The 60948-nt window shown below is 45.2% G+C and overlaps 1 protein-coding gene across 1 annotated transcript; it reads left to right on the plus strand.

Annotated features, from left to right (window-relative positions):
* The first annotated feature begins 17984 nt into the window (after nucleotides 1-17984).
* Nucleotides 17985-60118, plus strand: LOC134957456 (aldo-keto reductase family 1 member A1-like). The gene is made up of 9 exons (XM_063939401.1): nucleotides 17985-18090; nucleotides 19237-19332; nucleotides 47284-47403; nucleotides 49275-49426; nucleotides 50988-51183; nucleotides 52570-52769; nucleotides 54909-54981; nucleotides 57319-57405; nucleotides 59810-60118. The coding sequence occupies exons 2-9, from the start codon at nucleotides 19243-19245 to the stop codon at nucleotides 59873-59875; spliced, it is 984 nt and encodes a 327-aa protein (XP_063795471.1). The 5' UTR covers nucleotides 17985-18090; nucleotides 19237-19242; the 3' UTR covers nucleotides 59876-60118.
* The last annotated feature ends 830 nt before the right edge of the window (nucleotides 60119-60948 follow it).

The raw sequence follows: 60948 nt of genomic DNA on the forward strand, positions 1-60948 counted from the left end.
AATGGTATGTGACATTAATTTTGACGGGGAGTCTAACATGTCTCGCACTTCCTGAGCGTGATTCTCAGGTATGTCCAAGAATACACCTTCAGGAGTACAATAAATGACGCACCCCATTTTACACAGTAAGTCTCTTCCCAGGAGATTAGTCGGTGCCGATGCAGCCAGCAAAAAGGAATGCTTGGTATGTAAAGGCCCTACTGTAATCTCGGCTGGTTTGCTAACAGGGTAGTGCTGGACTACTCCCGTTACCCCTATGGCTGGAATTGTCTTACCAGTGGTTCTCATGCCCACTGTCGAATTTATCACTGATTTGGCCGCCCCTGTGTCTACAAGAAAGTTTAATGATTTACCAGCTACATTGATTGCAATTTCTGGTTCACTTCCAAGGCTTGCAATCAATTTTACTGGCTGCAGATTACAGGTATGGCCACACCCCTATTGGGTATGGTGACCTCCCTGAATCCCGCTGGCAGCAACTACTTGTGATGGAGTTAATTGGGAGCTACCAGAGGCTTGCCAGTCTCTGTTCGGGGGATATCTTTTTGTTTCCCCTGCATGTGGCTCATAACTCCGTTTCTGCGGACCCTGATCCCAATGTCGTGTATCGTGTCGTTGTCTAGGGGGTTGATAAGATTTTTGTATATTTCTCGATCTACAGTCTCGTGCAAAGTGTCCCTGTTTGTGACAAGAATAACATGTTACCACATTTGACTTACCCACAGGGTTTGGTGATATTAACACAGGCTGTTTTGTGGTCAAGGCCTGTATACTTACCGCCATTAACTTATCACCTTGTTGTTCCCTGTGTCTGGTGATATTCCGGTCGTGATCAATAGCAGCCTCTCTCAAAGTAGCCACAGACAGACCTCGCCAACATGGTTGTGTGGTCTGTACCCTAGTCTTTAATGATTCTTTTAAACCATCCATCAGTACCGATACTGCTACTTCTCGATGGTTTATGTTTGTTTTAATGTCCTCTATGCCTGTGTATTTTGCCATTTCTAATAATGCCCTGTGAAAATATTCTGCAGCAGTTTCTGACTCTTTCTGTCTAATGGAGAAAATCTTGTTCCATTTAACTACCGCTGGGAAATACTCTTTTAACTGTAAACTTATTCTTTTTACGTTGTCTTTGTTGTACACATCTGTAAGAGGTACATCCTGATCTAATCCACAGTCAGCTAAAAATTGAGTTGCGTCAACATTGGAGGGTAAACATGCTCTCAGCAATATCTGCCAGTCTTTGTTGTTGGGCTCTACCGTGTTACCTAGGTCTCGGATGTATTTTTGGCTGGCAACTAAGTCTTTTCTAGGGTCAGGGAATTCAGACACTATGGTCCTTAATTCCATTCGGGAAAATGGGCTATACATGGCAATGTTCCTAACAGGAGTGACTCCTGAAGTGTCTGTTTTCCCATTTGGAACTACTATTACCTTAACAGGATTAACTCTAACAACCTCATTCTGTGTAGATTCTACAGGCTGTGGTGAAATAGTTTCAGCATAGTGTATGGTGCCGTACTTACCCGTTGATACGACCTCACCTATCCCTCCGCTAGGGGCCTTTGTTACTAATCTCGGGGGTGGAGCTGTGCCTACTGTGGTCTCTGCTATGGTGGCTGCTAGAGAGAGCGCTGAAATTGTTGCCGATTCGTCCTCTTGATCACACTCCTGAGGAAAGTTCAAAACAGGGTACAACTTGCACGGGTTAATACTTGCATTGGTTAATTGGTTAACATTATCTTTAACATTTACACAGTTGCTAAGTGTTTGTGTGTTACACCTTAGTGCGTCATTCTCCGCAACCAATTTCTCTCCTGATATGTATGGTGGCGGTGGGGCCGTGGCTATCAGTTTTCTGATCGAGCCAGATCCCGCCGCCTGAGCCAATCCTCTCTGTATGTCACCCTCCTGTTGCCACAACTGTAAATAATCATAATGCTTGATTCGTCTCTTTGCTGATTTAATGAGACATATCCTTCTCCTTAAATTCGTTAACACTTCTGTGCTGAAGCTACCTACTCTTGGGAATTTCTCCCCGTCATGTACCGTCATTCTCTCCCATTCATCACATAAAGCTTCTGTGTGACTTCCGTATTTCTCACACATTACGTACCTTGCCGACCCGACTGGTCGGTTCACTGAATCAACCCGAACCGAGGTTGATCGCCCCCTACCTGAACAAGTGGCCCCCATAGTTCGAAGGTGTTGCTTTATTCAGCCAACCCTTACGCAAACCAAAATGTTCAAAATAGGCTGACGGTGGCGGTTTACCGAGTACCCCACTCACTCGCCCACGCCGACCAATACGACCTGATCACACTGATATAGTGCTGGCGTACTCGACCCAGGGCCCCTGCGACCTGAACCTCTATTTACTGGAACCTGCGAGGGTTATCCGAAGAACACTTACTCTTTCCAGTAACTATTGGTTGTTGGATAGTTCCTGAGTGAGCAGCGAACCTCCCTTAAAATAAAAAAAAATTACACAAATCACGTTAGAATGTACAAATAGCGTTTATGACCTTCGTACACAAATAGTACCGGTCAGGTTTACTAATGCACACAATTACGTGCGGTACAATCGTTCAGCACATAAGCAACTAATCTTATGTACGGAGCGACCAGTGGAATCGAAAATTGCGGCTGCGAATTCCTTCAGCAAGAGCTTGTATGGCCTATATGGGTGTTGCACCAACCCTTTTAGGTGTTGTGCCTGTGGACTGTATAGCGGACTTCCTTGTCTGCTGTACCTGATCCTGCTGGTCTGCTATGACCTCCTGGTCTGTTACAGTATGACCTCCTGGTCTGCTATACTCTAATGCTCAAATTGTATGTTTTAACCAGGGATGCCTCCCTAGCCACCATGTACGTCACTTACACGTATGTACCTCACGAGAACTCGACTTTTCTTGTGGTTCAACCTCAAAAATTGTAAAAACAAACACTCACTCACCACATATACACTTTTGTTTCTATTTCTATTTCTGCGCAGAAATTTCTCTTTAGACCAGATGTGTTACAAATTAGGAGAAGGATCTATTAATTTAAATTTTGAATGTTAAAATAAATTTTCGCTATTTATCGCCTGTTGCGCTACTTATCGCCTGTTGCGCTACTTATCGCCTGTTGCGCTACTTATCGCCTGTTGCGCTACTTAAAAATCAACACTATCGTGTGACTTGAGTTACGTGGGCGTACCCAGACGCTCCGTTGCGTAATTTACGCTGCGTGCGTCGGCCTTTGCGTACGCGAGTCTCAGCCCTTTGTTAGAGACACGTGTACACAAAGCCTTTGTCTACCGTAACACAACTAACACGTTTATCAATGTAGATGATCCTTGATCATCTACTGCGCACCACACTGACTTCGCCTTATCTTTCAGGCAGAGCTGTGTGTTTGTCTATACTTTAACTATATTACCTTTACTCTTAAACTATGAAATAGCGGCAAATCTCTCTTAGCACGTTTATCAACTATAAAACTGGCAAACAGGAGAGTGATATATGAAAATACACGAATGAAAAGAAATGCAGATATGCGTGCGTGTGTACGCAAGACAGAAATAAACAGTTTTAAAAGGACACTATCGTTTTGTTCTTACCTCCGGTCCCGGATTCCTTCAGCACCCTTTACTAAGCGAAGCAGACGCTTATCCAAACAGCACTACGAGGAATATGATCTCCCGCCCTTTGCTGCTGGATAATGTCTGCTGAAATTACCTAGTGCAGATATGTGAAGGACGGGCGAGCCGCCAATTGACAAAGCTGAATATTTATCTTATATAAAACCCTTTATGAGGTCTAAGAACACTGTACGCTATTTACGTATGAAGTACCATAAGGGTACGCTCGTTGCGTAACAATCGCTTAGCCGTAGTCGAGACACTCAAGCGTCACGTTCGCTCACGGCCAAGAGATCACAGGCTGGCACGCTATTGGCTGCTGACTAACGTAATGATTCGCTATAGCGTAGCGGACGCTCGGGACCACGAGGAGATCACCAGCGGCGCTGACGCTCACAATGTTAAACCTTTAAATCTAAACCATAAACAGTGTAATATGCTGTAAAACCTTAGTGTAGAGATAGGGTGTAGATGCAACACAGTGTAACCTTATTAACTCAAAAGCTGTTTGAGCGTCACCGACGCTCTGAGAATACTTAACACTATAAGAAATACACAGATATCTGGGCTTAGGGTCCAACGCCTAATATATATATATTATGAATGATATACGTGTAAAAGAATTAATACAAATACAAATCATACACTACAATATAACATAGACTACCTAACCAGATAACTACACAGGAAATACAATACAATACAATTACGTTTTAAGAGAAAATAAGAGAGAAAGAGGAGAAGAGAGAGAGAGAGAGAAATTGGCCCACAATAACAAGAAGATCAATATGGTTGCGGAGAAAACTTACGCACAAAGGAAACGATCGCATGCGCCTCTGGACATCCAGCTCCCGATTTTCAGCAATGATAACCGTTGAAGAGTGAGAGCTGGATGTGATCGGCCTGTCTATTTATGCCCCACACACAATGCAATTCAATGGTCCCTACAATCTCATTGTTCATTGGACACAGGAATTCCTCCTCGCATTATAACAAAAGGTCATAGGTTGATTCATACAGGTGGGCCGTGACTATTTCCAACAGCTCAGGTGGGAGGGAAACTGGGTTTCCCGCCGCATGGATAAGTAAGTGCAAATACAGTAAATGTTCATAAACTTCTTATGTCCATAACTATTCGCACGAGCGATTAATCCGCTTCAAACCAACACCGGAATATTGCTAATTAAATACTCTTCCGATGGGTACTAAACACCACTGTATTACTCCTGTCTGACCCTTCGTATCAAACAAAGAGGGATTTCTCTGTTCACGAACATTCTATATTAACCAAACTTTCAGAATCTATCAAAGGGACCATGATCTATAAAATACATTATATAGTGAAAATATGTAATGATTGAGTCGCACGCTACGATCACATAAACTCTACCGTAAATACGCATACCGTGCGCCTGCGGGTGCCCGCGACTGTGAGTATGCGCACGTACGGGAGAGCGTACGCATGCGCAGCACGGACCTGTGTGAGGTGCAAATATGGTAGTGTGCATAGAGATATTTTTCTGACTTTGACAACCTATTACACTGGAAGCAGACACCTTACTGATGAAACCATTTGCTCCTGTATAGGAAATTTGAGAATTTTAACTATATGAAGATACTTCTCTGACAATTACACGTAACTTCATATAGTTAGAATTCTCATGCTTCCTGTACAGGAGCAAATAACTCCATCAGTAATGTGTCTGCTGTCAGTGTAACAGGTCATGGGTTCTAATCCTGTGTATGACTGCTAAGAAATGTGTGATTTAAAATAAAAGACAATAAAATAAAAGACAATTAAATGTATAAATACAGTATATACATTTTTTCAGATCACTCCATACACACACACACACACACACACACACACACACACACACACACACACACACACACACACATATTATATATATATATATATATGCTTACATACATACATACATACATACATACATACATTTATCTTACTATAGGAAATAGGGGGGCACCAATATTTTTCTTGCCTCCGGGTAACTGTGTTGAACTTACGCCACTGATTGTTTGAAAACTCAGTTGGGTGTCTGTTTTTTCCTATCTAATAGACAGGAAAAAACAGACACCCAACCGACTTTTCAAACAATTGTATTCCACCCTATGAGTGGCCTGTACAGAGGAGATGTAATTGGATACACCACTGTTATCACAGTCAGATTGCTTAGAATTTAAGCACTGATCTCTCCGTGTGTACCCCACTTAAGAGCCTCAGGCTGATAGCAGAGGGTGCCCTTTTTCCAGGGGTATCCGATTCTTCAAAGCAGTGGTCCCCATCCAAGGGGGTTATTCAGACCTGAACGCTGCTGTGCGTTTTTGCACAGCGGTCGATCAGGTCCTAACTGCACACTCTGACAATAACATCGGTCATCGCCGGTCAGCGACGGAATGGTGCGGAAAATCCGAATTCACAGGCGTTCGCAAGGTGATTGACAGGAAGAGGCCGTTTGTGGGTGGCAACTGACTGTTTACAGGGAGTGTCCGGAAAAATGCAGGCAGACTCAAGCGTTTTCAGGGAGGGTGCCTGACGTCAGCTCCGGCCCGATCGGCCACTTCACATCGCACTGTAAGTCCTGGGCTGCGTACAGACTGCACAAAGTGGATTTTTGCAGCTCTGCGTGCACATGGGATCGCACACTTGCACAACGAATTTACACTCCCCCTGGAGGCAGCGACTATCCGAATGCAGGACTGCAAAACTTTGCAGCCCAGCGATCAGGTCTGAATCAGCCTCTAAGCCTGTTAAATGCTCTTCTCAGCCAGATATCTCAGGTTCTGTCTGACTTAGAGTTTTTCTAAAGGTATACTCCAAAAGCTGGGACACTCCCCTTTCGGTGGACACTGGCAGCTTGTCTCTACTATGCCCAGAACCAGAGATATCAGCCTTCCAGCAGCTGGTCCCTGCTCCAGATCCACATGCCTGGTATACAGTTTTATATTTTCGTCAGTGGATTGCTCTTGCTCCTGAACTCTAATCCATACTTGCCGACTTTTTGACTGCTCTCTCCGGGAGAGAGCAGCCAGGTCGGCTCAGCAGGGGGGCGGGCTGCGACGTGCCATGCAGAGGGGGGCGGGCCAGAGGTGGAACAGGGGCGTGGTGGAGGCGGAATGGGGGCATGGCTGCGGGATTGTGTCATGTAAGCCCCGCCCCGCTGTGTAATGCCACTATTACAAGCATTATACAGCAGGGGGAGTGGCTATGATGACGCGATTCAACAAGAATCGCGTCATCGCCTGCCCGGACCACCCACTTTACTCGCTAAGTGGGAGGCCGGGCAGAGGGGGACCCCTGAAATCGGGAGACTTGCCTGCTCTTCCGGGGGGCCAGGAGGGTCACCCAATTTTCGGGAGCCTCCCGGCCATTCCGGGAGAGTAGGCAAGTCTGCTCTGATCCCCAAGTCCCCAGTGCCTCCTGAAAGGTGGGAATCTCTAGTGTTTCATAAAATTGAAAGCTAAGAAATCTATTTCCAGGAACTGGAGATATCTGCAGTCAAGCAAGCTGCCATCCCACCAGAAAATAATGAATATTAAGCCCACTAGACTATCCACCCCTCCCCTGTTCTAGATTTACCAATATCAGGAGTGCAAAACATACTTACCTACTCTCCCGGAATGGCCGGGAGGCTCCCGAAAATCAGGTGGCCCTCCCGGCCCCCAGGAAGAGCAGGCAAGTCTCCCAATTCTTCAGGTCCCCTCTGCCTGGCCGCCCACTTAGTGAGTAAAGTGGGCGGTCTGGGCAGTCGATGACGCGATTCTTGCCAAATCGCGTCATCATAGCCACACCCCCTGCAGTATAATACCGGTGATAGCGCCATTACAGGATGAGGGGCGTGGCTTAAAGGAGGTGCTGTGATAGCCACACCCCCATCCTGCCTCCGCCATGCCCCTGTCTCTGGTCCACCCCTTCCTCACGTCATAGCCCTGCCCCGCCCCCCTGCTGAGCTAACCTGGCTGCTTTCTCCCGGAGAGAGCAGCCAGAATCTTGGCATGTACAGATGGAGCCGTGCTCATCTGAGGCGGCTCCATCGTAACACGTGCACTCCCGCGTGACTAGGCGATCCGTCCCATTCTGAGCGTCTCTGGCCATGCGCACGGACGGAGATGCTCTCCATTCAAGTCTCTGTCCGGGCGCGCCTAGTCACAGACGGAGCCACGACTAGCGTGACTCCATCTGTATGATGCAAAGCATTCCCAATAATGGCCTCCGCAGCTACCGCAATATTATCATTACGATAGCCCATTGTAGCCTATGGGCTACACTTTGTGGGATGTAATTTTTGCTGGGTTCTCCAGGAACCCTCAGCTGGAAATGGCCGCTGTGCATGGTGGTAACTCTGACCGGACATGTGCAGCGGCCCCAGCACAACACTCGGCTCATCGCAGGAACGAGCTCCTTTTTTAGAGCCCCTGTCCCTGTCTGTGCCGAGTGATACATACACCCTGGGCGGGATGTACTAAGCGGAAAATGCGGTAAACTCCCTGTTTACCGCATTTTCCTAATGTACTAACCCCCGGCCGGCAGGACAGGGCCGCGGCGGGGTACGCCAGCTTTAGCTGGCGTACGTCCATAGAAGCCTATGGGCTTCTCTCCGCGGTGCTGTGTGAGGCATGCCCTGCGGCCGCCCCCGTCACCCCGCGCATGCACAGACTGACTTCTGGGGCCGAATCCCGGAAGTCAGGCTGCCGCTGCGCATCGCGGAGGACAGCTCTTATCGGAAGAGCTGTCCTCCGCAATGCTGATCGCATATGTTAGTACATATGCGATCAGCATCGTGGCGATGGGCGGCGATGTACATTAGTACATCCCGCCCCCTATATGATTGCATTCTGCAATGCAATCCTGGACATTAATATCGCACCCAGATCGCATTGCAAATGCAATCACTGAAAAATGGACCTTACAGTGTGAGAGCATGGCTGCCCAGTATGAGTCTGCCACATGCAGAAGCAGCCAGTATATTCCCAGGACTGGATATGCTCTAACTGTAAGGGGCATAGCTATATGATTTATGTTTCCCAGCTATGTAACAACACCCAGATGCAGGAGATTTTCACAGATATCTCCTTCTAAAAGGCTATTTAACGCTTCAGACCACAGTCACCCTTATTCTCAATGATGGCTGTGGTCTTGCTTCTATGTACTATGTGCCTCCATCCTCAGATGTGAGTAGCAGGTTCATACCTAGGGCAGGATGTACTAAAGGGAAAATGCGATAAAAAACGCATTTTCTAGGGTTTTATTGCATTTTGCCCCTGAGGTTATCGCCACCTTAACGCCGGCCGCCGCCCCACCGTAGATGCCGACCCCCTCCCTCTGGCATACCTTCTTCCAGGAAGCCCTGATCCCGGAAGCTAAACTCCTCCTTCCCCTAGCAAAACAGCCAGATGTCCTTCCGGCTGCAGGGAGGAGGAGGAGGCGCCCGGGACAGCCTGCTGCCTGCTTCCCGGCAGGTGAGCAGGTGGAGACCCCAGGGATCACGGGGGAACTCACAGGTATCGCGGGGGGCCTCTGTCACCGCATTGTGATGTTAATCGCATATGTTAGTACATATGCGATCAACATGGCGGCGAGGGGCGGTGATGTATGTTAATACATCCTGCCCCTAGTGAGGTATATTAGTCAGAGAGGGATCTTGCATTACCTCTACCGTAGCCTCCATCCGCCTGCTGAGGAGGGTCACACATTGAAGCTGCGCGCATGCGCAATGTCAGACATGTGCCGTGAAGTCTATCACATGGACAGCCATGTTGGTGTAGACCTTTCTGTGCAGGGGAGCTGTATCAGATCGTCAAGAGAGGAAGAAGAGAAGTTGCCAATAGCAACCAATCCACTCATTTTTATCTAGCACAGTCTATTAAACGACAGGATTGGGTTGGTTGCTATGGGCAACTTTATCTCTCTCAAAGGTGTTATGTATCTCTCCATGAGCTAATACTAACTCTGGCTGAGCAAGCCCTAAACTCAAATCCTTCTTTTTGCAGAGGCCATTTTCCCAGTGCATGTTGGGAGGAATGGATCAGACATAAAAAAAATATATATATATAAAAATCACTTCTTTGATTTCAGTTTGCGAGCTCTCTAAAGTCTTCTGTACTGAATTACTTGTGTTGTTGCCTGACATGACCCAAGCGCTGGAATTAGGAACAGCCGGCAATTGAGCCAGTTAAAATAAACATGTCAGATGTAGCATACAAGGGTTGGAAAGCTTTTTTAAAAAAAGTTAAATATTCAGATCTGAATAATGAAGGTAAAGTAGGTGGTGCATAGTTACCAGACATTGCCCTCCAGGCGGCTCCAGCTCTGTTCATTTATTATGCCCCACCTACCTCCCATTAGCTGAAGCTACTCCTACATTTTTGGGACCATGTCCTAGTACAGGTCTGGCCAACCTATGGCTCACCAGCTGCTGCGAATCTACACACTCCAGCATTCCCTGCCACAATTTTAGCATTTCCTAATAGCAAAACTTTGCAGGGCATGCTGGGACTTTTAGTTTCACAACAGCTGGAGGGCCACAGCTTGGTCAGGACTGTCCTAGTAGCACCTGAAAACTGTTTAAAAGCTGTGTTTCTGTAACAGCACTGTCCCTGATATAGGAATTATCCAACATTCATAAACGGGCATGTTTAATTCATCATAATGGACGGGATGTATTAAAATACATTGCTGCCCCTCGCCTCCCACCGCAGAGATGTTAATTGCATACGTACTAACATATGCGATCAACATCACAATGCGATGACAGAGGCCCCCCTCCCCACCCGATATCTGTGAGAAGGTGTGCGGGGGTCTCCATCACCTCACAGGGGTATCTGTCACCTCCCACCCCAGGAGGTGACGTCAGCAGTCAGTCCCGGGCTCCTCCTCCTCCTCCCTGCAGCCGAAAGGACCTCCGGCTGTGTTGCTGGGGAAAGGGGGGGGGTTTGGGTTCCGGGACCATGGGCTGCCTGCAATCATGTATGCCGGGGGGGGGGGGGGGGGTAGGGGTTGGCGTGAGCAGTGCAGGGTGGTGGCGGGATGCGGTAAGAAGTCCATAGGCTTCTATAGGGTATCGCCATAAAAAGATGGCGATACCCTCCCCATAGTTAAGCAGGCGGCTGGGGTTTAGTACATTTGAAAACATTTTCTTTAGTACATCCCGCCCAATGTGCCGAGTGAGCTCCGGCTGCGCACTTTACCGTTTATGGTAGTAAGATAGTGGGAGCGGTATGTATTAACATACATCACCGCCGCCCACCGCAGCGATGCTAATCGCATATGTACTAACATACAGATGGAGCCTCCGTTATCTTGGCTGGCTGAGGCGTTAGTCGCGGTTGGGCATACGCAGCGTGCCTGGGCGCAAGGAGGTGCGCCTAGTCTTAAGGAGGTGCACAGAGCGTTTGGCGTTACCTTTGAGTGTAATACCTGCGATCATCCACCAGATGTTGCTTTTTAAAATCACTAATACGCATGCGTGTGGTCTCCATTAAAATACAATTCTGAACTATAGCGTAAGAAGAACTACTTTACTGGTGCGTCTCATTACGCTACAATATGCTACAGTATGTCATACAGTATACCTTTATAACAGTATATACAGTACAGACGCAAATAGTACAGCATATACAGATGCAAACGAACGTGTACAGTATGGTCTATTGATGTTAGGGATATGTGAGCGTCCAAATCCCATAGTATTAAGTATAATGGAGAGATAAAAGCTCCTCCCTAAGTTCCCGGATGCCAAATCACTGTGCTTAGCGTCTCTGTACAGTATTTTGTATTTGAGTACTGAATAGCATGAACAGCTTGTAACATACAAGTGTCAGAAAAAATAAATAAAAATACACTCGCACTTTGGGAATCGAACCCAGGACTCTCAGCATGGGAGGCAGAAGACTTCACCACTTGCCCAAGCCACTGCATGGAAGATACACAAGCTCATGTGTAAAAGTACTGTAAGCAGCGATTCCTTCCCATTGGTGTTTGTTTATGCTGTTAAGGGACTTGGATGCTCATTTCGCAGAACACAGTATTAAGCCACCACCTCCCCTTCCCCCCATCCCACTTTCCCCTTCCCCCCTGAGAGCCTGCACAGTTCATACAGTAGACAGGGAGGGAGGTCAGGTTACAATAAATGTTCAATGCTAAAGAAAAAAAGATTTATAGTGGCGCTTATGGAATCAGACATACCGTTTATAAAACATGTCCTTGGAGCCAATGAGTATAAAACAAACTATACATTTATTTTACACGCAACTTTATACACATACAAATTCCTATGCATAGGAAATAGACATATAAAAAACCTCAATTCACTATAAAAACAAGTTGGCATCAAGCCGGTAGGTTGTAAGAATCCTATCGTATTTAACGGCCAATAATTGAAAGTCTGGGTGATTTAAAATCTAATATTACTATTGTGGTACCTATTTGCAAGGCACTGGAATAAAATGACAGTCAAAGGATTACTAAAGTTCATATAATATGCCCCACCAGAGATTCCATACTAAATACAATGTAGCAAGCAGCCCGGTGTTACAATGAATCAGAGTTTACTGTGTAACAAGCGCAGCATGAACGTAACACAACCCGAGGACACTGTCATTGCCTAGCGATCGCCTCTACCTGATTGACAGGCAGAGGCGGTCGCTGGGCGGGAGGGGCCGTCACGGCGGCATTTGGCCGCCGTTTTGTGGGTGTGGTCCTGCCAACGCAGGTGTGGCCGGACCGTGCGGGCGGTGGCCCGCAGCGGCTGCGTGACCTCACACGCAGCCGCTGCGAGCCCGGCAGCGACGAGTAGCTCCCAGCCAGCACGCAAAAGCTGCACTGGCTGGGAGCTACTCCTGAAGTACAAAAGCATCGCCGCTGTGCGATGCTTTTGTACTTCGGCGACGGGGCAGGGACTGACATGCGGGGCGGGCTAGCCCTGTGCTGGGCATCCCCCCGCATGTCAGTATTCCTGACCGTAGCTGTGCTAAATTTAGCATAGCTACCAGAGGCAGAACTCTGGGAGGCAACGGAGTCAGCTGCCGCCGGGCTCGTACTTTGAAGGGGGGCACCTCTCCTCCTGTTCCGTGTGTTTAGCGACATTAATCCATTAAATTAATTGACAGCAGCCAGTATGTCTTGGGTAGCCGACTTCCCCACTAGTCACTGCACTTTACAAATCACACCCTCTTTATTATAGATACACTGGAAGCAGACACCTTACTGATGAAGTTATTTGCTCCTATAAAGGAAACATGAGAATTCTAACTATATGAAGTTATTTCTCTGACAATTACAAGTAACTTCATATAGTTAGAATTCTCATACTTCCTATGCAAGAGCAGATACCTCCATCAGTAAGATGCATGCTTCCAGTGTAAAAGGTTGTGGGTTCTAATCCTTGATATGACACTTGCAAATTAATTGTCAGATAAATAATCAGCATTGTGAATGACTGAGCAGATCTATGTAGTGTGTGGTTGGACCCCTACATAGATCTGCCTAGTTGCAACGGTTTTGTAGTAGCCAGGGCCGGCGCTACCATTAGGCAGCTGCCTATGGGCGCTGGACACTGGAGGGCGGCATGCTCCAATTAAATATATTTTACAAAAAAAAAATATATTTTGATAAGTAAGCCCAGACCAGGGGCGGCCGCGGCGAGGGTCTAGCCTGCCACAGCCGTCAGTCACCTCACCGGCGCCAGTGTATTGATTTCCCTGCTCCATGTCTCTAACAGAAATAGACGGAGCTGCGCGTATGAGAGAGCAGGTCAGGAGACGGGCGCCGCCCACACTGACAGCCTAACACGCATCCTAGGCGCCGTCAGCACGAACATGCCGTGCGCTTGTGCGGCGCCCGTCTCCTGACCTGCTCTCTCATATCACAGCTGCCCGCCTCCCACTGCTGACCAGCGCTCACTTCTGCACGCTGCACCGCCATTGAAAGCTGACCACCGCAGACCACAACTGGCGGTGGTCAGAGGGACATCAACGCCTCAGCGAAGGACAGCTTAGTACCGCCGCATCCTCCGCAGACCATGGGCTCATCCGCCACCGACAACCACAGTCCCTTCCGCACCTCCGCTGCACATATCAGGTAATGTTACCCTATGTCCCTGCTGTCACGCTCTCAGTCCCTGCTGTCACTCTCTCAGTCCCTGCTGTCACTCTCTCAGTCCTTGCTGTCACTCTCTCTCCCTGTCCCTGATTTGTGGGTCATACCGTTTGCTATAATGTGAATTTCGGCTCATACCATGTGCTATAATGTGAATTTCGGCTCATACCATGTGGTAAAATCAGAATTTTGGCTCATACTGTATGCTGTAATGTGAATTTCGGGTCATACCGTGTGCTATAATGTGAATTTCGGCTCATACAGTGTGGTAAAATCTGAAATTTTGGGTCATAGCGTGTTCTGTAACGTGAATTTCGGCTCATACCGTGTGCTGTAATGTGAATTTCGGCTCATACTGTGTAGTAAAATATGAATTTTGGCTCATACTGTGTGCTGTAATGTGAATTTCGGCTCATACTGTGTGCTGTAATGTGAATTTCGGCTCATACCGTGTGCTGTAATGTGAATTTCGGCTCATACCGTGTGCTGTAATATGAATTTCGGCTCATACCGTGTGCTGTAATGTGAATTTCGGCTCATACCGTGTGCTGTAATGTGAATTTCGGCTCATACTGTGTGCTGTAATGTAAATTTCGGCTCATACGGTGTGCTGTAATGTGAATTTCGGCTCATACTGTGTGGTAAAATATGAATTTCGGATCATACCATGTGCTGTAGTGTGAATTTTGGCTCATACCATGTGCTGTAGTGTGAATTTCGGCTCATTCCGTGTGCTGTAATGTGAATTTCTAGATAGTATAAGAATTTCTAGATAGTATAAGGGGTCCTAATACACTGAAGGACACGCCCCTATTTGAGTGGCCACATCCCCTCTTCCGGAGGCGCGCGCATAATTGCAACCTTCACTTTTCCATACCCCCACTTCAAAATGTCCACTTCGACCACTGTATATGTATGTGTGTGTGTGTATATGTATATGTGTGTGTATATATATATATATATATATATATATATATATATATATATATTATATATAAAATCTCAGTGCCTCCCCAGCCAATGACCTCACCGCACGTCACTGCCACAAAGTTCTAGTTACACGTGCCTATCTATAATACTGTATAAAACTACAGACTGTGGTATTATACTATATATTAGAGATGAGCGGGTTCGGTTTCTCTGAATCCGAACCCGCCAGAACTTCATGTTTTTTTTCACGGGTCCGAGCGACTCGGATCTTCCCGCCTTGCTCGGTTAACCCGAGCGCGCCCGAACGTCATCATGACGCTGTCGGATTCTCGCGAGGCTCGGATTCTATCGCGAGACTCGGATTCTATATAAGGAGCCGCGCGTCGCCGCCATTTTCACACGTGCATTGAGATTGATAGGGAGAGGACGTGGCTGGCGTCCTCTCCGTTTAGAATTAGAATAGATTAGAGAGACACTTGATTTACTAATTTTGGGGAGCATTAGGAGTACTCAGTAGTGTACAGTGCAGAGTTTTGCTGATAGTGACCAGTGACCACCACTTTTATTTATAATCCGTTCTCTGCCTGAAAAAAGCGATACACAGCACACAGTGACTCAGTCACATACCATATCTGTGTGCACTGCTCAGGCTCAGGCCAGTGTGCTGCATCATCTATTATCTATATATAATATTATATATATCTGTCTGACTGCTCAGCTCACACAGCTTATAATTGTGGGGGAGACTGGGGAGCACTACTGCAGTGCCAGTTATAGGTTATAGCAGGAGCCAGGAGTACATAATATATTATATAGTGAGTGACCACCAGACACACAGTGCAGTTTATTTAATATATCCGTTCTCTGCCTGAAAAAAGCGATACACACAGTGACTCAGTCAGTCACATACCATATCTGTGTGCACTGCTCAGGCTCAGGCCAGTGTGCTGCATCATCTATATATATATTATATATCTGTCTGACTGCTCAGCTCACACAGCTTATAATTGTGGGGGAGACTGGGGAGCACTACTGCAGTGCCAGTTATAGGTTATAGCAGGAGCCAGGAGTACATAATATTATATTAAAATTAAACAGTGCACACTTTTGCTGCAGGAGTGCCACTGCCAGTGTGACTAGTGACCAGTGACCTGACCACCAGTATATAATATTAGTAGTATACTATCTCTTTATCAACCAGTCTATATTAGCAGCAGACACAGTACAGTGCGGTAGTTCACGGCTGTGGCTACCTCTGTGTCGGCACTCGGCAGCCCGTCCATAATTGTATATACCACCTAACCGTGGTTTTTTTTTCTTTCTTTATACATACATACTAGTTACGAGTATACTATCTCTTTATCAACCAGTCTATATATTAGCAGCAGACACAGTACAGTGCGGTAGTTCACGGCTGTGGCTACCTCTGTGTCGGCACTCGGCAGCCCGTCCATAATTGTATATACCACCTAACCGTGGTTTTTTTTTCTTTCTTTATACATACATACTAGTTACGAGTATACTATCTCTTTATCAACCAGTCTATATTAGCAGCAGACACAGTACAGTGCGGTAGTTCACGGCTGTGGCTACCTCTGTGTCGGCACTCGGCAGCCCGTCCATAATTGTATATACCACCTAACCGTGGTTTTTTTTTCTTTCTTTATACATACATACTAGTTACGAGTATACTATCTCTTTATCAACCAGTCTATATATTAGCAGCAGACACAGTACAGTGCGGTAGTTCACGGCTGTGGCTACCTCTGTGTCGGCACTCGGCAGCCCGTCCATAATTGTATACTAGTATCCAATCCATCCATCTCCATTGTTTACCTGAGGTGCCTTTTAGTTGTGCCTATTAAAATATGGAGAACAAAAATGCCACTCCTAGATGGGCCCGGTGTTTGTGTCGGCCACTAGGGTCGCTAATCTTACTCACACAGCTACCTCATTGCGCCTCTTTTTTTCTTTGCGTCATGTGCTGTTTGGGGAGGGTTTTTTGGAAGGGACATCCTGCGTGACACTGCAGTGCCACTCCTAGATGGGCCCGGTGTTTGTGTCGGCCACTAGGGTCGCTTATCTTACTCACACAGCGACCTCGGTGCAAATTTTAGGACTAAAAATAATATTGTGAGGTGTGAGGTATTCAGAATAGACTGAAAATGAGTGTAAATTATGGTTTTTGAGGTTAATAATACTTTGGGATCAAAATGACCCCCAAATTCTATGATTTAAGCTGTTTTTTAGTGTTTTTTGAAAAAAACACCCGAATCCAAAACACACCCGAATCCGACAAAAAAAATTCGGTGAGGTTTTGCCAAAACGCGGTCGAACCCAAAACACGGCCGCGGAACCGAACCCAAAACCAAAACACAAAACCCGAAAAATTTCAGGCGCTCATCTCTACTATATATGGATGTGGGGCTGGATGCTTTTTAACTTGTGTGCATTTAATATAATATTTGTCAGGTTTTCTTTTGCTGTTATTTGGCTGCTTCAGGAGGATCAACATACTGTTAACACAGCCTCTAGATAACAACGTGATCACTCCACTGTCCAAGCAACAGGGGAAGGGGAGGGCCGGGAGGACGGGGACGGGGGGGGGGGTGTAGGCAGAAATTTTGCCTAGGGTGCCGAGAAACCTTGCACCGGCCCTGGTAGTAGCTTCACATAGTTAGAATTAGAGACGAGCGGGTTCGGTTTTACTCGGTGTTACTCGGATCTCAAAACGGCATCTTATTGGCACACGGATGATATATAAGTGGGGGGGGGGACCAATATTTTTCATGCCTCCGGCCAACTGGGAGAAACTTACGCCACTGACAGCTACGATCAAGTTGGAATCACCCCCACTGTACATGACTCCCCTATTGTAGTGTGGGCCACGTTCAGGTCTACTAGTGTGTGTCTCTATCTCCTGGACCGTTCCCATAATTACAGTCTCTTGGATCAATACATGACTTGCAATATTCAGTGCCAGGTATTCAGGCTCCCCCTGTTAGTTTAACAGTATTAGTGGGACATGATTGTTGATTTGCTGGTACAAATGCCAGCAGTAGCCAAATGAGTCATTATCTAATAGGCGTGTCCTGATACAAGCTAAAGCCCTTATTGTGTATAGCAATTATTACCTCACCCACCTGATATTGGTACAGTATCCCATGCTCACATCCAAATGCTGGTATCTGACAAGACTGGATTTAGGTCTGTTTGCACAACTCACAACCACACTCTACATAAACAAATGCAAGTGGGGGTTTCAGTTGCCCAGAAACACCCCTTTCCCCGGAGCCTGGCCAGATGCCACTACAAGCACTATAAAGCTGCTGCATATGCCCAGTGTCAGCAGATTTTCCTTCCAAGTCTGCAGTGTGTGTGTCTGGGGATCTGAGTGCACCCGAAAGAGAATCTGGTAAGTGGTTTACTGTGATCATTGGGCCTGCATATGTCTGCAGCTCTCTGTTACATAACCTGCACTTTGTTTGGGGCAGACTATGGCTTGCATACCTCCCAACTGTCCCGATTTTCGTGTTAAATGATAATTATGCACCCTTCATGGGCCTGGGACAACCCACCTCCAGAAGTCCTGCATTTGCCCCTGCTGGCTCTATATAATTATTGCCACTCGGTTTTTATATTACACTCTGGCAGGACTATGGCAAATGGCATAATACAGATTTCCTGGGGATCTAGTGAGCATTAGCTCCTGAGAAAAGTGTCATACTGTATAAATAAATTATAATTACTGCTATTTCTGACACTGTGACCTGTATTATATTGATAGACATTAATGAACTACACAGGTTCTGTGGCTGGCTGACTACAAGCCTGCATTTTCCTTGGTTTTAATCAGCCACAGAACCTATGTAATCCATGAGCATACCGATTTAACGGGATGGTATGGTAAGCCTATATATTGATAAACGATTGTAGATTGTGTTTATGTTTATCCCCACCAATCACAAGTGCTGTGCTGGCTGACGGTACTGCAGGGCATGCTGGGAGATTGTGTCATGTATAGTGACAGCCCCGGCTCTCAGCGAGCTCTCACAGATGGGAATGTTTCCTGCTCTCAGTTTATGTTCAGGAGGAAACCAAAATAAAATATTTCCAGGTTCCACATGACAATGTGCCGCAGACAAAAATTTAGGGACACTGGACGTATCCCACACAGGGAAGCTGGACGAATGTCCAGCTTATTACATACTTATTACGTATTTGGACTGTATGAGGCCTCATATAAACAAAAATTCAGCCTAAAAGTAACTTTACTTCAGGAGCGGAACATGAAATATTTTGCCGTCACCTATTTCTGTTACTGACCAAATAATCAGTGATTTTGTTATTAGCTGTAATCAAAGCAAAATTATTATTCACTCAATAACTATGCAAAGAAAACGGTGCCCAGGATACATCTGCTGTACAAATGGCCCCACCCTACGCCACAGCTTCGTTACCTCTTTTTCCTGATCTGTAAGCACACGTTGTTTTAATTACTGTTAATGAGCTGTATGACTGTTTCACATTTTGCATTTATTGCTAATCTCTTCCATTTAAGGCAAATATGGCGAAAGCTGTTCCGTGCCAGACATTAAACAATGGCCACAAGATACCGATGGTAGGACTCGGCACTTGGCAGAGCTTACCTGGACAGGTAAGTCGCCCTGTCATCCATGAAATCCTCTGCGCAGGATGAGAATGTAGAGAGAGCCTGACTGTCTCACTGCCAGGGTTGGACTGGCCCACAGGGGTACAGGGGAAACCACTGGTGGGCCCTACTGGCTGGGGGCCCACCGCCTCCTGTAGGGATCAGGTTCCAGACTGTGCTGTTACTAATCTAGGGGGTAATTCCGAGTTGATCGCAGCAGGATCTTTGTTAGCAGTTGGGCAAAACCATGTGCAGTGCAGGGGAGGCAGATATAACATGTGCAGAGAGAGTTAGATTTGGGTGTGGTGTGTTCAATCTGCAATCTAAATTGCAGTGTAAAATAAAGCAGCCAGTATTTACCCTGCACAGAAACAAAATAACCCACCCAAATCTAACTCTCTCTGCACATGTTATATTTGCCTCCCCTGCAGTGCACATGGTTTTGCCCAACTGCTAACAAAAATCCTGCTGCGATCAACTCAGAATTACCCCCCTAGTACATTATTATTCATGCACCACAGTATTTACTGTATATATTTATCTAGGGGACCAACCCATGCAAAATGGTTAGGCAAACCAATGTGGCAGCTGGGCACACCCCCTCTAAAGACTGGTGTTAGGGTAATAGGCTTACACCTTAACTATCAATGCCTTAGTAGCCCTTCTGTCTTGGAGATTCATGGTTCTGGATACAGCCGGCCGGAGAGCAAGAAGTCACACTAGACACAATGCCAGTATAACACTGCTCTGTCCTGTGACAGAGAGAGCTTTTATTTATACCATAAGAAGTGGGCTTTAACATGCCCTCCAATCACAGTGAAGTATAAAGTTAGCTAATCATATATATATTACAAGTTTCAGTGACATAGAAGGTAATATTCAGAAGACAGTTCCAAAGTATTCCTGGAGTCTGTCTTGTCAAAGAATGAGCGATTGCTGAAGATCTCTATTTCTGTTATTCTCTGTCTCCTGGCTTCACATTCTTATCTTGGAAATATTTTTAAGGAAACCACCTGTTGTCTCACACATACAATACAAGCAACGATGACCTTATAATATATGTAAAGGGACATATATACAGTCTTTAGAATATAGTGAAACAATAATACAGCAAAAGCATTTTAATCAATATTACTCTCACAAACCCCTCTTTTGATTAAAATCTTACTCTGATCCTGCCTTACACATATTGTAATAGTAATAACCTGAGCACTTCTGATACCTTATATCACCTCATATGTTATCATAAGAACCACATATGGATGGATGTCAACCGATCATTCAGAACCCATACTCCGATTAAACTATGACAATACTATTTCTACTTAAACCATTAGGGGATGTGAGCAATACATACATGTACTTCTGTTTCCTGTGTTAGGTCTTTTGCATTTGCTACATGTTTCTTCCTTTGTGCTCACAACAAGCGCTTTTACTGGGGTCATACTTCTAGTAATCATTTTTCTGAAACTACAGGATAGATAACAGTTCCAAAGGATGAGCAGAATCAATAGTACTATTATCCCTATCACTGGATGTATCAGTATGTTATATGCTTTAGAGAATGATGGAAATTTACCTGTAAATATATCCCACCAATGTTGCTGTACGTTTCCATTTAATTCTGCTGCTATTTCTGCAAATTTTGCTGCTTCTATAATTGTTTACATCTGAACGTGATGAGCTGAATAGTTTACTTTCTCTAGATATAGTACACATTTTATTGTCTTGTTAATGGCATTGCTAATACCTTGAACCTCTTTTGAGAACATAATTTGTAGAGATGAGCGGGTTCGGTTTCTCTGAATCCGAACCCGCCAGAACTTCATGTTTTTTTTCACGGGTCCGAGCGACTCGGATCTTCCCGCCTTGCTCGGTTAACCCGAGCGCGCCCGAACGTCATCATGACGCTGTCGGATTCTCGCGAGGCTCGGATTCTATCGCGAGACTCGGATTCTATATAAGGAGCCGCGCGTCGCCGCCATTTTCACACGTGCATTGAGATTGATAGGGAGAGGACGTGGCTGGCGTCCTCTCCGTTTAGAATAGATTAGAGAGACACTTGATTTACTAATTTTGGGGAGCATTAGGAGTACTCAGTACAGTGCAGAGTTTTGCTGATAGTGACCAGTGACCACCAGTTTTATTTATAATCCGTTCTCTGCCTGAAAAAAGCGATACACAGCACACAGTGACTCAGTCACATACCATATCTGTGTGCACTGCTCAGGCTCAGGCCAGTGTGCTGCATCATCTATTATCTATATATAATATTATATATATCTGTCTGACTGCTCAGCTCACACAGCTTATAATTGTGGGGGAGACTGGGGAGCACTACTGCAGTGCCAGTTATAGGTTATAGCAGGAGCCAGGAGTACATAATATATTATATAGTGAGTGACCACCAGACACACAGTGCAGTTTATTTAATATATCCGTTCTCTGCCTGAAAAAAGCGATACACACAGTGACTCAGTCAGTCACATACCATATCTGTGTGCACTGCTCAGGCTCAGGCCAGTGTGCTGCATCATCTATATATATTATATATCTGTCTGACTGCTCAGCTCACACAGCTTATAATTGTGGGGGAGACTGGGGAGCACTGCTGCAGTGCCAGTTATAGGTTATAGCAGGAGCCAGGAGTACATAATATTATATTAAAATTAAACAGTGCACACTTTTGCTGCAGGAGTGCCACTGCCAGTGTGACTAGTGACCAGTGACCTGACCACCAGTATATATAATATTAGTAGTATACTATCTCTTTATCAACCAGTCTATATTAGCAGCAGACACAGTACAGTGCGGTAGTTCACGGCTGTGGCTACCTCTGTGTCGGCACTCGGCAGCCCGTCCATAATTGTATATACCACCTAACCGTGGTTTTTTTTTCTTTCTTTATACATACATACTAGTTACGAGTATACTATCTCTTTATCAACCAGTCTATATATTAGCAGCAGACACAGTACAGTGCGGTAGTTCACGGCTGTGGCTACCTCTGTGTCGGCACTCGGCAGCCCGTCCATAATTGTATATACCACCTAACCGTGGTTTTTTTTTCTTTCTTTATACATACATACTAGTTACGAGTATACTATCTCTTTATCAACCAGTCTATATATTAGCAGCAGACACAGTACAGTGCGGTAGTTCACGGCTGTGGCTACCTCTGTGTCGGCACTCGGCAGCCCGTCCATAATTGTATATACCACCTAACCGTGGTTTTTTTTTCTTTTTTTATACATACATACTAGTTACGAGTATACTATCTCTTTATCAACCAGTCTATATATTAGCAGCAGACACAGTACAGTGCGGTAGTTCACGGCTGTGGCTACCTCTGTGTCGGCACTCGGCAGCCCGTCCATAATTGTATATACCACCTAACCGTGGTTTTTTTTTCTTTCTTTATACATACATACTAGTTACGACTCGAGTATACTATCTCTTTATCAACCAGTCTATATATTAGCAGCAGACACAGTACAGTGCGGTAGTTCACGGCTGTGGCTACCTCTGTGTCGGCACTCGGCAGCCCGTCCATAATTGTATATACCACCTAACCGTGGTTTTTTTTTCTTTCTTTATACATACATACTAGTTACGAGTATACTATCTCTTTATCAACCAGTCTATATATTAGCAGCAGACACAGTACAGTGCGGTAGTTCACGGCTGTGGCTACCTCTGTGTCGGCACTCGGCAGCCCGTCCATAATTGTATATACCACCTAACCGTGGTTTTTTTTTCTTTCTTTATACATACATACTAGTTACGAGTATACTATCTCTTTATCAACCAGTCTATATATTAGCAGCAGACACAGTACAGTGCGGTAGTTCACGGCTGTGGCTACCTCTGTGTCGGCACTCGGCAGCCCGTCCATAATTGTATATACCACCTAACCGTGGTTTTTTTTTCTTTCTTTATACATACATACTAGTTACGAGTATACTATCTCTTTATCAACCAGTCTATATTAGCAGCAGACACAGTACAGTGCGGTAGTTCACGGCTGTGGCTACCTCTGTGTCGGCACTCGGCAGCCCGTCCATAATTGTATATACCACCTAACCGTGGTTTTTTTTTCTTTCTTTATACATACATACTAGTTACGAGTATACTATCTCTTTATCAACCAGTCTATATATTAGCAGCAGACACAGTACAGTGCGGTAGTTCACGGCTGTGGCTACCTCTGTGTCGGCACTCGGCAGCCCGTCCATAATTGTATATACCACCTAACCGTGGTTTTTTTTTCTTTCTTTATACATACATACTAGTTACGAGTATACTATCTCTTTATCAACCAGTCTATATATTAGCAGCAGACACAGTACAGTGCGGTAGTTCACGGCTGTGGCTACCTCTGTGTCGGCACTCGGCAGCCCGTCCATAATTGTATATACCACCTAACCGTGGTTTTTTTTTCTTTCTTTATACATACATACTAGTTACGAGTATACTATCTCTTTATCAACCAGTCTATATATTAGCAGCAGACACAGTACAGTGCGGTAGTTCACGGCTGTGGCTACCTCTGTGTCGGCACTCGGCAGCCCGTCCATAATTGTATATACCACCTAACCGTGGTTTTTTTTTCTTTCTTTATACATACATACTAGTTACGAGTATACTATCTCTTTATCAACCAGTCTATATATTAGCAGCAGACACAGTACAGTGCGGTAGTTCACGGCTGTGGCTACCTCTGTGTCGGCACTCGGCAGCCCGTCCATAATTGTATACTAGTATCCAATCCATCCATCTCCATTGTTTACCTGAGGTGCCTTTTAGTTGTGCCTATTAAAATATGGAGAACAAAAATGTTGAGGTTCCAAAATTAGGGAAAGATCAAGATCCACTTCCACCTCGTGCTGAAGCTGCTGCCACTAGTCATGGCCGAGACGATGAAATGCCAGCAACGTCGTCTGCCAAGGCCGATGCCCAATGTCATAGTACAGAGCATGTCAAATCCAAAACACCAAATATCAGTAAAAAAAGGACTCCAAAACCTAAAATAAAATTGTCGGAGGAGAAGCGTAAACTTGCCAATATGCCATTTACCACACGGAGTGGCAAGGAACGGCTGAGGCCCTGGCCTATGTTCATGGCTAGTGGTTCAGCTTCACATGAGGATGGAAGCACTCAGCCTCTCGCTAGAAAAATGAAAAGACTCAAGCTGGCAAAAGCAGCACAGCAAAGAACTGTGCATTCTTCGAAATCCCAAATCCACAAGGAGAGTCCAATTGTGTCGGTTGCGATGCCTGACCTTCCCAACACTGGACGTGAAGAGCATGCGCCTTCCACCATTTGCACGCCCCCTGCAAGTGCTGGAAGGAGCACCCGCAGTCCAGTTCCTGATAGTCAGATTGAAGATGTCAGTGTTGAAGTACACTAGGATGAGGAGGATATGGGTGTTGCTGGCGCTGGGGAGGAAATTGACCAGGAGGATTCTGATGGTGAGGTGGTTTGTTTAAGTCAGGCACCCAGGGAGACACCTGTTGTCCGTGGGAGGAATATGGCCGTTGACATGCCAGGTGAAAATACCAAAAAAATCAGCTCTTCGGTGTGGAGGTATTTCACCAGAAATGCGGACAACAGGTGTCAAGCCGTGTGTTCCCTTTGTCAAGCTGTAATAAGTAGGGGTAAGGACGTTAACCACCTCGGAACATCCTCCCTTATACGTCACCTGCAGCGCATTCATAATAAGTCAGTGACAAGTTCAAAAACTTTGGGTGACAGCGGAAGCAGTCCACTGACCAGTAAATCCCTTCCTCTTGTAACCAAGCTCACGCAAACCACCCCACCAACTCCCTCAGTGTCAATTTCCTCCTTCCCCAGGAATGCCAATAGTCCTGCAGGCCATGTCACTGGCAATTCTGACGAGTCCTCTCCTGCCTGGGATTCCTCCGATGCATCCTTGCGTGTAACGCCTACTGCTGCTGGCGCTGCTGTTGTTGCCGCTGGGAGTCGATGGTCATCCCAGAGGGGAAGTCGTAAGCCCACTTGTACTACTTCCAGTAAGCAATTGACTGTTCAACAGTCCTTTGCGAGGAAGATGAAATATCACAGCAGTCATCCTACTGCAAAGCGGATAACTGAGTCCTTGACAACTATGTTGGTGTTAGACGTGCGTCCGGTATCCGCCGTTAGTTCACAGGGAACTAGACAATTTATTGAGGCAGTGTGCCCCCGTTACCAAATACCATCTAGGTTCCACTTCTCTAGGCAGGCGATACCGAGAATGTACACGGACGTCAGAAAAAGACTCACCAGTGTCCTAAAAAATGCAGTTGTACCCAATGTCCACTTAACCACGGACATGTGGACAAGTGGAGCAGGGCAGGGTCAGGACTATATGACTGTGACAGCCCACTGGGTAGATGTATGGACTCCCGCCGCAAGAACAGCAGCGGCGGCACCAGTAGCAGCATCTCGCAAACGCCAACTCTTTCCTAGGCAGGCTACGCTTTGTATCACCGCTTTCCAGAATACGCACACAGCTGAAAACCTCTTACGGCAACTGAGGAAGATCATCGCGGAATGGCTTACCCCAATTGGACTCTCCTGTGGATTTGTGGCATCGGACAACGCCAGCAATATTGTGTGTGCATTAAATATGGGCAAATTCCAGCACGTCCCATGTTTTGCACATACCTTGAATTTGGTGGTGCAGAATTTTTTAAAAAACGACAGGGGCGTGCAAGAGATGCTGTCGGTGGCCAGAAAAATTGCGGGACACTTTCGGCGTACAGGCACCACGTACAGAAGACTGGAGCACCACCAAAAACTACTGAACCTGCCCTGCCATCATCTGAAGCAAGAAGTGGTAACGAGGTGGAATTCAACCCTCTATATGCTTCAGAGGTTGGAGGAGCAGCAAAAGGCCATTCAAGCCTATACAATTGAGCACGATATAGTAGGTGGAATGCACCTGTCTCAAGTGCAGTGGAGAATGATTTCAACGTTGTGCAAGGTTCTGATGCCCTTTGAACTTGCCACACGTGAAGTCAGTTCAGACACTGCCAGCCTGAGTCAGGTCATTCCCCTCATCAGGCTTTTGCAGAAGAAGCTGGAGGCATTGAAGACGGAGCTAAAAGGGAGCGATTCCGCTAGGCATGTGGGACTTGTGGATGCAGCCCTTAATTCGCTTAACAAGGATTCACGGGTGGTCAATCTGTTGAAATCAGAGCACTACATTTTGGCCACCGTGCTCGATCCTAGATTTAAAGCCTACCTTGGATCTCTCTTTCCGGCAGACACAGGTCTGCTGGGGTTGAAAGACCTGCTGGTGACAAAATTGTCAAGTCAAGCGGAACGCGACCTGTCAACATCTCCTCCTTCACATTCTCCCGCAACTGGGGGTGCGAGGAAAAGGCTCAGAATTCCGAGCCCACCCGCTGGCGGTGATGCAGGGCAGTCTGGAGCGACTGCTGATGCTGACATCTGGTCCGGACTGAAGGACCTGACAACGATTACGGACATGTCGTCTACTGTCACTGCATATGATTCTCTCAACATTGATAGAATGGTGGAGGATTATATGAGTGACCGCATCCAAGTAGGCACGTCACACAGTCCGTACTTATACTGGCAGGAAAAAGAGGCAATTTGGAGGCCCTTGCACAAACTGGCTTTATTCTACCTAAGTTGCCCTCCCACAAGTGTGTACTCCGAAAGAGTGTTTAGTGCCGCCGCTCACCTTGTCAGCAATCGGCGTACGAGGTTACATCCAGAAAATGTGGAGAAGATGATGTTCATTAAAATGAATTATAATCAATTCCTCCGCGGAGACATTGACCAGCAGCAATTGCCTCCACAAAGTACACAGGGAGCTGAGATGGTGGATTCCAGTGGGGACGAATTGATAATCTGTGAGGAGGGGGATGTACACGGTGATATATCGGAGGGTGAAGATGAGGTGGACATCTTGCCTCTGTAGAGCCAGTTTGTGCAAGGAGAGATTAATTGCTTCTTTTTTGGGGGGGGTCCAAACCAACCCGTCATATCAGTCACAGTCGTGTGGCAGACCCTGTCACTGAAATGATGGGTTGGTTAAAGTGTGCATGTCCTGTTTTGTTTATACAACATAAGGGTGGGTGGGAGGGCCCAAGGACAATTCCATCTTGCACCTCTTTTTTCTTTTCTTTTTCTTTGCATCATGTGCTGATTGGGGAGGGTTTTTTGGAAGGGACATCCTGCGTGACACTGCAGTGCCACTCCTAGATGGGCCCGGTGTTTGTGTCGGCCACTAGGGTCGCTAATCTTACTCACACAGTCAGCTACCTCATTGCGCCTCTTTTTTTCTTTGCGTCATGTGCTGTTTGGGGAGGGTTTTTTGGAAGGGACATCCTGCGTGACACTGCAGTGCCACTCCTAGATGGGCCCGGTGTTTGTGTCGGCCACTAGGGTCGCTAATCTTACTCACACAGCTACCTCATTGCGCCTCTTTTTTTCTTTGCGTCATGTGCTGTTTGGGGAGGGTTTTTTGGAAGGGACATCCTGCGTGACACTGCAGTGCCACTCCTAGATGGGCCCGGTGTTTGTGTCGGCCACTAGGGTCGCTAATCTTACTCACACAGCTACCTCATTGCGCCTCTTTTTTTCTTTGCGTCATGTGCTGTTTGGGGAGGGTTTTTTGGAAGGGCCATCCTGCGTGACACTGCAGTGCCACTCCTAGATGGGCCCGGTGTTTGTGTCGGCCACTAGGGTCGCTAATCTTACTCACACAGCTACCTCATTGCGCCTCTTTTTTTCTTTGCGTCATGTGCTGTTTGGGGAGGGTTTTTTGGAAGGGACATCCTGCGTGACACTGCAGTGCCACTCCTAGATGGGCCCGGTGTTTGTGTCGGCCACTAGGGTCGCTTATCTTACTCACACAGCGACCTCGGTGCAAATTTTAGGACTAAAAATAATATTGTGAGGTGTGAGGTATTCAGAATAGACTGAAAATGAGTGTAAATTATGGTTTTTGAGGTTAATAATACTTTGGGATCAAAATGACCCCCAAATTCTATGATTTAAGCTGTTTTTTAGTGTTTTTTGAAAAAAACACCCGAATCCAAAACACACCCGAATCCGACAAAAAAAATTCGGTGAGGTTTTGCCAAAACGCGTTCGAACCCAAAACACGGCCGCGGAACCGAACCCAAAACCAAAACACAAAACCCGAAAAATTTCAGGCGCTCATCTCTAATAATTTGCCCCCCTGGTGTCACCTGTTCTGTAATATCTCTAAACTAAGTATTGTTATTAACACGTAAAAAGGATTCATGGTGACTTGATCTTCACAGCCAGCTTTACAAGGCGTGTATTCAGGTGTCTTTTAGCTCAAGCTTGACTGCTGTAGGGGTTGTTAGCAGACCCTGGAATGGACCATCAAAGCGTGGTTCTAGTGCTTTCTTGACATGCCGCTTAGTATAGACCCAATCTCCTGGTTTGTAATGAACATCATCCTACAATGGAGACAAGATCTGGAAGAGATGGAAACACTGTATTGTGTACATTAATCATTTGTTTGCTTAACAAGGTAACATAAGTAGTCATATCTCCATGATTACGTCACATCTGCTGGGGAAAATAACATCCTGTCTTAGGTGCTGTCAGGAATAACACTTCATATGGTGTCAGTTTGTGTTTCTTATTGGGTGTGGTTCAGAGTATAGGGCTATAGGTAGACACTCTAACCATATTTTCTTTGTTTCTGCCATTATTTCCTGTATCTTTTTTAATTTAAGGCTGCTATTCAGGTGTTCTACTCTGCCACTCGCCTCTGACCTGTGGAGGGTGTGTGTGAAATGCCTAACTGATACCCAAGTCCTGCATTATGTGTTGCATTATTTCTCCTATAAAATTAGTTCCTCTGTCCGATCAATTGTTTCTGGAACCCCATATCTGCAGACCACATCTTCCATTAGTTTCTTAGCTGTTTGGTTTTCCACTATTATACATGCTGTTTAAAGTGCATTTAGTTCAGCTTCTTGCGCAGAAAAGTGTGGTTGGAGTTCTTGGACCAGGACTTCATCCATTGTTGTTACTGCATAAACTGTACATGGTGACCATTCATGATAATACCTGGATACATCCATAAACAGAGTAAGATCTGCATTGTCCAATACCAGTTCGATAACATTATCAAGAGGAGACATCTCTGATTTCATAAGTTCAAAACAAACATGATGACATTTTCTTTTTTTTGTGTGTATTTCCAGAGTTTGCTGTATCTTCTTCTGTCATCATATAGTTCATCAGATAATGTGTACTTTCTCCCCTCTTTTGAATCCTCTACTGGTAACAATGTAGCAGGATTCAATACCGTACAACGTGAAATGGTGACATTCGTAGGACTCAACAGCACTACTTCGTATTTGGTTAATCTAGCTGCTGAGAGATGTTTGGTTCTTGCTTGATTCAGAATTTCTGTAACTGCATGCAGTACCTGTATTGTTAAGGGGTGGTTAAGCACAATATCTGAAGTCTTCTCTCTAAGTTTCAGGTGGACAGGTTGTACTGTCAATAATCCAACATCCGTCTTTCCTTTAGACCAGACTTTGGATGGTACCTGGTCTAGCTATTCTGGAAATTGATCACCTTGTGGCTTCTGTTCTTCCATCAACATTATAGCAGCTAGTACAGCTTGTTGAAGCTTGTCGCTTGTTCTTGTGGATAATGTTATTTCTTTACTTGTATACTGTACTGTGGCTTGAATGGCTGATAACACATTGGTTCCAAATAAATTGACTTGACAGTCTTCAGAGATGAGGAACTGCACAGGTACTAAAATGACTTCTTGTCCCACACTGATTTTGCAGGATTGCTTTTCTTTAGAGGGACTGTTGTACTTGCCATTCCTGTTCCCAATATAGTTTATTTTGCTTGCAGTTTTGTTGGTACCTCCTGTTATCTTAATATAGTTCATCTTGCTCTGGTATCTATAATACAGTCCAATTGTTCCCCTCCTGGTAGGGTAAGTGTGGTTGTTACTTTGGGTCCAGGAGAGTCAATTACTTGGACCGAAAGGTACAGTTCTGGAGCGCCTGTTTCCTATGGGCTGGCTTCAGAGGCCGCCCTGTTCTGAGCCCATGTCTTGTATTTGGAACATTCCTTCCTCATATGTCCTTGTTCATTGCTGAAGAAACACAAACCCTTTGTCTTCGCTTCTTCTGAAGAGACTTTCCTTTGGGGCTTCTTTCCTGTGTTTCTGGACATCTGTTACTTGGATCTTGTTCCTATCTCTTGCATTACATGGACAGTTATTCTGGGTACAGAGCTCTTTTCTTTCTGTTTTCTTTTCTTCTCTTCTTGTCTTTCTTCTATGGCCTCTAAGACTTGTAGGAGTGATTCCATGGTTAAGGTAGAGGCTTCTGGTCTAACCTGGAACAATTCTCCTCTCAGGGCTTCTGTGAGACCATTTAAGAAATGTGTTTTCAAAAGCCTTTCATGTTGGGTATTGGCCACATCAAATCCTCCATCTATATGTCCTTGATGCACCATATCATGGTACTGTCTGACAGTCTGACCACTCTTCTGTTTAACATCTGGAAAAGCAGGTACTCTGTTTCTTTGCTGGTTACACCAGTGTTCTAATCTGTGCATGTACTGTTCCCCGCTTATCTTTGTCCTTTGTGCATCTTCTGCTAGTGGGGCTACTATGTTTGCAGCTGCTCCTGCTGGATATCCTCTTACTTCAGCTTCAGCTGATGAACCCAATAACACTGAGTTTAGTTCTCGAAGATCTATCCAAGATCCTGCCCAAACAAGATTTATTCTCTTCATATAATTCAAATATGCATTTGGACACTTGCGTGGGTATGGAGCTCTAGAAATGATGTCATTCATGTCTGATGCAGCCCATAGTCTGTGGTGTTCCTGTCTGCTAGTCCCGCGGCATTAAGGTCTCTAGTGATTTGTACAGATACTGGGTATGCCGTGATAGTATCTTCAGGATATGGTGGTGGCTGCATCTGATAAAACATCTGGACATGTGGTGCACAGGTATTACATGGACATGGTGTACTAAAGTCCCCTGATTGCATTTTCTTACACTGTTCTTTTCTATGTATTATCCTTGTCCCAATAGTCTGGGGACTATTTGCCAGAAACGGGTTGTTCTTAGAGATTATGGGTGTGTTCTGGCTATTGTCAGAGTGTGGTTCGTTGGGGAGTACCCAATTGTCACAAAAGGGGCAATGTTCATATCCTTCAGGTATACATTGGTGACATTGTGGACACTTTCTCTGTCTCAATTCCTTTTGCAGATCTGGATATATTGGATTGTATGGTTCTGAAGAAATCGTATACCACTTGCCATCTCTTTTCTTCAGTACCACATTAGGTTCTCGTGAGTGTAAGGGTGCTGCAGTTGTAGTCAGAGTTGGTGCTGTGTTAGGTACAAATGGTGGTGGTACCTGAATCAATGGTGTCACTTGTGGTGGTGGTGGTGGTGGGTTTACTACTGGTGTTGGTACTGGTATCTGTATGTCCCATGCTATGTCTTCTAAAAATGTTTGTTCTTTTTTGGGCAGATATTCTGCAGCTACTTTCTTCCACATATACTGTGTCAATATATATTGTAGTCTGCCTGGTGATTATTTACCTCCATTATACTGAGCTCATACATACATACATACATATAGATTGTTCATACTGTAGATCACATTCATGTTATCTCTAAGTGAGAGCCTGCTATCTATGACAGATATATCTTTATAGACTTCTTAAACTACCATCTATTCAATAGTGTTTACAGTTGTCACAAATTAATATAAGTGTAATTATTCCATCTGTTCAGTAATAGCTGAAGTTGTTACAGATTAATACAAATATGACTATTTATTAGAGATGAGCGGGTTCGGTTTCTTTGAATCCGAACCCGCACGAGCTTCACTTTTTTTTCCACGGGTCCGAGCGACTCGGATCTTCCCGCCTTGCTCGGTTAACCCGAGCGCGCCCGAACGTCATCATGACGCTGTCGGATTCTCGCGAGGCTCGGATTCTATCGCGAGACTCGGATTCTATATAAGGAGCCGCGCGTCGCCGCCATTTTCACTCGTGCATTGAGATTGATAGGGAGAGGACGTGTCTGGCGTCCTCTCCATTAGAATAGAGATAGATAGATTAGATAGAGAGAGATTGTGCAGAGTCGCAGACAGAGTTAGTTTACCACAGTCAGTGACCAGTGCAGTTGCTAGTTAACTTTTATTTAATATAATATATCCGTTCACTTCTCTCTGCTATATCCGTTCTCTGCCTGAAAAAAAAAACGATACACAGCACAGTCAGTCACACAGTGTGACTCAGTCTGTGTGCACTCAGCTCAGCCCAGTGTGCTGCACAGTCATCAATGTATAAATTAAAAGCTTATAATTAATTGTGGGGGAGACTGGGGAGCACTGCAGGTTGTTAGCAGGAGCCAGGAGTACAATTATATTAATTAACAGTGCACACTTTTGCTGCAGGAGTGGTGACCAGTGCCTGACCACCAGTATAGTATTGTTGTATACTACTAATATCTCTTTAAATATCAACCAGTCTATATTAGCAGCAGACACAGTACAGTGCGGTAGTTCACGGCTGTGGCTACCTCTGTGTCGGCACACGGCAGGCAGTCCGTCCGACCAGAATTGTATTATTTATTATTATATACCTACCACCTAACCGTGGTTTTTTTTTCATTCTTTATACCGTCATAGTGTCATCCTAATTGTTACGAGTATACTACTATCTCTTTATCAACCAGTGTACAGTGCGGTAGTTCACGGCTGTGGCTACCTCTGTGTCGGCACACGGCAGGCAGTCCGTCCGACCAGAATTGTATTATTTATTATTATATACCTACCACCTAACCGTGGTTTTTTTTTCATTCTTTATACCGTCATAGTGTCATCCTAATTGTTACGAGTATACTACTATCTCTTTATCAACCAGTGTACAGTGCGGTAGTTCACGGCTGTGGCTACCTCTGTGTCGGCACACGGCAGGCAGTCCGTCCGACCAGAATTGTATTATTTATTATTATATACCTACCACCTAACCGTGGTTTTTTTTTCATTCTTTATACCGTCATAGTGTCATCCTAATTGTTACGAGTATACTACTATCTCTTTATCAACCAGTGTACAGTGCGGTAGTTCACGGCTGTGGCTACCTCTGTGTCGGCACACGGCAGGCAGTCCGTCCGACCAGAATTGTATTATTTATTATTATATACCTACCACCTAAACGTGGTTTTTTTTTCATTCTTTATACCGTCATAGTGTCATCCTAATTGTTACGAGTATACTACTATCTCTTTATCAACCAGTGTACAGTGCGGTAGTTCACGGCTGTGGCTACCTCTGTGTCGGCACACGGCAGGCAGTCCGTCCGACCAGAATTGTATTATTTATTATTATATACCTACCACCTAAACGTGGTTTTTTTTTCATTCTTTATACCGTCATAGTGTCATCCTAATTGTTACGAGTATACTACTATCTCTTTATCAACCAGTGTACAGTGCGGTAGTTCACGGCTGTGGCTACCTCTGTGTCGGCAGTCGGCAGGCAGTCCGTCCATCCATAATTGTATTATTATTATAATATATACCACCTAACCGTGGTTTTTTTTTCATTCTTTATACCGTCGTCATAGTGTCATACTAGTTGTTACGAGTATACTACTATCTCTTTATCAACCAGTGTACAGTGCGGTAGTTCACGGCTGTGGCTACCTCTGTGTCGGCAGTCGGCAGGCAGTCCGTCCATCCATAATTGTATTATTATTATAATATATACCACCTAACCGTGGTTTTTTTTGCATTCTTTATACCGTCGTCATAGTGTCATACTAGTTGTTACGAGTATACTACTATCTCTTTATCAACCAGTGTACAGTGCGGTAGTTCACGGCTGTGGCTACCTCTGTGTCGGCAGTCGGCAGGCAGTCCGTCCATCCATAATTGTATTATTATTATAATATATACCACCTAACCGTGGTTTTTTTTTCATTCTTTATACCGTCGTCATAGTGTCATACTAGTTGTTACGAGTATACTACTATCTCTTTATCAACCAGTGTACAGTGCGGTAGTTCACGGCTGTGGCTACCTCTGTGTCGGCAGTCGGCAGGCAGTCCGTCCATCCATAATTGTATTATTATTATAATATATACCACCTAACCGTGGTTTTTTTATACCACCTAACCGTGGCAGTCCGTCCATAATTGTATACTAGTATCCAATCCATCCATCTCCATTGTTTACCTGAGGTGCCTTTTAGTTCTGCCTATAAAATATGGAGAACAAAAAAGTTGAGGTTCCAAAATTAGGGAAAGATCAAGATCCACTTCCACCTCGTGCTGAAGCTGCTGCCACTAGTCATGGCCGAGACGATGAAATGCCAGCAACGTCGTCTGCCAAGGCCGATGCCCAATGTCATAGTACAGAGCATGTCAAATCCAAAACACCAAATATCAGAAAAAAAAGGACTCCAAAACCTAAAATAAAATTGTCGGAGGAGAAGCGTAAACTTGCCAATATGCCATTTACCACACGGAGTGGCAAGGAACGGCTGAGGCCCTGGCCTATGTTCATGGCTAGTGGTTCAGCTTCACATGAGGATGGAAGCACTCAGCCTCTCGCTAGAAAACTGAAAAGACTCAAGCTGGCAAAAGCACCGCAAAGAACTGTGCGTTCTTTGAAATCCCAAATCCACAAGGAGAGTCCAATTGTGTCGTTTGCGATGCCTGACCTTCCCAACACTGGACGTGAAGAGCATGCGCCTTCCACTATTTGCATGCCCCCTGCAAGTGCTGGAAGGAGCACCCGCAGTCCAGTTCCTGATAGTCAGATTGAAGATGTCAGTGTTGAAGTACACCAGGATGAGGAGGATATGGGTGTTGCTGGCGCTGGGGAGGAAATTGACCAGGAGGATTCTGATGGTGAGGTGGTTTGTTTAAGTCAGGCACCCGGGGAGACACCTGTTGTCCGTGGGAGGAATATGGCCGTTGACATGCCAGGTGAAAATACCAAAAAAATCAGCTCTTCGGTGTGGAGGTATTTCACCAGAAATGCGGACAACAGGTGTCAAGCCGTGTGTTCCCTTTGTCAAGCTGTAATAAGTAGGGGTAAGGACGTTAACCACCTCGGAACATCCTCCCTTATACGTCACCTGCAGCGCATTCATAATAAGTCAGTGACAAGTTCAAAAACTTTGGGTGACAGCGGAAGCAGTCCACTGACCAGTAAATCCCTTCCTCTTGTAACCAAGCTCACGCAAACCACCCCACCAACTCCCTCAGTGTCAATTTCCTCCTTCCCCAGGAATGCCAATAGTCCTGCAGGCCATGTCACTGGCAAGTCTGACGAGTCCTCTCCTGCCTGGGATTCCTCCGATGCATCCTTGCGTGTAACGCCTACTGCTGCTGGCGCTGCTGTTGTTGCCGCTGGGAGTCGATGGTCATCCCAGAGGGGAAGTCGTAAGCCCACTTGTACTACTTCCAGTAAGCAATTGACTGTTCAACAGTCCTTTGCGAGGAAGATGAAATATCACAGCAGTCATCCTACTGCAAAGCGGATAACTGAGTCCTTGACAACTATGTTGGTGTTAGACGTGCGTCCGGTATCCGCCGTTAGTTCACAGGGAACTAGACAATTTATTGAGGCAGTGTGCCCCCGTTACCAAATACCATCTAGGTTCCACTTCTCTAGGCAGGCGATACCGAGAATGTACACGGACGTCAGAAAAAGACTCACCAGTCTCCTAAAAAATGCAGTTGTACCCAATGTCCACTTAACCACGGACATGTGGACAAGTGGAGCAGGGCAGGGTCAGGACTATATGACTGTGACAGCCCACTGGGTAGATGTATGGACTCCCGCCGCAAGAACAGCAGCGGCGGCACCAGTAGCAGCATCTCGCAAACGCCAACTCTTTCCTAGGCAGGCTACGCTTTGTATCACCGCTTTCCAGAATACGCACACAGCTGAAAACCTCTTACGGCAACTGAGGAAGATCATCGCGGAATGGCTTACCCCAATTGGACTCTCCTGTGGATTTGTGGCATCGGACAACGCCAGCAATATTGTGTGTGCATTAAATATGGGCAAATTCCAGCACGTCCCATGTTTTGCACATACCTTGAATTTGGTGGTGCAGAATTTTTTAAAAAACGACAGGGGCGTGCAAGAGATGCTGTCGGTGGCCAGAAAAATTGCGGGACACTTTCGGCGTACAGGCACCACGTACAGAAGACTGGAGCACCACCAAAAACTACTGAACCTGCCCTGCCATCATCTGAAGCAAGAAGTGGTAACGAGGTGGAATTCAACCCTCTATATGCTTCAGAGGTTGGAGGAGCAGCAAAAGGCCATTCAAGCCTATACAATTGAGCACGATATAGGAGATGGAATGCACCTGTCTCAAGTGCAGTGGAGAATGATTTCAACGTTGTGCAAGGTTCTGATGCCCTTTGAACTTGCCACACGTGAAGTCAGTTCAGACACTGCCAGCCTGAGTCAGGTCATTCCCCTCATCAGGCTTTTGCAGAAGAAGCTGGAGGCATTGAAGAAGGAGCTAACACGGAGCGATTCCGCTAGGCATGTGGGACTTGTGGATGCAGCCCTTAATTCGCTTAACAAGGATTCACGGGTGGTCAATCTGTTGAAATCAGAGCACTACATTTTGGCCACCGTGCTCGATCCTAGATTTAAAGCCTACCTTGGATCTCTCTTTCCGGCAGACACAGGTCTGCTGGGGTTGAAAGACCTGCTGGTGACAAAATTGTCAAGTCAAGCGGAACGCGACCTGTCAACATCTCCTCCTTCACATTCTCCCGCAACTGGGGGTGCGAGGAAAAGGCTCAGAATTCCGAGCCCACCCGCTGGCGGTGATGCAGGGCAGTCTGGAGCGACTGCTGATGCTGACATCTGGTCCGGACTGAAGGACCTGACAACGATTACGGACATGTCGTCTACTGTCACTGCATATGATTCTCTCAACATTGATAGAATGGTGGAGGATTATATGAGTGACCGCATCCAAGTAGGCACGTCACACAGTCCGTACTTATACTGGCAGGAAAAAGAGGCAATTTGGAGGCCCTTGCACAAACTGGCTTTATTCTACCTAAGTTGCCCTCCCACAAGTGTGTACTCCGAAAGAGTGTTTAGTGCCGCCGCTCACCTTGTCAGCAATCGGCGTACGAGGTTACATCCAGAAAATGTGGAGAAGATGATGTTCATTAAAATGACTTATAATCAATTCCTCCGCGGAGACATTGACCAGCAGCAATTGCCTCCACAAAGTACACAGGGAGCTGAGATGGTGGATTCCAGTGGGGACGAATTGATAATCTGTGAGGAGGGGGATGTACACGGTGATATATCGGAGGGTGAAGATGAGGTGGACATCTTGCCTCTGTAGAGCCAGTTTGTGCAAGGAGAGATTAATTGCTTCTTTTTTGGGGGGGTCCAAACCAACCCGTCATATCAGTCACAGTCGTGTGGCAGACCCTGTCACTGAAATGATGGGTTGGTTAAAGTGTGCATGTCCTGTTTTGTTTATACAACATAAGGGTGGGTGGGAGGGCCCAAGGATAATTCCATCTTGCACCTCTTTTTTCTTTTCTTTTTCTTTGCATCATGTGCTGATTGGGGAGGGTTTTTTGGAAGGGACATCCTGCGTGACACTGCAGTGCCACTCCTAGATGGGCCCGGTGTTTGTGTCGGCCACTAGGGTCGCTAATCTTACTCACACAGCTACCTCATTGCGCCTCTTTTTTTCTTTGCGTCATGTGCTGTTTGGGGAGGGTTTTTTGGAAGGGACATCCTGCGTGACACTGCAGTGCCACTCCTAGATGTGCCCGGTGTTTGTGTCGGCCACTAGGGTCGCTAATCTTACTCACACAGTCAGCTACCTCATTGCGCCTCTTTTTTTCTTTGCGTCATGTGCTGTTTGGGGAGGGTTTTTTGGAAGGGCCATCCTGCGTGACACTGCAGTGCCACTCCTAGATGGGCCCGGTGTTTGTGTCGGCCACTAGGGTCGCTTATCTTACTCACACAGCGACCTCGGTGCAAATTTTAGGACTAAAAATAATATTGTGAGGTGTGATGTGTTCAGAATAGGCTGAAAATGAGTGTAAATTATGTTTTTTGAGGTTAATAATACTTTGGGATCAAAATTACCCCCAAATTCTATGATTTAAGCTGTTTTTTAGGGTTTTTTTAAAAAAACACCCGAATCCAAAACACACCCGAATCCGACAAAAAAAATTCGGTGAGGTTTTGCCAAAACGCGGTCGAACCCAAAACACGGCCGCGGAACCGAACCCAAAACCAAAACACAAAACCCGAAAAATTTCCGGCGCTCATCTCTACTATTTATCAGAATCACTGAATACTCCCTCCAGTTACATTTTCATAAGTTCACTAAGTTACTTATGAATTTTAATGAATTCCCATAACTTCAGTATATAATACCCCAGTAGATCTCATAATATGTCTGATTGTTTTATTATAAGGTATTTGACAGCTTCCCTCATTAATATAGTGAGAAAACCTTTCAATAGTGCATCCTTATAAGTTCTCTACTGAATTCACTCATATAAGTCATTTATGTTCAAAGAGTCTGTGCGTCTACTATTTCTGATACTCTGAACTTCAGGGTATCCTCTTAAAAAAAAAAAATAATAATAATAATAATTGTTTCCTATATATGTATGTATATCTGATGCAACAGGTATATAGGGCTGGACCATAGGACACACACTATGTATCTATACAGAAATAAAACTTACTGGATAGTATGTGATCACCTTACACCAATCTTATCCTACATCTTGTGACAGATATTTTCTACTGAGATGTGTTCCTACAATTTTGGTTGCTGCAAAGACTTAACATTTAAGCAAAAACAAACAAATGCAGTTCTAACATAAATCTTGCAATCTAGACATATAACACAAATGTCATACAAGACACCCTCCAGCCTTAGGAGCCCCGTAGGGTCACCTAGAGGAAACGTGAAGGACCCTGACCTGGAATTGCGGGTACGTATCCGGACACCTTACATAAGAATGTCCACGTATCACTTCTTTCTCATGAGAGCCAAGGTCTATATGCAGAAAAGATCTTTGGACCCAGGGGCACCTATTCCCAAGAAGACAGGACAAGCCTTTAGGTTGCATTCAGGAAGGGGTAGTCTTTGGTCCTCTGATCAATTCTGCCAGCTTTTTATATACATCTCATGTACCACTCATACAACACACTCATATCATGCAGTCATACACTGATAACAAGACAACTTATACTTTAAAGACAGAAGGTTACTGGATTCTTGGATCCCGCTAACCCGTCCCCACTGAGCCCCACCATACCTCAGGAAGAGCTGAAAGAGAGTAAGAAGGTGCCAGAGCACTTGTCTTTGCTTACCCCACTGTACAGATTTATTTCAGCTGGTTCCTGGGCATTGGCCACACCCCTAAACATGGGCCCCTACTACTGCATTCCTCCGGTGGGCCCTACATGCCTCAGTCCGACACTGCTCACTGCTGTGGGTATAACTCCTATTTGCCCTGCAGAAGAGATAAGTATTATCTGCCCCAGCAGACCAGAAGTCACAGAGATTCTTCTATTTATTGCTGGTCACTGAATAATGTCGCCTTTGTTTTTGTCAGTTATCTGGGCAAGCCATTAAGAACAGCGATAGCTCTGTCTGTTATTTATCAAGCCATTTGGAATAATATAAAAGAGCAGATTTTTATTCTATGAGATCAGGGAAACAAATGACGGGAAAGTGTTTTCTCTCTGTAGCTGCCGTGAGAACAGACGCCGGCCGATGGAAAGGGAACTTCAAATACAACATTAGAGTCGCTGGTGCAATATGTATAGACCAGAGGTTCTCAAATTCGGTCCTCGGGGGCACACACAGTGCATGTTTTGCAGGTAACCCAGCAGGTGCACAGGTGTATTAATTACTCACTGACACATTTTAAAAGGTCCACAGGTGGAGCTCATTATTTCACTTGCGATTCTGTGAGGAGACCTGCAAAACATGCACTGTGTGTGCCCCCGAGGACCGAGTTTGAGAACCTCTGGTATAGACTGTAATTAGAGTTCTCTGAAAGGACGAGTATACTGCATACAGTAGTGAGCGCCCCCTTTCTATATTCAGTATTGTGCAGGTAACGTGGTTATAGAATATAAATACAGACCACAGACAGGACTGAACACTCTTAATCATTCACAGCCTTTTATCTGTTCTGTTATACATGGAGACGTCTTGCAGGAACTGATCATAATGATCAATAAACTTCTGCTATGCAGGGTCTAGATATCTGCAGAACATTGCCCTGTAATTACTAATTAATGATAGTTTCTGCAGAGCATCTCTTACTGTTAAAGAGGAATAGAGACAGACATGTTGACCCATGTTCATCTGCAGTATTTAATGGAACTTTGGGCCTAATTCAGGGGGTAATTCAGATCCGATCGCTGCTGTGCGTTTTCGCACAGCGGACGGTCAAATCGGAACTGCGCATGCGTTTGCACCGCAATGCGCAGGTGCAATGGATGGCTGCAAAGTGGATCGCCGGTCAGCGACGGGTTTGTGCGAAGTATCCATTCGCACGGGCGTTCGCAAGGAGATTGACAGGAAGAGGAAGTTTGTGGGTGGGAACTGACCGTTTTCAGGGAGTATCTGGAAAAACGCAGGCGGGACCGAGCGTTTGAAGGGAGGGTGTCTGATGTCAAATCCGGTCCCGAACAGGCTGATGTGATTGCAGCGGCTGAGTAAGTCCTGGGCTGCGCAGAGACTGCACAAAATCAGTTTGTACAGCTCTGCTACACATGCGATCGCACACTTGCACAGCTAAAATACACTCCCCCTGTAGGCGGCGACTATCTGATCGCAGGGCAGCAAAAATCGGTGCCTAGCGATCAGATCTGAATTACTCCCTCAGATTTGATCGCAGCAGCAAATTTGTTAGCTAATGGGCAAAACCATGGTGGTCATTCCGAGTTGTTCACTAGCTGCATTCGTTCACTGTGTAGCAATGAGGCTAAAAAATGGCACTTCTGCGCATGCGTATGCGGCGCAATGCGCACGTGCGAAGTAATATTACAACGAACAATGTAGTTTCACACAAGGTCTAGCGAAGCTTTTCAGTTGCACTGCTGGCCGCACAGTGATTGACATGAAGTGGGCGTTTCTGGGTGGCAACTGACCGTTTTCAGGGAGTGTTCGTAAAAACGCAGGCGTGCCAGGAAAAACGCAGACGTGGCTGGCTGAACGCAGGGTGTGTTTGTGACATCAAAACAGGAACTGAATAGTCTGAAGTCATCGCAAGCGCTGAGTAGGTATTGAGCTACTCTAAAACTGCACAAAAAAATTATGCCGCCGCTCTACGATCCTTTCAATTTCACTTCTGCTAAGCTAAAATACACTCCCAGTGGGAGGCGACATAGCGTTTGCACGGCTTCTAAAAACTGCTAGCGAGCGAACAACTTGGAATGACCCCCACGTGCACTGCAGAGGGGGCAGATGATTGGGGTGGGGTGTGTTCAAACTGAAATCTAAATTGCAGTGTAAAAATAAAGCAGCAAGTATTTACCCTGCACAGAAACAAAATGACACACCCAAATCCAACTCTCTCTGCACATGTTACATCTGCCCCCCCCCCCCCCCTGCAGTGCAACATGATTTTGCCCATTAGCTAACAAATTTGCTGCTGCGATCAGATCTGAATTAGGCCCTCTGTTCCTGCAGATAATTTATTTTGAGCTTTACATAAGTAACTAGTAAATTATAAGGAGTTATTATTTATTATAAATTATTATTATTATTATTATTATTAGTTATTATAAATGTTATTATTCAGGGATTAAATGTTTGGGCAAAACAATGACCCTCCCCCAGTAGAAATCTCATTCTATGGCTCCAGATGATACAAGTAGTATTGGGTGTATGTGTAGTCTATGGGGGGGTCTGATGGTATTGTGTATTGCACGTGTGCGGTCGCAGTCTCCGTGTGTTTGTGCCGCTAACCACCAATAGACGACCCTACTTTCACAGTTGTGCTGCTAACTTCTAGCACAAATACCTCCACCACCACCACCACCACCAACACCACCACTTCTGCTACTTTGGCTGAGATTCCAGAGTCAACATAAAAAACCTTATTGGGCTAAGATCAGTTTGTAGACGTTGAGCTGCTGCTATATAGTAAGGTTGGATTTTTATTTTCACAGGCTGTTGAAAATACAAATCCAACATTACTAAATTGTTTTCCTGTGCTGGCTCTAGGTTGCGCATCAGTCACATTTCCCCATCTGGGTCCGGTATTTATCATTGGAGCGGGATTTCGTTGGCATCTTGATGGTTAGAATGCCGGCGGTCAGAATGCTGATGCCAGAATTCTAACACCTCTGAGAATCCCGCCAGTCAGCATCCCCAACGTATGTATGCGGGTGAGGGTTAGAGCTAGGCTTGCAGGGGGGGAGGGGGGAGTTAGTGTTATGCTACGCGGAGGGGGAGTTTAAGGTTAGGCACTAGGGGGAGGGATAGGCTGCGGGCCCGAAGGGTTAGGCTGCGGGTAGGGAGAGGGGAGGGTCAGAGGTTGGGTTAGAATACCTACTAAAACGTGTTGGAATTCTTACAGTCGGGATCAGTGGCATCGGAACGGTGGAAGAGGGGTCATGGGGGCAGCATTTCCCCACTTCCCCTCCAAACATGAAGCAGGCGCAGGAAGGGGGAGCGCTTACTTCCGGATCCCCGCTGAGATAAAAGTCTGCCGCCGGCATAGGAGCGGTACTGCCCTGGTCCTGTCCTAGCCGGTTCTTCACCACTGATGCATTACTGGGAGTAGGCGGGATGTCCCAGCATGGCCACGCCTCCTCCCAGTAATGCATCCCTGATGAGTAAAGTGCCGACCAGGACCAGACATGTGGCAGCAGGATGCCGCGCCGGTGGCAACTGTTTTACAGCAGGAGTCTCTGCGGGAAGCTAGAGGTAAGCTCTGCCCGCACGGTAGGGTGGGGGGTGAATCAGGGGGGAGCGCCAAAAAGGATATTTTACTGTGCCCCCCGACCCCCACCACAAACCATTCCTGTGCCCCTGGTCAGGATGCTGCTGTCGATATTCTGACCACCTGCATCTTCACTGTCGGGATCCTGTTCCCAACGCATTAGAACCTCCCCAGGTCACCTCCTTTGATCTCAGTCTTTGCTCGGTGAGCTCAGAGGCTGCAGCTGGCGGCTCTCTGTAATAATGAGATTCTGCTATCACTGAGAGGCAGCGGCTGGCCTGTTTATGAAGTGAAATGATATTGGATGCAGACACAATGGCTGCTAATCAATACATGAAAGAGTAAAACATAAAGGGCATCCGCGTGTAAGGCTTGTTAATTGTTGGCCAAGGGAGGATGGTGGGTGGGGGTGTCTGATAGTGTGTGGCGCATGTAAAATGACCTTTTGTCGTGCTGGCACAATAACTAATGTTTCTTCCATCTTCTCCTGTTCATCTTCGCAAAGTGAAAAATGATGGGTTTCCATTTTTATGCCACTTTTGTTGAAATGAAACCATAAGTGAGCTAGGTCACATGTAAGCGTTGTCTACTGTGTGTCTATAACGCCGCCGCACCTAAAGCCACTTTTCCAGATGACAGTCCAGCTCCGACGGCTCAGCATTATTTAAAAAAAAAGTTAACTATTGAAACACCATCGGATCATTACCACTCGATGGCGATAATCATCGGAATGCTGCAATCAAATGGTAAAAACACTGCCATACCAAGAAAAACATTGATGGTCAGCAAACATCGACCATCGATGTCCATCCCTAATTAGTGCATCGCTGCTGCTGCTACCATGTAGGCAGCAGCAGCAGCAGCGATGTAACCTCTGTCACAGGATATGGGTGCGCTGTGGGTTGACTGCGCCGCCGGGATGCCTGTGAATGTGTCCCGTTTTTTATTTCTGAACTACAGCAATCCCACTCCAGGTGCATCCAAATCAGTCACCAAACGTGCAAAAGTAGTGTTTTTTGGGGGTCATTCCGACCTGATTGCACGCTAGGATTTTTTGCTGCGCTGGGATCAGGTCACAACTGCGCATGCGTATGTACCACAATGCACAGGCATGTCGTATGTGTACAAAGCGGAAGAATCCATTCTCACAGCCCATCGCAAGGAGATTGACAGGAAGAGGGCATTTGTGGGTGTCAACTGACCGTTTTCTAGGAGTGTTTGGAAAAACGCAGGCGTGTCCAGGTGTTTCTAAGCAAGAAAAAAAGGGCATTTGTTTCCCCCAGCACCCTGAATGATAACCGTAACCAGATATAAATTCCACATGATAACAGAATTCAGAGATCTTCGTTACACATATTTGCGCAAATGTGTGAATAAGCCCCAAAGCCGCATCAAGGCGTCTCTGTATATTTGGGGTCCCTAGCGCTATATCTAGGTGCATGGTGTGGCACCCCAAAACACCAGCATAAGCCAGAAAGCCCAGCGTAGCATACCAGTGAAAAAACTATAGTGTTAATAAATTAGTATTTAAGAAGCCGAAGCTATAGAGAAAGTGATACAAAATGAAATGCAATTAAAATAGAGAAATAGTGTTAAGAAATTAATAAGTGAAAAGTGTTAATAGAATGTAAAGGTATGCCACACTAAGGCCATCCAGCTCAGCCAGTCCAGAGGCACCACACCTCACACCTCCATTACCTCAATCTGGGTCTAAGATTAACCAGCAAGGAGCCACATGATAATGGCTCCTTACTACAATATGTCTAAGCTAAGAGCTACCTACCTTGGAGCAACCCCATAATGCTCCCTGTGGCATGTCAGAGCCTGCACCTCCTCCTAGTGCAGGAACCTCTCTGCCTCTCACAACAAACATATATATTGGTAGATGCTCAATTAGCTTAGTGATATCATTCAGGTGCTCGAAAAGGAGGGGTATTTCCAAGCGAGAAAAAAAGGCATTTGTTTCCCCCAGCACCCTGAATCATAACCGTAACCAGATATAAATTCCACATGATAACAGAATTCAGAGATCTTCGTTACACATATTTGCGCAAATGTGTGAATAAGCCCCAAAGCCGCATCAAGGCGTCTCTGTATATTTGCGGTCCCTAGCGCTATATCTAGGTGCATGGTGTGGCACCCCAAAACACCAGCATAAGCCAGAAAGCCCAGCTTAGCATACCAGTGAAAAAACTATAGTGTTAATAAATTAGTATTTAAGAAGCCGAAGCTATAGAGAAAGTGATACAAAATGAAATGCAATTAAAATAGAGAAATAGTGTTAAGAAATTAATAAGTGAAAAGTGTTAATAGAATGTAAAGGTATGCCACACTAAAGGGGGGTACACACGGAGAGATCCGTGCTTAAAATCTAAGCAATCTTGCTAGATTGCTTAGATTTTAAGCACGGATCTGCCGTGTGTATGCCCTCCAGCGATAGCGATGCGCGGCCCCGCGCATCGCTATCGCCGATGCTAGATTGAGCTGCATGCAGGCTCAATCTAGCGGGTCGCTCACTTCACCGTTGTGTGAAGTGAGCGGCCCCCCGTCGGCTTTCCCCCTCGCTCAGCACATCGCGCTGTGCTGAGCGGGGTGAGAGATGTGTGCTGAGCGGTCTGTGTTAAGATCGTTCAGCACACATCTCTCCCGTGAGTACCCCCCTTAAGGCTATCCAGCTCAGCCAGTCCAGAGGCACCACACCTCACACCTCCATTACCCCAATCTGGGTCTAAGATTAACCAGCAAGGAGCCACATGATAATGGCTCCTTACTACAATATGTCTAAGCTAAGAGCTACCTACCATTGGAGCAACCCCATAATGCTCCCTGTGGCATGTCAGGGCCTGCACCTCCTCCTAGTGCAGGAACCTCTCTGCCTCTCACAACAAACATATATATTGGTAGATGCTCAATTAGCTTAATGATATCATTCAGGTGCTCGAAAGGGAGGGGTATTTCTAAGCAAGAAAAAAAAGATCTCTGAATTCTGTTATCATGTGGAATTTATATCTGGTTACGGTTATGATTCAGGGTGCTGGGGGAAACAAATGCCTTTTTTTCTTGCTGAGAAATACCCCTCCCTTTCGAGCACCTGAATGATATCACTAAGCTAATTGAGCATCTACCAATATATACGTGTGTCCAGGTGTTTGCAGGGCGGGTGTCTGACGTCAATTCTGGGCCAGAAGTGATCGCAGCGGTTTAGTAAGTTCTGAGCTACTTAGAAACTGCACAAAACTTTTTTGTACCGCTCGGGTGCACATGCGTTCGCACACTTGCAATGCAAACATACACTCCCCTATATGCGGCGACTGTTTGCAGCGCTGCATAAAATAGCGAGCGATCAACTCGGAATGACCCCCTTTGTCCGCTCTACTATAAAGACATATAAAACAACTTGGCTGCATTTCACTTTGGTTTTCAAAATATATTTAGCGTTGATTCTGGTTTTAACACAGTATTTTTAAATTGGTGCATCATGGAAAAAACGAATACCGTTTAAGTAAGCAGGAAAAAATGTTTGGAAACCACCAGAGTGTAAACATTCTAATGTGAATGCAGAATTCTCACAGGGACCTCTTGTGGTCAGTCGACAAACTGCACCACTTTAACTACTGTATGCGGCAATATTACATTAAATATAATAACATTGGGATTCTATTATCTCTTCAACTCAAACTCATGACAGATACCTCATGTTAAAATAATACTTAAGAATTATGTACGTTCAGAAGAGCAGATGAGATGCCGTCTGTGTCATCGCATTAGTAGAATTGGGAGAAATGACGGAACACTTCAAATCTACAAGAAATCCTCAGCTGCATCAGTGGTTTTATTAGAGCAACAATTTGATATTCAGTATTTGTCTAGAAATGATAGATCCCAATATCTGCAGTGTATGCATTTAGCAAAAACACCGACCAACTGTGTCGTCTCTGGTGACAGGTGGAAAATGCCGTGAAATACGCGTTCGAAGTTGGCTACCGTCATGTGGACTGTTCCTTGGTGTACCAAAATGAAGCTGCAGTGGGAGAAGGGATCAAAGCAGGTCTCGCATGTACCAAGGTAAAACATCTAGTGTACATCAATCATAGAATTGGTTATACTCAATTATACAGCTAGTGTGACTCGGGAGTATATTTACTAAAGATCGGTATTTGTGTGTGTTGGTATTGCCGTGTTAAATCCGGACCTCAAAGCCGGATTTGAGGGCCAGCAATAACAGTTACTTGCTCTTACTTTATTCCCAAATCAAAATCAGGCTCTTTGTTGGGCCAACGGTTCCCCTAATACAGATTGAATTCTGCTGGGCATGGAATTTACTGTTAGTATGTTTCGTGGGGCATATTAGCCCAAATACGATGAGCAGGAAGGATCCATGGTTTTGTGCTGTTGTCTCCTTATCCTGAAACTACCACCTACATGGTGCAATTGAAAAAGTGAGTTGGCAGACCACGGCGATTATGTAACTGCCCGCGAGCTGCAGGCTGTGTGGGAATTCCGGGGAGCCTGCCCGTATTTTTAAAGCGTCAATCATTTAAAAAGGCAAAACCAGGTTGATTTTGCCTTTTAAATGATTGCTTTAAAAATATGGCTAGACATGGCGGAATTCCCGCACAGCCTGAGCTCGCAGGAAATTACGTACGTAAGCCCCAACATCACCCATTTCCAATCATTTACTGTTAAATTCCTGTGTTCCGGAGCAAACTGAAGGCGCTTCACCCAGTAGGTAGCAATGGCGTTTGTACAGGCCGTCTCCTTCTGTAGCCCATACAATGTAATGAGCGGTGTACTGTTCACAGAGAGGCCATCTGAATTGGCCCTTGACTCAGATGATGTGTAATTTGATGTACTGTTGCCTGTCTCTGGGATTAGACAGGTCTGCCCACTCTCCGTTTGGCTGAAGCATTTATGACCATGGACCTTGTGCTCAGACCTAGGGGCTCATTTATCAGCGAGTGATAAAACTCGTTGTGAGTGATAAAACTTGATGCGCATGATAAATGGTGCTTTAGCCAATCAGCTCCTAACTGTCATGTGTTCAGCTCCTGACAGTCATGTGTATGAAAAAGGACGGATGGGGGCTGTTTGACTGGAGCACCATTTATTATATGCAACAAGTTTTAGCATTCACAATGAGTTTTATCACTAGTTGATAAATCAACCCCATAGGGGTAGATGTATTAAGCCTGGAGATGTGATAAGTGCAAAGTGATAATACACCAGCCAATCAGCTCCAATATGTAAATTGACAGTTAGGAGCTGGCTGACTGGTGCCTTATCAACTTGTACTTATCACTTCTCCAGGCTTAATACATTTGCCCTATAGTGTTTTGACTGCTGGTCCACTCTGTGTAACACTTTACCAACTGCCATTTGTCTAATGCTCACACAGCTGCTGCGGGCGCCAACATTCCCTCTACAAGGTCCATCAGATTGCGTTCTTTCCCCATTATTTCATGAGTGCATTGTCACCTGACGATTATAATAATTTGGCCACTTAATGTATTTATTGTAGTTGTTGGTACTGTATTTTGTGTAAGTCCCAATACTAATGATGGGAGCAGACCTAAGGAAAGTGGGGGACAGGCTTCCCCACACAGATGTTACTATACAAAGTCAGATTCTCCCATTCCCTAGTGTCTGCTCACTAACCTTCTCCTAAACATTGCACTGCTCACATAAGAGACCTGCCAGGAGTGCCTGACGCAGGCTGGGAGGGTATGATGGGAGTTATAGTTCAGTTGGAGATATACAACTAACCAGGAACTCATTTGCGAGATAAGGAAAGTATGGTACACGTATGGGTACTAGTTATCTCACTCTGATTTCCCAATCCATAGCTTCACCTTGTACGGTAGATCTCTCCTGCGGTCCCAGAACATGTATTACATGGCAGTGTTATATTTAATACCTTATCCTGGCTTTATATGCAGGGTTTAAAACGAGAAGATATATTTGTCACCTCTAAACTGTGGAATACCAAACACCACCCTGATGATGTGGAAGACTCCTTGAGGAACACACTGAAAGACCTCAAGCTGGACTATCTGGACCTGTATCTTATGCACTTTCCGATTGCATTCACGTGAGTTGAGCTTGGGAGTCGTCTTTACAATGGTCTGCTAAGGTCTGTCCTGTCTCCAGCATGGAGCCTAGCAGGGAGGAAAAGTAAGCCGCACACACTGCACTCTTGTAGATGTGCCACTGATTCTGGAAGAGCCTGTACAAGGCCAGGGTGGACCTGGATGGGTTTTACTAGTAATTATACAATACAATAAGAAAGCTAGCTCTCTGCTCTTTACCAGACCGGTGAATGACAAAATCTTTACATTGGGCAGTGAAGTATAACTCTTGAGAGTATAGGTTTAGGACGAAAGCTGGTGGCATTTGTGGAGGATCAGAAAATAGTGCCAGCCAATGGAAAACATTTGTGCAGAGCTAAGGCGCACATAATTTGAAACAGTGTTTTTGGCTGCACAGGCGGGCGCACACTGGAATTCGTGTCCTTGACCCCCAGTTAAGTTCGACGGTACCAGTCAGACCCCCAGCTGCATTTGAGGTAGAGATGAGCGGGTCGTGTTCTCTGAGAACCGGAACCCACCTGAACATAGCATTTCGAGCTGGGATCTGAGTCCGGCTCTGGTTTTCCCGCCTGATTCGGATCCCAAAACGAGGCAAAATGTCATCCTCCCGCTGTCGGATTCTCACGGGTTTTGGATTATATAAAGGTCTCCAGTGATCGAGTCATCTTCATTCCAGCTGTGGAGCTTGTATTGCACAGACATGTCCATGTTATGTCTGTCCAGGGGTGCTATGTTGTACATCCGGGGGCTGCTGTGTCTGTCCAGGGGTGTTCTGTCCATCTAGGGGTGCTCTGTCAGCCCATCAAGGAGCTTCTGTGTCTTCCAGGGGTACTCTGTCCATCTAGGGGTGCTCTGTCTGTCCATCCAGAGGCTCTGCCCCAGTGTAAAAAAAATAAAGCTAAAGATATAAAAAATATATATAAAATTGTGCTATACCCCAATGTACTATACTATTATTTTTTATGACATGGCCAGTCAGAACGCCGTGTAATAATCATACACGTATTGTGACACTGTAGGTGTGGGTGGTAAAGCCCAAGGACAATTCCATCTTGAACCACTTTTCATTTCTGCACTGCGGTGTGGCAATGTTTCACAGATGTGCTATAAACTGCTGTGTGTTTGTGCCGCTGCTCTGTCGCCTAGTAGCCAGCCAGGTCGCAGCAGCCTTTGCCCAAAATGGATAAAAACAATAATGTGAGCTATGAGGTGGTCAATATTGAGTGGAAATGACTGGAAATTAATGTTATGGAGGTTAATAATATAGGAACAAAAACAGGCTCAAATTCTGCGATTTTAGCTGTGTTTATAATTAAAAAAAAAAAAACATTCAAAACCAAAACACTGAAGGGTTTTTTTGGCAAAACCAAATACAGATCCAAGACACAAAGGAGATACAGACCAAAAACCAAAACACTGGGTCGGCGCACATCTCTAGTTTGAGGGTACAAGTCACACTGTTGAGCAAAATGTTGTGTTGGCAGTGAAGTTGCGGTGTGTGTGACCAGTGTAAGTGGGATCTGGTGAGATGCACATACAGCTGAAGCCATTTCTCTGTTACAGGAGAACAGATACCATCTTCCCAATAAACCCAGATGCGACACTGCAGTATGAGTATACGGACTACAAGGATACATGGAGAGTCATGGAGAAGATGGTAGAGAAGGGGCTGACCAAGTCCATTGGTCTGGCCAACTTTAACAGAAGACAAATTGATGATATCCTCAGCATCGCCAAAATAAAGCCGGTTGTACTGCAGGTAGGAATCTCTCTGACCTCTGCTACAATGCATGTACCTGTCTCATACATGACGTCTCTGGATCCGCGGCTGACACAGGGGTCCATTCCCCATAGCTGATGCATAAGAGCTCTTGGTCATCCCATGGCAGAGGTGTGGATGTTGCTGCCTCTGGTCCTCATTGTGGCAATTCGTAACAGTTTTGTACTAGGAAAGAGCGACAGAGATCACCAGGGTCACACTGTAGGACTTCTCCCAGTGGGGTTTTTAAGAAATAAATCATTTTTTTTTTCACTTTTAGATGACTTTGCGGGAGATGTATCAAGCCTTCTAAAGAGCGGGCATGTTGCCCATAGCAACCATCCAGCTCCTACCTATTCCCTTCACTTGTCCACTTCTCCACTCTTTAGAAGGCTTGATTCAGCTCCAACTTTATCTTTCGACACACATCATCCTGCAAATTTTACCTATCACATTGCTTTACCTTTCTAGTTTCCATCTGTGATTTTCAGCCCTGTCGTTATATCAGACAGAGTTGTTTTCTGCAATTGTGCTGGGCTAGATGCAAATGCCATCTCTAGATACAGCTGTATACAATGTGGAGAATGCTGTAGAGTGGTGTCTTATCCAATGCCTAGCGTCATATTCTAGAGCAGTGGTTCTCACACTCGGTCCTCAGGACCCCAAACAGTTCACATTTTACAGGTCCCCCGGCAGGTGCACTGTGTATCACCAACTGTCACATTTTAAAAAGCCACAGATGACCTGCAAAACAGGACTTGTGTGGAGTCTTGAGGACCGAGTTTGAGAACCTGTGTTCTAGAGCAACAAGAATAAACAACCCTGTCTGATGATATAAATACATGGCTCCAAAACACAGATAAAAGCCAGAAAGCTAAAGCAATGTATTTCATAACATTTGCACATAGATACATACTAGACAATATGGAAAGATGAACACACTTTTATTTTTCAATAAATCTGGTTATGTTACAGTGTAAATGTATCGTAACGTTAGTGGAGATGTTCCCTGGAATGTTTTTGCTGTAAACATGTGACCTAGAAATGATGGATAATTCTGTGGTTACTACATTTGTGTGGAACATTACCAGCACTTGGGTCTACTGAACATTTGGAGGTATTTTATTAACCCCCCGGGCAGCTGGAGGCAAATGGCGATTTTCTTGAAGGGATTTGTTTTACTTGTCCCTTATATAACTTTGTGTCTTGCATATATGGATCTAGTGTCATTTTCTATTAATTCACTTAAATTCAATAGAGATCTGCGGAGCAGGGTAATGTGCGCTGCAATATCAGTATTTGGCCCAATATCGCAGAACGCGGCCCATAGGGAAATAATATGATTGTTTTATTGTAGCTGGTATAATGCATAGACATCTCTTGCAGGTGGAGTGCCACCCATACCTGGCTCAGAACGAGCTGATTGCTCACTGTCATGCCAAAGGGCTCGTTGTCACTGCGTACAGTCCGCTGGTTTCTCCAGCCCGAACTTGGAAAAAGCCAGGGGAACCTGATTTGCTGGAGGATCCATGCATTGTGGGGCTTGCCAAAAAATATGGCAAATCGCCAGCCCAGATCGTTCTCAGGTACATGTATAATCCCTGTCCTGGCAGGTAGCCATGTGCTCCTGTCACCGTCGTGACCACTGATCTGTGACCACATGATGATACAACTGGGGGCATTATTTGAAAAGTGTTCTAAATTACAGTTAGCTCTGACCAATATCAGCCAACCAGGCTTTTGATCTCAATGTCCAATTTCTGACAGAGTCTGGGCGCAGCACCACTTATTCCACACAATTACCTGTAGAGTTGGTTTCATACATTTCTAAGGTAGTTTTAACTTGATTTATATATATATATATATATATATATATATATATCCAACAGACAGGACAGCACTCATGACATCAATAAAAAAAAAAAAATAGTAATGGTGCAGGGTCCAGAAACAAGATACAAAAACACTCACTTTTATGAAAAAGAGTACAAGAACCAGCAATCACGGTTAAAAGGGGATGTTTTATAAAAATAACATCAGTGTATAGTCCATACAGATTCCATACATCAGATATATATATATATATATATATATATATAAAATCAGTCACGTGCGTTGAGGGAAATGGCTGGGGAGGAGATAGCTAGTACCAGAGCCACATCTACATACAATATATGAGCCCAAGTGTTCATGTAAACATTGCGGGGTCAGTCCGAGTTGATCGCTAGCTGCCGTTGTTCGCTGCACAGCGATCACTTAAAAAAATAGCAAAACTGCGTATGCACCGCAATGCACACGCGCGTCATACGGGTACAAAGGGCATCGTTGTTGTGCAATGGTTTTACTGAAGAATCCATTTGCTCAGCCGATCACAAGGAGATTGACAGGAAGAGGGTGTTTATGGGTGTCAACTGACCATTTTCTGGGAGTGTTTGGAAAAACACAGGCGTGTCTAACGTCAATTCCGGGACCTTCGTCGCTGGATTAATCGCACAGGATAAGTAACTGCAGGGCTAGTCTTGTTTTGCACAAAATGTTTTTGCATAGCAGGGCTGCAAAGGCGTTTGCACACTTCCAAAGCGAAAATACACTCCCCCGTGGGTGGCGAATATGTGTTTGCATGGCTGCTAAAAGTAGCTAGCGAGCGATCAACTCGGAATGAGGGCCATTATACACAGGTGCAGCAGTATATACATGTGGGCATTATACACAGGTGCAGCAGCAGTATATACATGTGGGCATTATACACAGGTGCAGCAGTATATACATGTGGGCATTATACACGGGTGCAGCAGTATATACATGTGGGCATTATACACAGGTGCAGCAGTATATACATGTGGGCATTATACACAAGTGCAGCAGTATATAAATGTGGGCATTATACACAGGTGCAGCAGTATATACATGTGGACATTATTCACAGGTGCAGCAGTATATACATGTGGGCATTATACACAGGTGCAGCAGTATATACATGTGGGCATTATACACAGGTACAGCAGTATATACATGTGGGCATTATACACAGGTGCAGCAGTATATACATGTGGACATTATACACAGGTGCAGCAGTATATACATGTGGACATTATACACAGGTGCAGCAGTATATACATGTGGGCATTATACACAGGTGCAGCAGTATATACTGCTGGAAATATGGTGAGTTTTGATCAGAGGTGTGCAGAAAAGATAGGCGGGGGGGTCACTTTTTACTCTAGAGTTTTGACTATAAAAATGATTCGAATAATGCTAAGATATTTCTAATATATTTTTTGTATTTGTCATATAATTTTTATAGTCAAAACGCTGGAGTATAGTGGAGTATGACAAGAAAGACTCTGCCTCACCTGACCGCACGTAATTGATATGTGTTGTGTGTATCAGTGACATGTGGTGACGTTAGCAGACCGAGCATGCGCAGAGGCCCCGGCAGCCGTCACAGCTCATCACAGGGACGTGCTCCTTTCGGGGGCCCTTATCCCTTCATGTGCGGCATCATACATTCAGGGGATAGGATCGCATATTGTAATGCGATCCTGGATGGTAAGATCCCACCCAGATCACATGATAAATGGGCCTCTAAATCCGAACTGATGAGAGGATGTATTTGTAGACAGTAGATTAGGAAGGCCTTACCATGTGTTCCAGCAGAATTCTACATTACATACAGAGTTATACAGTATGTGGAATCCAATTAACATTTCACTGTAATCTACCAGGTGGCAGGTGCAGCGTAAGGTTGTTGTCATCCCAAAAAGTGTCACCCCTGCTCGGATTCTGCAGAATATCCAGGTACAGTTCTTGTCTATGATGTATAATCTCCCAATCTATATCCATGTGTATGATCTGTATCCTATACCTTGTACAACAATCTGGGGAAACTGGTTTTACACATCGGTAGTTTTCTGTAGTGAATGAAAATGAAATGATTTCAGCAGTGCCTCCTGCTTGTGGTCTGTGCACACTGTCTGGCTGTGGCTGCTTCTCCCTCTGGCCAGAGGTAATAGGCTGTGATGTGTGGGAGGAGGCGCCATTCTAGCAAGATTGTCAGATAGTCACTACAGTAGTTTAAACTGGCCATTAGTTGCTATTACATATGGCCCTCTCAGAACCATAACTAGACACTTGCGGTGTACCAGAAAGAGAATTGGTGTCCCCCCCTCCCCCATATTTAAATAAAGAGAGTGTGCGCCAAAGGAGCATCCCAAAACTAAAGGGGGGTGTATTTTTTGGGAAAGGGTCATGGTCACAGAATAATACCAATTCACAGTATATCACACTGTAGTGTTCATTGTTCACAGTACCCCTTATACATGCTTCACCACACAGTAGCACCCTTTATACATATTACACCAAACAGTAGTACCCCTTATACACATTACGCCACACAATAGTACTCCTTAGACACATTATGCCACACAGTAGTATGCCTTAGATACATTACACCACACAGTAGTACTCCTTATACACATTACACCACACAGTAGTACCCCTTATACACGTTACACCACATAGTACCCCTTATACACATTACACCACACAGTAGTACCCCTTATACACGTTACACCACACAGTAGTACCCCTTATACACGTTACACCACACAGTAGTACCCCTTATACACGTTACACCACACAGTAGTACCCCTTATACACGTTACACCACACAGTTGTACCCCTTATACACATTACACCACATAGTACCCCTTATACACATTACACCACACAGTAGTACCCCTTATACACGTTACACCACACAGTTGTACCCCTTATACACATTACACCACAGTTGTACCCCTTATACATATTACGCCTTACAGTAAAACCCCTTAGACACGTTACACCACACAGTAGTACTCCTTATACACATTACACCACATAGTACCCCTTATACACATTACACCACACAGTAGTACTCCTTAGACACATTATGCCACACAGTAGTATCCCTTAGACACGTTAGACCACAAAGTAGTACTTCTTAGACACTTTACACCACACAGTAGTACACCTTATACACGTTACACCACACAGTAGTACCCCTTATACACATTACACCACACAGTTGTACCCCTTATACACATTACACCACAGTTGTACCCCTTATACATATTACGCCACTCAATAAAACCCCTTAGACACATTACACCACACAGTAGTACTCCTTATACACATTACACCACATAGTACCCCTTATACACGTTACACCACAGTTGTACCCCTTATACACATTACGCCACACAGTAGTACCCCTTATACATATTACGCCACTCAATAAAACCCCTTAGACACATTACACCACACAGTAGTACTCCTTATACACGTTACACCACACAGTAGTACTCCTTATACACGTTACACCACACAGTAGTATCCCTTATACTCGTTATGCCATAGTAGAGCCTCCTCCTCTGCATTCCTCCCCCTTCTCCTCATTCCTCATCATCATCATCAATCCTCCCTCTCCTCCTCTTCATTATTATTCTTCATCCTTCATATTCCTTCGCCCTCATCATTGCTCCTCACCATCATCATCATCATTCCTCCTCATCATCATTCCTTCCCCTCCTCTTTCCTCCTACTTTGTACCCCCCCACCCCTTCGCTTACCTATTTTGATGCACCCAGCCACGGAATTACTTCTCTGTTCATCATGCCCAACAGCGGTCACCTCTGGAGAGACGCGGAAGCTGGGGAGGCGGAGCTCATTCAGCTCTTCAGGACGCCGTACGGCACACATAATGAAGCCTGGTACCTCTGAGATGTATATTAGTAATATACATGGCAACGGAAGCCCAGGGTATATGCACTCTGCATCTCTGTGCCGCCCTAGTTGTGGCCCTGGGCCCTCATCTTCAATATCCCCCACCCTCCTCGTTATGTCCTGTTACTCCCATGTAATAAATAGGTGTTATCCACTGCAGTGGCCCAGAGCATATATTTATGTGAAGGCAATTTACATAAACTCTTTTATTGGGGGGGTGGGGTCCCCAGTTCTAATTGGTAGCATCTGAAGTGAAGGCCATTGCATGTTTCCTTACTACTTTGGTCATATATATCCTGACGGGATTACTGCTTAGTAACAGACGCAGCATTTGTGAATTAAACATAACTCTTTGTTCTGTTTGGACAGCTGTTTGATTTCAGTCTAGCCGAGGAGGACATGAAAAAAATTGGAGCCCTTAACACAAACACGAGATATATGGTTCCAGAATTTTCGGTAATATTCTATATGGAAAACTGAACACTTATATAACAAATACATGTCGAAACTGAACACTTGTATAACAAATACATGTCGGAATGGAACCGACTTTAATTGAATATACCCCTATGGGGTATATTCAATTAAAGTCGGATCCATTCCGACATGTATTTGTCGGAATGGATCCGACAACCTCTATTCAATCTCTTCTTAATTCAACTTTTTCAAGTTGAATTAAGATGAGGGATGCAGAGGAGGAGAAGGAGGGCGAGCTGCGGGGAGACCAGCGGGGGACAGCCGGCGGGCATACAGGGGAGATCAGCGCTACAGTAGCGCTGCAGCAGGATGTCACTCAGCCGCCCGACCTCACGGCAGTGTCCACCCGGCTCCAGCACGCGTGCTGGAGCCGGGTGGACACTGCCGTGAGGTCGGGCGGCTGAGTGATGCTGGAGCCGGGTGGACACTGCCGTGAGGTCGGGCGGCTGAGTGACATCCTGCTGCAGCGCTACTATGGCGCTGATCTCCCCTGTATGCCCGCCGCCTGTCCCCCCATCTCCCTGCGGCTCTCCCCCCTCTCCTCCTCTGGGTCCGCATGATGTCGGACTGAGATGGTCGAAAAGGGGGCCAAAACCTGTCGATTTTGGCCCCGTTTTCGACACAAGCACGTGGATCGGCAGCTATTCCGTCGATCCACGTGCTTTTCGACAAGTCGAATGCCTCGACTTGTCGACAAGCATTGATTAGGTTGAATCACGTTTCGACCTTAAAAAGTCTAAAAACTGCCATCTTTTCAACAGACGGCAGTTTTCGACACCAATTGAATATACCCCATACTGTGAATTATAAAGATGTTAGAGGTAATATAAAGGCATATATGGCATATAGGCTATAAAAGTTGCAGGAATCCTGTGTGACTTCTAGCAATATGTTACAGTAGGGTGGTCTGTTCCCTATAATACACATTTTCCTAATGACCTCATACCTGATGACATCACAACTCACCATTTATTTAGATGTTATAAACAGGGCTTTATACAGATATGATTATGGGTGGTTTTGTTTATCTGGTGCTAAACCATGAAAAAACCTGCATTCCATTAAATGGGTATTAATAGAGTGTCAGTGGAAAATGTTGGCCAATAGTGTAATATAGCAACACATTTTTTCTTTATATTGGCTTAAAAAAACAAACAATAAAAACATAAACTAAAATGTGTTCATGGATTATATAATAAAATTGCTTTCCTGGTAACAGGACCAGGTTGTAGGGTCACAATAGGATTTCCAGTGTAGATTTTATTTGGATAATGCGAAACTTGTGTTTGTGTTTTTATATATATATATATATATATATATATATATATATATACTATACTGTTGGTCAAAAGCCTTCATTTCATTTCCATCCATCTGGCCCAGGGGCTTATTTTAAAATGTAGACGTACAGATACGCTTATACATCTCTATTTCTGCTCCAGGGAGGAGCCACTGGCATCTGCCCCACAAAGATGGATGTCTCAGATGGGCGTAACCCTAAGTACAGGGGGGCAGATGTATTAAGCCTGGAGAAGTGATAAAGCAGTGATAAGTGCAAGTATAACGTGCCAGCCAATCAGCTCCAATATGTAAATTTACAGTTAGGAGCTGATTGGCTGGTGTGTTATCACTGCTTTATCACTTCTCCAGGCTTAATACATCTGGTAGATGGTTCCTGTCACAAAGCTGCAGTATCATTCTGAGGGGGTGATGTTCCAAGTCTTGGAGAGCGATACAGTGGAGAAGTTATACAAAGCGACCAATCAGCTGATGTCATTTATCTAGCACAGTCTTTGAAATGACAATTAAGATGCTGATTAGTTGCTTTGGGCAACTACTTCCCTCTCGTACTCCAAGGCTTGATACATCTCCCCATCAATGTTATCCAGGACATTCATGCAACATTACCGGTCCATCACACCCACCCAATACTTCCTTTTAGGTCCCATTACAGGAGCATATCCCCATTTATTTTGCCCAGTTTGATAATCCGGTCTCCACATTTTGAGTTGAAGATTTGGAATGGGATTATCCCGGATCATATGGAAGCCTTAGCAATGCCGTCTGGTCAGCAGGTCACCCCTACACGTGACAATGGGTGACCAGGCCTATAGACACGCTGGGCCAAATCCGACCAGTTTGGGGGCACCTGCTGTATGGTGTTGGGAGGCCCGGCTGCCTAGACCACTTGGCCTGTGCACACTCCGTTAATAAAATAGCACTTCTAAATGTATCTCTGTAGGTCCTATATGTATCACAAGGAAATTGTAGTCCATTCTCACACAACCCGCTCATGTCGTTGTGATATCTTGTGATAGTTGGGGCCATGGCAAATAATAAATATTACACATTCGGTCCATTTAATTCCTTTATCTATTTACAGGTGGATGGAAAGACTGTTAGAATGGACCCCAAGTACCCCTATTATCCATTTAATGATCCATACTGAGACCATTCCGAAGCTGAGCACGCATAACAAGCCCCATGTGATCTCTGCTACAGCCTCTGTGTATTCCTATGCAGCCTGCCCAGGCCTAGAAGCAGTCACCGCTTTTGTGTCTCTGTACCGTGTAACTATCGCTGCGCCGCATTTCCAGACCGGACCCGATATCCAGACTATGCAATAAATGACCCTTGTTTGCAATGTAGTTTTCTGGCTGCAATTCTTTTATAAAAGCAAAGAGCATTATAATGGCAAATCAGGGTTATTTATGTGACTCTGCTCCTTTTTCTATCAGCAGTTATACATGAGTCTACATTATACCTACAGCGTGAGGTAAAGACACCTCCCAGATTTAACGGTTTACAAAAAAGGCATGGCAAATGCTATTCAATATTTAGTATATGATCTAAAAGTTGCCTCACTCTGTACAAAATGGTGCTGCCGACACTTTCTGGTTAGATCTCCTCAGAGATCTGTCTGCTAGTAACCAATAATGGGATGTGGACAAAGGGAAGCACTTTGCCCAAGGGCTCATACATGTGTGTAACATCATTAGTGTCATTTGCACACACAAAGGACTATATAATTCCTCCTGTGCTCTCGCCAATGTCTAAGCCTTAATGAAGCGTCACGTTAATATGGGATGTAAATTGCATTAGGGGCCTAATTCAGCATGGATCACTAAATTGCAAAAACTCAAATCTGGCGATTACCGGCTGACTGCGCAAGACCTATACACTATATGGTAATAGAAAATGTAGAGCTCTTGGTTACATATATTTTGCAAAAACTATGATAAGCCACCAGGCCGCTTCAAGGCATCTCTATTACTGGAGGTCCCCAATACTAAGTATGAGTCCAGGGTGTGGACCACAATGGACCACTACCTGCAATGGCAGTAAGACAGCTTATGTCAGAAAGTGAGTAGTGCCTAAACTGTGAGTGCCCAAAGCTGGCTCTATATATATATATATATATATATATATATATATATATATACAGTCTCTGTGGTCCCTAGGGAGGGTTAGCACACTCCCAAGTAATGGAAGAACCAGGCGGCACTCTGGGGACTTGATGCA

This window comes from Pseudophryne corroboree, chromosome 9 (assembly GCF_028390025.1).
Source record: "Pseudophryne corroboree isolate aPseCor3 chromosome 9, aPseCor3.hap2, whole genome shotgun sequence".
Classification (NCBI taxonomy): domain Eukaryota; kingdom Metazoa; phylum Chordata; class Amphibia; order Anura; family Myobatrachidae; genus Pseudophryne; species Pseudophryne corroboree.

What these genes read in the sequence shown, in the direction of transcription:
- LOC134957456 (XM_063939401.1), top strand. Translation starts at nt 19,243, where the DNA reads ATGGCGAAAGCTGTTCCGTGCCAGACATTAAACAATGGCCACAAGATA. An exon ending in CAGGTCTCGCATGTACCAAG is followed by an intron (nt 47,404 to 49,274) that starts GTAAAACATCTA and finishes CTTTATATGCAG; the next exon opens with GGTTTAAAACGAGAAGATAT. An exon ending in CACTTTCCGATTGCATTCAC is followed by an intron (nt 49,427 to 50,987) that starts GTGAGTTGAGCT and finishes TCTCTGTTACAG; the next exon opens with GAGAACAGATACCATCTTCC.